Source organism: Sabethes cyaneus, chromosome 3 (genome assembly GCF_943734655.1).
Source record: "Sabethes cyaneus chromosome 3, idSabCyanKW18_F2, whole genome shotgun sequence".
NCBI classification, from domain to species: Eukaryota; Metazoa; Arthropoda; class Insecta; order Diptera; family Culicidae; genus Sabethes; species Sabethes cyaneus.
The window spans coordinates 101,181,876-101,253,964 of NC_071355.1; the positions used below are offsets into that span (position 1 = coordinate 101,181,876).

At 38.3% G+C, this 72,089-nt stretch overlaps 1 protein-coding gene across 1 annotated transcript; it reads right to left on the bottom strand.

The window, feature by feature from the left end:
- Positions 1–648: 648 nt before the first annotated feature.
- On the bottom strand, positions 649–43,525 carry LOC128742818 (cardioacceleratory peptide receptor). The gene is made up of 8 exons (XM_053839294.1): positions 43,499–43,525; positions 43,169–43,300; positions 17,253–17,388; positions 2,079–2,276; positions 1,882–1,977; positions 1,584–1,748; positions 1,206–1,497; positions 649–898 (listed from the first exon to the last, which is right to left on the bottom strand). The coding sequence occupies exons 1-8, from the start codon at positions 43,523–43,525 to the stop codon at positions 649–651; spliced, it is 1,296 nt and encodes a 431-aa protein (XP_053695269.1).
- Between the last annotated feature and the right edge of the window lie 28,564 nt (positions 43,526–72,089).

The following is a 72,089-nucleotide window of genomic DNA, read 5'->3' on the forward strand; positions in this document are numbered from 1 at the left end:
TTACCGAAAAAATGCCATTCCTATTTTAACGTTAGCCTGGCGCAACAAGTATAAAAAGTGTCTTTAAAAATTTAATTTGCAAACAACGTAAAAACTGGGTGTAGCTTTCAAAGCCATTCACGTGGCCAAAGCGAAGTCTTTATTTCACTAATATATCTAATTTAAATGGCATTCATAATCGCAGGCTTTCCGCGGGGTACCACTATTTTCTCGTCCTCAACTCAGCACATTGACATCATATTTCTTCCCGTGATTGCCCATTCGTGACTTTTTGTCATTACCACTTGGACGTTAGACGAAGCAGGTCCTCGTTTACTGGCTCAGTTTTTCACAGCTCATATTACCATTTCCTCGTTGGCTCCATTAGGCATTATAATAAATAAAAGCTCACTTTCTAGTGTTTTGTCTTTCCGCACTCATTGTTCGCTAATTTTCCGAAACCGATTCGAATTAGTCACAGCACAATTACTTGATTTTCTTAAATGTATTTAATAAAACATAATCTTCAAACAAACATCGTTTGCCTGCTTTTTCCCTATGTTTTAGACTTTGTGCTTACACTGAGCAGATTTATTTACACGACAATAAATACTTATTATCTAGATCAGACAGCCCGGACATGCAACATCGACATACACTTAATGAGCTTCAAACTTCGGACATAGCCAGGATCACCTTCGGTCGCTCTACAATGACCACCCGGGACGGACGAATGCAGGACCGCTGGGATACTGTCAACGATGTAGTTAATGTTCTCATCGAATCGCTGCTGTTGTTGTTTTGCAGTCTCGGACCACCATTGAGGATGCCTCCATTTCTCATTGCTCGCCTAGATCCCCCGTCAGCACCATTGCAACACCATTTTGATGCGAGCAGCCAGCTAAATGGGGGTAGTCGTCTGGGAAAAAATTAAAGCAGATTCAAAATAAGTTGAATTGTACATTATGAAGTTCAAATTGAAGAGCAGTTAAAATAAATTTTAGCAAGGGTAAATCAGCGTTGGAATAAATGTGAGGAATAAATTTGAGAATTTAGAAGATTCCTTGCAAATCATGTTTGTGTAAAATAGGTTTTGAAGCGTGCAATAAATACTTTAACTAAAAAATTTCTCTAACTTTTTTTGCACATGTGTGCATTAAACAGGCACACAAAAAGGAGTACTCAATTAATGCTAATTTGTGGTCGGACTATACTGTAAAACTTACTTTATCATTCGGCACACCTGTGTCGAAAACAGGCAATAAATAAGAGGATTGGCTGCCGAATTTAACGGGGCCAAGCTTTGGATAAAGGTTGCTATCGCAATGTTAGTCTGTGTCTCCGGAATCTGTCCAAAAACTTGCAACAGATCAAAAACTATGTACGGCGACCAGCATAGCACGAATACTATCACTATCACAATGGTCATTTTGACGGTTTTCACTTTCGCCTTTGGAATGATTCCTCGAGAGCTGGCTCGTCTGCTGGCCAAATCAGCCATTCCGTTTCGCGTTCGATCTATAACAATATTGCACAAGAGCAGAGAAAACAGAAAATTAGCACTCAATCTGCTGGTAATTGTACTTGAAGCTGAATTCCCGTACCGCTTGGCCCCATGATGGCTCCCTTGGCCCAAATTGTCTTTACGATGATTGCATAACATGCTGAAATGATCAGAGCTGGCAGGACAAAGAGCGAGCTGGCCACCCAGCACATGTACACCTGCCACCGCCATGGTTCCCCCAAATCAATCCAACACTGCTTGCGACCTGAAGAGGCAAAAAATGAATCAGTTCCCGGCATGAGTCAAGAATCGCTCTCTGTCTCGTGGGTGGAGGTAAATTGTGCATAAGGATTCGGAATTGCTTCCGCTGGGCGACGACGATGCCGGGTTGAACTTACCCTGTATAGACCGTTCCTCGTAGAGATAGAAGATTGGAAGCGAGAAAAGAGCACTCAGACTCCATGCTGCAGCGACTAACCGGCGGGCACGATTCCCTGCAAAAGCCAGACCATGCGTACAGTTCAATTAAATCATTCGTCATTAGCCGAACAATTGGTAGTGCAAGATTAAGCATGACTATTAGTAAGAAACTTACAGCACCCAGAGAAGTTCATCGGATGTGTGATGGCATCGTATCGGTCGATGCTGAGAGCCACCAGGACATAAGTGGAAGCGTAGGTCACGCCAGCTTGGGCAAAACGAATAGTTTTGCAAGCAACGTTTCCGGCTCTCCAAGACACTGTCATACGCCAAATGATGTCCGTCAGTACACTCAACAGGCCTACGCAAAGATCTGGTATGGGAAGCAGAATTAAAAAGAAAACAATTTAATTGAAGCAAACGACGTGATTGTGTACATTCATGAATGCATGTTCATCTTATTATGCTTTATTGCGAACTAATCCGTGTATCGAGGAGTATCACACCGGCATTATATTTTAATTACAATTTAACCTTAATTGAATTAATTATAGGGCCGTGGTAAAAGTACGCGCAACACGATTTCTAGTGCCTCGTGCTGATATGCTGTCCGAGACCTTCACTACACTCCCTCCGTGCATTAAGGTTCCTGATAAATTCCTAATATTGAGCTCATTCCGATGCTCATCTAAACCAAACATATTAAATTTCGACTAGTGCAGCATCTCCAAAAATTGGCGGTGCATCCTTTATATTTATTTTAATCAAAATGAACTATAACATCCGGTGTGATTCGCGATTGGGGCTCAACTAGCAAATTGTATACAAATCGTTTTATTACACCATCAGCCTTAAAAAGACTGATAATATCCTTGGCAAGAATGCTTTCTTCTGTTTTAATCGTTAGAATTATTAACAAGTTTTTAGTGATGGGCGATAGAAATGTTTAATCAAAACAAAAGACAATTTGCAGTTTAGCCCCTTTCATTGTTATGAAGTAACAGGCTTATTTGCAAATCGTTTTGTAAACAGGCGATAGTAAAGAGCGAAACTGCGTTGTTTTCAAAATACAGGCGCATTGTAAACAGGCGAAACTAAATAAAAAAAATCAAGACAAGGCGAAACAGGGCTGGGCGAATTTCATTGTCAAAATGCTTTGAGGCTCATTCCAAGGGGTTCAACTATAAAACATAGATTTTGAGCTTGAATGCACAAATTTTATGCAGTATTGTTGTGAAATTATAAGATTGATTTATTCTACATCAAATTATGTCTTTAAACTTGATTTTTGTAACTTTTATTTAAATTATGACTTGAAAATGTACTGGCAAATAATCATATTCCTCATTGTGATATTCCTCATTGTTTATACTTTGCTAGTTGCGCCCTTATCGCGAATCACTCCGGACATAATTTCGTTTATTCGGTTTTCCTGCAATGGCCACGCTAGTGCTTTTGCAACAAAATTGTTCCTTGCAGCGTAAATTTATTCAGTACAAAATGTAACAAAAACAGTGTACCTCAAAATCAAAATAGACATTACATTTTGAGTAGAAAATTCGTGCGTTTTTTTTATTTTCTATCAGTTTCCTAATTCCGAATTAACTACAAGAAGATCTATGTTTTTGTTCTCTGAGAAAAATGTTAACGCAAACGTTTCGATCCGGGGATGAAAACATCGACCATCAGCCGAAAACGTAAATTAAAGTTTTCGTAAGTAATTGTAAGCAAAAGTAGTTGAACTATTGAAATTATTGCGAACCAAAATAGGAACAAACTTATGGAATACGCACAATATGTAGCACATTTCAATTTATTTTAATATTTTGTCGAAAACATTAGTTCATAAACGGCTTCAAAAACAAATAATTTAAAATTAAATCATATTCAACACTTATTTGCACTCATGTTTGAATCTCGGCTAGGCGGGACTACTAGATAGAGTCAGTAAGATTGTTGCACTTGCCCCGTAACTGTCCTGGAAAAAACGTTTAAGCAGAAGACTTTGCTTTGCACTCATAATATTGCCAGCAATAAAATGACTGATTATTTTACATGAAACTGCCTGATCATCAAGTGCAGCATGCAGTTACTTTATTCATTACACTTCACTTTTTCGTTGATTAATTTGGCACATGAAATACCGAAGAAATAAAGAAGATTAGAGTTCAAACTAAATATGTATATTTATTTGAATTATCGCATGTTTGAAGAGCCCAGTTACAAATGAAATTATTAATCTAACATTTAATTCATTTTATTATTCATTCCATAAATTTTTTTCGGACCTGTAATAATATTATAATACTTAAAAATTACCATGAATATCAAAACGTAGCTTTGTTTGTTATACAGAAAATAACTTCAAACGTGTCAAAAAATTATTGGCCTAAATGGAAACTAATGCAACTGCAAATTGCAAACTAACAATGGGTCGAATGCACAAAGGCAAAGAGAATAAATTTTGATGGCAGTTAACAGAAAAATCACACATTTTGGTTGCAATTAGAATTTAGTTGGTGGTGTCAATGATTGTGTTCTCAGAAAGTTTTGAATGTATATTGCATATCATTAAACATCAACCGCAGCAGACTGAACGAAGCGTTGCCAAAAACTTCTATAAAAAATAAACTGACCGCTATCACAACTGTTCGGTACTGGTAGTTGAAAAATCAACATTTCTACATGTCAGATGTCTTGCATCCAGCAGAATAGCCAACTGACTTCTGGATTTTCACAGAACATCTGTTTTTCTGAAGTCCAACCATTCCATCAAATGCCAAACCTCTCAAAAAAGTGAAAAGCCCAAATCACACCTTGAGCACAACCGAAATTCACACCCTATGTCACTCAGTTAAAAAGCCTCCCAATTGGCATCGAGGTCATCACTAGCCCAACAAGCCTGTCGTCGTATGTTCGAGTCTCGACTTAAAGGAGTTCTAATAGTCAATAGGATCGTAGCATTAGCCCCGTAATTATACCGTACCCGTATGCAGTTGACTGCGAAAACTGTCGAACAGAAAACAGTAAGTTAAGTTGCAAATGCGAAATGTAATATGTACTAAGGCTAAATTTTCTAAGTATCTTAATTAACACATCTAGAAAAACATGTGTACATAGAGCTACTAATTTGAGAATGCTATGATTTTTAAGGAAAATATGCGCAGAATTATAAAAAAGTTATAAAAGTCTTTGTCAAGCTCCTACCAACAAAACAAAAAATAGTATGTTCCAATACGTTGTGTAGTTTCTGTGAAAAAGGTACATAAAGTTTGAAAATCGTAGTTTTTTTAGGAGCGGCGTTTTATTCCGAAGAGGTTGTTCCACGCCGCCCTGGAACGCTTCTGTAAAATTTAGAAAAAAAATTTTTTAGACGTTTATGTCCCCTTGAAATTTTCGCAGATTCTAAATCTAATCGATTGATTTATATGATACTAGCTGACGCGACAAACTTCGTATTGCAAAAATTAAAATGTGTTGTATATAAATCGTGAAGCTGTCACAATCTCGAGTTTAGCAAGTTTCTGAGGAGCTCACCCTTAGATAACTCATTTTGGCACGTCATTATGAAAGCATGGGTAGTTTGATTTACAAATTTTCAATTTTTCCTCACAGTAAAGTAGAAAACCCCGTTACTTAGCCAGATAAAATAATGCGGATAGCACTTAAATATTCGCCGTGATTGTATAACATTTCGCCGAATACCATTTGGCGAAAAACCTTACGCGGAATGTTTCATTTCACAGAAAACCTTTTCGTGGAAAGTACCATTTCGATCCTCGAGGTGATCCCCTCCCAACTCGTTCGGACCCAACGGAGCCGGAGGAAAGTAATAGAGGTCAGCAGGCCTAGGAAAACAAATAAACCTAGACAGAGGTGATTTCTGCGGGGCGCTGCAGATAATTTCTGGTGATCTTGTTATTGTCTGTTATGTTTTATGGAAGAGTCAAAAATTTCTGTTTTGTTTGTATGAGAGTCCTTATTCCCCTACCACAGGGGTAAGGGGTCTCAAGCCATCATACAAAAATCTTGCCTACAAAATCCCCCACATGCCAAATTTGGTTCTATTTGCTTGATCAGTGCTTTAGTTATGAGGAAGTTTATATTCCATTTGTATGGGAGCCCCCTCTTATACGAGGGAGGGTCATAATTCCTCAAGAGGGGAGGAGTATCGATTCACCATAGAAAAAAAATTGTCACCATAATTCCCACATGCCAAATTTGGTTCCATTTGCTTGATTAGTTCTCGAGTTATGAGGAAGTTGGTATTTCATTTATATGGGAACCCCCTGCTAAAAAGTAAAGGGCTTCTAATTCATCGTAGGAAAAATTCTAGCCTTCTAAAACCTTCACATGCCAAATTTGGTTCCATTTGATTGATTGGTTCTCGAGTTATGAGAAAATTTGTGTTTCATTTGCATAGGAGCCCCCTTCCTTCTAAAGTGGGGAGGGGTCTTAATTCACCATAGAAAAAATTCTTTCCTCCAAAAATCTTCACATGCCAAGTTTGGTTCCATTTGATTGATTAGTTCTCGAGTTATGAGAAAATTTGTATTTCATTTGTATAAGAGTCCCCCCCCCGCCTCCTAAAGTGGAGAGGGGTAATAATTCACCATAGAAAAAATTCTTGCTTCAAAAAATCTTCACATGCCGAATTTGGTTCTATTTGCTTGATTGGTTCTTGAGTTATGAGGAAATTTGTATTTCATTTGTATGGGAGCCCCCTCCTAAAGGAGTGAGGGGTCATAATTCCCCTCCTAAAGAGGGGAGGGATCTCAATGTACCATAAAAAAATTCTTATCTCCAAAAATACCCACATGCCAAATTTTGTTCCATTTGCCTGATTAGTTCTCGAATCAGCAGAAATGCAGAAATTTGTGTTTCATTTGTAAGGGAGCCTTACCTCCTAGTGGGGGAGGGGTTTCTAATCATTATAAGAACCTTCCTCGGCCCCAAAAACCCCTACATGCAAATTTTCACGCCGATCGGTTTAGTAGTTTTCAATTCTATAAGGAACATACCAACAGACAGACAGACAGACAGAAATCCATTTTTATAGGCATAGATTGCTCTGCAAGCTTTAACAGAGAGTTCACAACATTTTAGCCTGCATAATCATGACTGAGTTTTTGCAACGATTCTATTACCTTACTGACCCTATCTACAGAAGGATAAAAACTTATATAGATATTATTATCGTGTCCGTGTGTTCGAAGAGTAGCACTATGCAACTACCATGAAGGATTATTTGCGTTTGGAAAACATCCTCTTCCGCTAATTCAGTTGCATCAAAATCAATTTTTCATTTCCCAGCAGATATTGCTGCTTCGAGCAACCCCTATTCAGATTGGCTGTCTAGGTGATGGTTTTATAAAGATTGCTTTTTGTGGATGCGAACGAAAGCCAGCCAATCAGTAACGATGACCGAAGTAGAACCATCAGTATTATGTTTACCAATATGCAGTGCAGGACAAAATTTTGTATAAACCTTGTTATTCGATGTTTCTGCATACTTCTCGGATCAATTTTGTATATATTATAAAATGCAGATATCTAAATGCGCTTCTCCAGGGAAAAAATGTACACGCAATCAATCGACAAAGGACGTATTCTTATTACGTTTGCAGGAATCAAGTAAGCGACTGTATTAATCTGTAACTTACTTTTTATTCAATCTAACAAATGGCGAACTTATTGGAAAAGTTTGTCACTTGCACTTGCTTCGTCCGGGGCAAACAAGTTGAATTTATTAATTTCAAAGGGTAGCCGAGAGAAACGAACTGATTTATTACGTTTATTTTTTAAAAGTAATTACAAAAGTTGTTTCCGTTATTTCCACATGTTAGTAGAAACTCTTTTAATAGTAAATAAATTTAATTGCAGTTTATAATCTTACAAATAATATGGTGTGTTTTATGCCCGAGACCTATTATGGTTATGGCTGAGAGAAACTTGGATATCCTTTAATTTGACACTTTTTGCATGATGTGAGATAAGCACAATGATACGTCACACCCAGTGTCAATCGAGGAAATTTCTATATCGAAAAATTCCTCGAACAGATCAGGTATTGATTCAGATGTCACAGCCGTGAGCCACAAGTTCGAATCTCAGCTGAGCGGTGCGTCTAGAATCAGTAGGATCGTTGCGCTAGCCCCGTAATTGTCCTGTACTCTAATAACTAGCTGTAAAGTCTGTCGATAAATAACAGTCAAGTTTTAAAGGCGCTCGTAACCCAACGCTTTGTACTATAAGTTTCCGCATTCCACAGCATAGCTCTGCGTTTTACGGTCAATCTCTGCTTGTAAGAGGCATTTCCTATTGGAACTATCTACCACAATCTTTAAAATTTAATTTAATTTAACTTATTTCACCATCTTCGACTACGTCGTACAGATTGTTTACTTAATAACTAATTTAAGCCTCGGATTCTACCACTAAACACATTTCTAGACAGAGTAAAATCGAACACATTACAAACATCGTTGAAGGAACGCAAGCAGACATTAAAACAATTATTCACACCATAATTTGTTCTGTGGAATTGGATGGCCAATAACGGTGGATTGCGAAGCCGACGAGGAGGTACATTCCACGATATCTGGTACAGGAGTTCCGGGCAATCCACATTGCCTGTTATTAGGTCGAATATAAATAGACGCTGCTGTTTGACGCGCCGGACTGCGAGTGTATCCAGGCTAATCAGTTGACAACGGTCTATGTAACTGGGAAGATTGACTGGATCATTCCACGGTAGCTGACGCAAGGCGAATCGCACAAATTTTTTCTGAATTCGCTCAATCGCAAGGATCTGTGTTACGTGTGCAGGAGCCCAAACCGGGGAAGCATACTCCAAAATGCTGCGTACGAGAGAGCAATATAGCGTCTTGAGGCAATAAACGTCAGTTAATCCAGACGCATGGCGTCGCATAAAACCAAGCACGGTGTATGCTTTAGCAGTGACTCTACTTATATGCTCGTCGAACCTCAATTTAGAGTCAATAGTAACGCCTAGGTCGAGAATAGAGTTAACACGTTCCAGACAATCCGGTCCCATGTTGTATTGATGAAGAAAAACGGTGTTACGGCGACTGTATGATATTACTTTACACTTATTACTGTTAACACGCATGCCTTTGTCACTGCACCAGACTAGCAGACGATTAATATCCTCCTGTAATGCGACACAATCGGCAGGGGCACAAATCACCCGAAAGATTTTTAGATCGTCGGCAAACGATAATTTCGATGATGACAGCAGCTCGACCAGGTCATTAATATAAATTATAAAGATGAGCGGGCCAAGCACACTGCCTTGAGGGACACCAGACGATATGTCAAATGTTCTGGAGCGCACGGAGTTTACTGTAACGATTGCTTTGCGATCATATAAGTATGAGTAAAGTCATTCGGTAAACCATGAGGGAAATCCGATGTAGTTCAGTTTTTCAATAATGAGATTGTGTGGTACAGTATCAAAAGCTTTCGCAAAATCAAAATAGATAGTATCCATTTGCCGCTTAGCTTCTAGCTCACGTGATATAGCCGTGACGTAGCACATAAGATTTGATGTTGTCGAACGATGCTTCATAAATCCATGCTGGCTGTTAGAGATAATCGGTGCGACTGATTTGTATATAGTTGTATGGAGTAGTTTTTCGAATACCTTGCTGAGGCTGCAAAGTATGGATATGCCACGGTAATTGGTGACAGATTTGTAACTTCCGGACTTATGGATCGGCACGATGGACGCCATTTTCCATGCAATTGGGAACGATCCACTACTGATTGAGCGGTTAAAAACAGCGGTAATCGGCGATGCAAGCGAAACGGCGCAGTTTTTTTAAAAATACTGGTAGACTGTCTGTTTCGGGTCCTTTCGTTGAATCGAGATCTTCAAGAGCTTTCCGAACCACGTCTATAGAAAACTGCACTAGTGGTAGATTAATATCACGGAACGGTATATGCTCGAAGCAGTTGTGTCGCTGGACGGGTGATGCTTTACCAAATACGCCCTCGAAAAACGTAGCGAAAAGATTAGCTGATTCTGAGCTCGAGTGAGAAGTTGTTCCTTCGAAGTTGACCGACGGAGGAATATTGTTGCCAGTTTTGCGTTTCTTAACAAAATTCCAGAAACAGGAGGGGTCCTGTTTAACAGCAGACTGAATCCTTTGCAAATAGTTGTCATATGTTGCGGTAAGGACAGCTTTATACTCATCCTCACGCTCTATCAGATTCGCTTTTAGTAAAGAAATATTGGTTGCGCATTTTACGGAGGTTGTTACGAAGGTTTCGGAGCTGAGGGGTCCACCACGGTTGCTTGAAGTTGGAGACCAACGCTTGTCTTTTTCTGGGCACATGTCTAGTGATAACACCTAAAAGTGAATCATAGACAGCAAGTAGCATCTGGTCAACTGAGTCAGTGTTAAAAAATTGATTGTCCCACTCCATGTCCGCAAAAATAGAGTTCAACAGATCATAGTCACATGCAGAGTAGTCAAATCTGATCTGATCAACTTGGTCGTCAGGTATTGTCGCGTCCATCTCGTCAAGTAATAAAATGAATGGTTCGTGATGATAGTCGACAGGCAACAGTGGAGAGGGCGGTGCTACTATATCAAGATATTCTGGGGTATTGGTAAATACCAGGTCCAAGAGCCTACCATTCGTGTTGACAATATGATTAATTTGTCTCAAGCCATTGGAAAACATTGCGTCTGTAAAGTGTAACTCAATTTCAGCTGAGGCACTCGAAGGAATATACCCATTAATATCATCGTCAGCCTTCCACCTTAAGTCAGGTAAATTGAAATCGCCTATTGACAAGATTATGTCCGATTCTGAAAGACAATCAAAGATACACTGTGTTGCTCTTACGTGAGCTGAGTATAGCTCGGTACTCGAATTGGGCGGAAGATATACAGCAACTATGTAGAGTAAACGATGCTGCAACTTAATACGGACTGCAATTTGTTCGAGCTCGTCACAGTTAGGAAGAGTTATGGAGTCACAATCCAGAGAGTTATTGACAGCAATCAGCACTCCACCACCTCGTGAGTGATTGCTGGTCAGTTCATTACGGTCGCAACGGAATATAGCATAGTCAGGCGAAATTTCATGGCTGCCGATATTAGTCCGCAGCCACGTCTCCGTGAAGACAATTATGTCATATTCACAACTTGATAACATTAAGCGCAGCCGAGCAATTTTAGTCCGTAATCCTCTGACGTTCTGGTAGTACACAGAAGGCACGCGATCGGATGCAGGCGTCCTTACGATTGGCACACCAGACTGCGTTGTGACACTGCTGGCCGGCGTGAGATGTGAACCGCTAAAAATCTTGTTTATCGACAAATGTTTTTAGAAGAAATCTCTTGTCAAGGCTCAGTGACTCAAATTAGCACACAGCAACTGAAAATATAGTTTATAGTTTTGAATTGAAATGAATTATTTTGCATTACCAGAAATCCACCAAATTGTAGCATCAAAAAAGGCATTATGTCTTACGTTACAATAATTGTTAAATAAATAAATAAATAAATACAAAATGCCCCCACTGCAAGTAGTTTTAAAAATTTATTAAAGTATGATAAATAAAGCATTATTTTCATCTAAAAAGTTAAATTTTTAAAGTACAACCCTTAATTTTAATATAGACAGAGATTGAATTTTCCACGCAAACTAAAATTACCGAAGCTCATCGATATATTCTGGATGAATAAGCTGCTGCATATTTTATTTTAGCCAGCACTGTAGCACTTGCGGCTTGCTGAACAATGGCTTTCAATATGGCAGCCTGCGACGGAAAATTGAAAGTATGGTTCTTTTCACCATGTTCGCCAACAATGGTCCTTGACAAACATAATAAAATTCGGTTAAAAATGATCTGTTAAAAAGTCAATTACTTGACTTACGTTAAAACCCTGCTTGAAATGATTTTCACAAATTTGGCGATGTTTTGAAAGGACAATAAATAGATTACATACATACCTTGAAACAACGAGACTGTTGAATTCTTTTATTTCACCACTCATAGTTTTCTAGTATTCTAAAACGCAGATACCAGAATAAATTCACCCTTAATTTATATCCAAATGTACAGATTACTCTCTTTGTCAGTTGCTGATCATTTTTCGAAGCAATCATTATTTCTAACAATAATTATTTCGAAAAGGAAAATTTGGCTGTTATGTACGACTATTCGAAACTAACCAAAAAAGGTCAAAATGTAAATCACCTTGAGTAATAGTGATTTTCCTATACCAGTCCAGTAAAGAATATCCCTAACTCAGTTTGTTTACATTTTGAACTTACACTCTTTTCAATTGTTGGTTTTGTTTTGGTAAGCGCATTAGATGTACGGTCATTGGCATTTTACTCTACTAGAATTATATTCCATGATTTAGTTTTATTTCAAAATAGGCGATAATTTTGGCACAATATCCATAATTATTCATCTGGATTTGGCCTCCCAGTTGGCCTTGTGGTACGACACTAATTCAACAAACCAGTTGCAGTGGTCGGCTGCTCGAATCTCGTCTGGGCTCCTAAGGCCCAGACACAGTGCATACGGATTTTAATACTGTGAATATTCCGAAACTGAGAAATCACCCAACGCGCAGAGCTATATCGGATTAGGTCTTACCTCGCTGACTGTCCGTTGAGAAAAGAGGCCGATTAAACGGGTGTACTTCCCAGCATGCTTTGATCCGTGGATTTTGCAGCGCATGCTGTGATCCGCGGATTTTCGTGTCGAAGTTGCTTTAATACAATAACTGCGCGCATACAGTATGCACCCCTTTTTTGGTGCATATATTGTCATAAAGCTACGGCAGTGTTATTGGTTTTTCTTTGTGATGCCACACAAATACGTTGCGGAAATTTGACAGAAAATCAATGAAAAAACTGTCATATTTCCGCAACGTATTAGAATCCGTATGCATTAACAGCTTGGAAATCGGGAAAATCTGTCAAGTCAAGTTTCGAAAGGGAATGTAGCACCAATGCTTTGCTCTGCTTTTCATTTAGATGAATCCATCAATGATAAATATATTCATTCAAGAAGGAGAAGACAGAATTTAAGATTAACATGCACACTCAATGTGTGCGTTTTATAGACTACTAGCTAAGCCGACAAACTTCGTATTGCCACAAATTAAACTGTGTTGTACATAAATCATGAATCTCGGATGATCTTTGTCACAATCTCGAGTTTTGCAAGTTTCTGAGGAGTTCAACCTTAGATGATTCATTTTGGCAGTTATGTAACTATGACAGCATCCCAGGTAACCAATAAGCATCACCAATGCTATTCAAATGCAAACCAATAAGCATTTAAGTCGCCTTATATGCTATTTTGCCAAAATATACAGCTACTTTAATGCTAACTTTCTTATAGTGCTGACAATGCTAATTTGCAGCTAATTACCGGCACGAAGAATTTGAATAGAAGTTTGGATGCCAATTTACAACACCTATGCAGTCAAAAAGCTAATATACAACAACGTGCAGTATAAAATGCCAGATATGCTAATTTGCTGCTTATATTAATGTTTATTGGTTACCTGGGATGGGTAGTTTAATATACAAATTTACAATTTTTCCTCACAGTAAAGTAGAAAATAACTCCCCTCATTGCTTAGCCAGAAAGTGGATAGCACAGCGGATTCGTCGTGATTGTACAACATTTCGCGAAAAACCTTTACCGGAATGTACCATTTCACGGAAAACTTTTTCGTGGAAAGTACCATTTTGCAAGGGTGATCCTCTCCTTACTCGCTGTCGCTCGTTCGGACTCAACTGAAGAAAAGTAATAGAAGTCAGTAGACCTAGGAAAATAAATAAACTTCGACAGTGGCCAGCGGTTCCGACGGCGGGTCGCCGACAACACTCGCGGCCGTTTCGCCCTGAATGATCTAGTGTTACTATAAATAGTTTTTGTGACTTATTATTGACTAATGTTTTATGGAAGAGTCTCGAATTTCTCGAGTTCGATTAGTTTTTGAGTTACGTAAAATTTTTTGTTTGTTTTATTTGTATGAGACTCCTTATACCCCTACCACAGGGGTGAGAGGTCTATAACCATCACAAAATAAATTCTAGACTCCAAAGTCCCCCATATGCCAAATTTGGTTCTATTTGCTTGATTAATTCTCGAGTTATGAGGAAATTTGTATTTCATTTATAAGGGAGCCCCCCTCTTAAAAGGAAAAGTGGTCATAATTCACCATAGAAAAAATTTTTGCTTGCTAAAATCCCCACATGCCATATTTGGTTCCAATTGCTTGATTAGTTCTCAAGTTATGAGGAAATTTGTATTTCATTTGTATGGGAGCCCCTCCTCCTAAACAGGGAGTGGTGCTAATCTAATCTAATCTAATCTCACACTAACGCAGCCAATTCTTGAAGGCATCCTGGAAAATGACGATTACTTGAATCAATCATTTTTCTTGTCAACGGCCAGGCCAACTGCGCAGCATGTACCGCAGAGAGAATTCCAAGGAATCAAGTGGAATCAGAAAAAATATCTAATTCCATTTAACTCCTTGAAATCAAGGGGAAGGAAGAAAGCGTGGACCTCCCGTACCAAACGCTTCCCGTACACATAGATAATGATTTATTTACAATCGTTGGGAGTATCTTTGCTAATAAAGGTTAAGTGATACTCCGGACCCTCAGGGATGAACTAATGGTATTTAGACCAGAAGCCAGGCTGCAATTGGCCAAGGATATAGCGCCTTATTTCGCTCTCTGAAAATAGATTAGTTTGCCAAAAATATTAGTTTAAATCATATAATACTTGAAAATAAAGTCGTGTGGTTTAATGGTTGCCTAAAACTACATTTGTAAGGTTAGGAACTGAAAACCGCACGACCCCGCACCTCCTAGCTTGGCTACTCAATTATACAAATTGAGGTATTTCCAGGTATGGCCACGTGGAGGCGCTAGGTAGGGGCTTGGGATGGCTAGAGCTATGTTGGGCGCTTCTTCCTAGTTGCTTTCCCCATTTCATACCCTAAACAGGGAGTGGTGCTAATTCATCAAAAAAAAAAAAATTCTTGCCTTCTAAAACCCCCACGGGCCAAATTTGGTTCCATTCGCTTGATTAATGCTCGAGTTATGAGTAAATTTGTATTTCATTTCTATGGTAGCCTCCCTTCCTAAAAAGGCGAGGGGTCCTAATTCATCATAGAAAAAAAATCTTGCCTCCGAAAAACCCTACATGCTAAATTTGGTTTCATTTGCTTGATTAGTTCTCGAGATAAGAGGAAATTTGTATATTATTTGCATGGAAGCCCCCCCCCCTCTTAAAGAGGGAGGGGTCATAATTTCCTTTCTAAAGGGGGGAGCGGGGCTCCATTCATCTTAGAAAAAAATTCTTGCCTCCGAAAACACCCACATGCCAAATTTAGTTCCAATTGCTTGATTAGTTCTCTAGTTATGCGGAAATTTGTGTTTCATTTGTAGTAGGGGGGGGGGGGGGGGGGTTCTGACTATCATAGAAACCTTTCTCGGCCTTAAAATGCCATGCAAATTTTCACGCCGATCGGTTTAGTAGTTTTCGATTCTATAAGGAACATACTGGAAGACAGACAGACAGAAATCCATTATTATAGATATAGGAATAAATATGGCGTGAAAGTCGGTTTTTTAATGTAAATGTAATTTTAATGTAATATAATTTGAAAGTTATGTCAGTTGATTTCTATTAGTGATTTGACAAATATAAAATATATATTACATTAGTTTGGAAATCGAGAAAATCTGAAGTTAAATAAGAAAGAAAACTTTTCAATTAAATTATACAATAAGCATAAGCATAAGCATAGGATACCGCCCGTGTGCGGCTACTCCGTTATTGACCAGGACCGATGAAAATTGCAAAATGATGGCTGAAAAAAGCATTCTTTGGACAACACACTGTTCCTCATTGTGCAACCTTACCAGGTCCCTGCATGCTGATCAATACCGACACCGGCCACGTCCGAATGCGGGTCCTGGTGGGATGGGAAGGAATGTTAGTCCAATACTTGTTGCTACTAAAGACCAGGGAATCCTCTGCATCTTCACAAGCATTTCGGGAAAGGAATCGTTGTTAGTAGAAGGGGGAGCTAGATAAAGATCCAATTTAATTGAAATGTTATTTGTCGTAAACTATCCGCGGATTCGGTGTGGAATAATGTAACAAACAAGGCACAAAAATCAACGATGCTAAATTGCCATACGAAACGATGCTCGTTATGCAAACACCATTTATTTGAAACCATTCCTGGATATTCAATAGTTTTCTTGTAGTCAGTAATTATGAATATTAAGATCACAAATACACCTCTTTTGTAAATTTAATAAATTTAATGTAATGCAATGGTACTACATAAACAACCATGATTTGTTAATTTATATCTAAAAATAGGGTAAGTTAACCATTAGTGGACCAGTTAGTATTTGAGTAGTTTTCTTCCACGAATTATTTTAAACTGGTAACGCTAAACACGCAACCGATGGCACTTACAATACGAGTAACTTTCGATTATGTCTAAGATCAATTTATGTTGAAAATCTCAACATTTTACACATTTTTTAAAACTGATTGGAATGTCCGTTTCCCTTTAATGGACCTTGTGGTTTACAATAGGATAGTAACCGGGTCCATTATAGGAATTGCAGTGTATTTTGCATGAAGAGGGTCCACTAATGGCGACATTTCGCATTGTTAACCATAAAATGGACCCTAACTTGTTGAAAACGTCGATTTTACGACATTAATCATTGAATTTAGCTAAAATTTTATAAACTGAACTGTGTACTATGTTTACTACTTTCTGTTTCATGTCCTATACCCTCGGAAATATCAAGCAAAAGCTAATAAACGCTGAAACTGTACCCGAGGTCCATTATAGGTAAAGGGTCCACTATAGGTTAACTAAGTTGATAAGCATTTCCTCTTATCAACGCTAATATGCAAAGATATAGCACCCTACACATTTAAACTTTCCAATTAAACTGTACTATGTATATTTATTCGTGAGAGATACGTATTTCGAAAATAGATACTTGTTCGAAAACAGACACTGATGAAGCCTGAAAGTCATAGACGAAATACGTATATGTCACGATTAAATATAAACAGTAGAATTTAATTGGAAAGTTTACTTTTTTATTTAATTTCAGGCTTTGTGCTCTACTAAAACGCTCCAAAAACTTCAGTCAAACGTGAAAATGCATAAAAACTTTATGATGTAACCAACAAAAATACCATTCATAATACAAGTTTACGTAGGATCGTTTCAAAGTATTGTATTGAATAGGTAATTAGAATACCAAAATTGCTATCTACTAATGTAGGTACCTGCTATGGCCAACTGTTTGATGAAAAAGTTCATTCGTGACTTTCGGTTTTTGTTGAGTAGCATCGTAACTAAAACGGCTGAGTTTCCGAGGACAATGACGGTGAAAAGTGCCCATAATACTGCAAATTGTTCAGTCTGAAAAAAGAAAATAGAAAACAGTTTTATTATGAACCAAAACTGAAAAACAATTATTAGGATATTGCCTACGTCACAGGTTGAGTTAGAAATAAAAATCCATAAAAATCTTAAGCAAAAAAGCAATCAACGAAGCATTATATAGCGGTGAAAATTCAGAAAAATTAATGCATAATTATTCCTTGTTCCCCCGGAAATTAATTAAATGATCGTTCGGAAATGAGGTTATTTATCAAGGTCTACAGGACACCCCAGTCGATTCAATTTAAAAAACGGAGCAAATGGGGAAGCATTGATATATTTTGTCTTTTTAAATCGCATGGGGTTCAAAAGCGATGCCGACAAAAAGGTTTGTTGAAAGATTTGGGGGAATACATGTTAAATATGAAGACGTATTCAAGTTTATTTTCATTATTATGCAGTTTGTAAATAACGTACGAATTTGAAGAAGGATTTGATGTGTTCAAACACCAAACACAACCATTTGTATTTTTTTAGACAAAAAGATTAGATCAATTAGAAGTTCTAAATATTCATATGTGAGAACACATTTATATTTTAATTAACGCTTTTTTGTATGACTGCTCAACAAAACTGTGTTATGTTAAGAAATAATAGAAGAATTTATTTCACAAATATTCAATTTCGTTATTTCAATTAATTCAGTCGGATGGCGTTCAATCTTAAATAGGTAATATTCCATTGATGAATTATTAAAAGAATAATTATGTTTCTTTTTTGCAACAATTCAACGCTATTCAATTGCTAAAATTAGTACTTTAAATAGCATAACACGTTAAATAGCATATGCCAGTGGATTTCAGCTATTTTCTCTGATGGTCAAGTTCACACCCCAACAATGCTTTGCTCTGTCCGTTCATTGAACTCGTTGCTATACGATTTCTTTCACATCTGTTAAATAGCCAACATAAAGGCGTTCTTTTTTCTTTCTTTGTCACTTCGCATCGAGTTCGTCCTTCAACTAAGCTGCCCGCAACCTAGCGCGGAACCAACTGGTGATGGTTGTCCTCGTGATATCGAACACCCACCTCTTTCCTCCTTCTCCTCCGGTAACCGACCGTGTGATAATAAAAGCTATTTCTTTCCATCTTTGCCCAAAAAGCGGGCCATAAATCGTCACGACGAATAAAAACCGGAAGAAAAACACTACGCTTTTTATGCTTTCTCTTTATGTGTGCAACTGTGTGGAAACATGTGTGCGAAGTAGTACTATTTGCGCATAGACGAATGTATTTCGCGAGACTATAAAAGCCTTAGTAGATGAAAAATTCCGTAGCTGTAACGCTGCTGTAATCTCTGCAAATAATAGCGTCATCAACGGTCTATTGTTGTAGCTAACTGCAGCAGTTTACTATATAAAAAGTCTAGTTCAAAGAATAATATAATAGTAAATTTAGGTAAACTTTAATATAATCGAAATCTTTCAAAAGATTTATGGGGTGTCTTTCGCGAGACTCTGCCTCGAAGTCGTCGCCATGAAGTCTATTTGTTCTATTTCGAAGTGAGAGATAAATTGATAAGCAGGCTGCTTCATAGAAGCAAGGAAAGTTTTCTCTTATGCTAACATCCAAATCAACAACTGTATGTTACATGTAGGTATATGGCAATGGCAAGGATTTCGCAAGTCAGCGCTTCATCCAAAACATCAAAACCTTAATGATTATGGGACTAATTAGCGTTTTCTGATGATTAATAGTGTCAGCAGTATTAATCATCAATAACTCTGCAATTGTTTGGTACTTACTAAAATTCACACTCTCCTTTGCTGTTAAAGCCAAATCTTACGACAATATTACCATTTCCGCTATATGGAACACATCCGCCGTTTTGGTCGCAAATGAGTGTCTTGTGGGCTTTGCGTTCAACAGTGTCTGTGAAAGTCTATATAAGTACCGAGTTACGAAAGCGAAATAAAGTGCCAATGCTATGCTCTACTATTCTGTCCAGTCGAACGATGTGAGCTAACCTATTGTACAATAATCGTTTGTAGAACACCCGCATTCGAGACACTGGTGAAAGCTTTTGTCGGTGAGTGTAATTTGTGTCACATATAGAAGCATGCGAAGAGCTTTTCTGCGTAATCGAGATTTTCACTACTTCCTATTCAGCTATCAAAGAGGTTTGTTGAAAATACAATGCCCCTCGGAAATACATGGCTTGTGTTTTAATTTCAAAAACATTCTTTTCATTAATCTGACAACCATTTATTGACAATTCCAATACTATTTTTAAAAAGTCTGCAAATAATTGTTTTAAAAGGCCGAAGTCGAAAATGTAAACAAACCGGGCGAAGGTTATTCTTTACTGAACTTACTTACTTACTCACTTAATCAGCTCCAGGCCGTGGTTTCCTCTGCTGTACGAAGAAGTCGTCTTCATTCCACTCGGTCCATGGCCGCAATTCGCCAACCACGTAGCCTGCGTAGGGTCCGCAGGTCGCCTTCCACTTGATCGATCCATCTTGATCGCTGCGCGCACCGCCGTCTCGTTCCAGTCGGATCGTTATTGAGAACTTTTTTGACCGGGCTGTCGTCCGACATCCTCACGACGTGCCCAGCCCATCGCAGGCGACCGATTTTTGCGGTGTGAGCGATAGGTGGTTCCCTAAGCAGCTGATGCAATTCATGGTTCGTTCGCCTCCTCCACGTTCCGTCTTCCATCTGCACTCCGCCGTAGATGGTGCGCAACACCTTCCGTTCGAAAACACTAAGGGCGCATTGGTCCTCCACGAGCATAGTCCATGCCTCATGGCCGTAAAGGACTACCGGTCTAATCAGCGTCTTGTAGATTGTTAACTTCGTGCGGTGGCGAATTTTGTTCGATCGCAGCGCCCTACGGAGTCCAAAGTAGGCACGATTTCCTGCCATAAAGCGTCTTTGTATTTTTTTGCTGGAGTCGTAGTCTGCGGTAACCAGTGAGCCCAGATACACGAACTCTTCTATCACCTTGATTTCATCACCGTCTAAATGAATCCGGGGAGGGAGGTCAGCATTCACTTCTCTAGAACCTCTACCTTTCATGTATTTTGTTTTCGATACATTAATGACAAGTCATATCCATTTGGCTTCAGCTTTCAGTCCGATGTACGTTTCCACCATCTTCTCAAAGGTACGTGTAATAATGTCAACATCGTCAGCGAAACCAAGAAACTGGACGGATTTCGTGAATATCGAGCCACTCGTGTCTATCCCCGCTCTTCTTATCATACCCTTCAAAGCGATATTGAACAGCAAACATGAAAGCTCATCACCTTGCCGTAACCCTCTTCGGGATTCAAAGGGCCTCGAGACTGCCACTGATTCTCGAACAACACACATTACTCGATCCATCGTCGCCTTGACTAATCGCGTTAGTTTATCCGGAAATCTGTAGTAGTGCATATTCTGCTATAGCTGATCTCGATCGATCGTGTCATACACCGATTTGAAGTCGATGAATAAATGATGCGTGGGCACGTTGTATTCGCGACATTTCTGCAACACTTACCGAAGCGCACAGATCTGATCCGTGGTGCCCCGGCACCCATGAAATGAATGAACTCTTTGCTGGACTTGTTGCTAAATTAGAGTACATTATTTTCTACAATGGCTAGATAACGCGTACCGACAGTGTCTCGCGTGTCTGTGGCATAAAATAGACACCGTAGGGATTTTTAGCTTCTTATGCAGCAACTCCTATCCCTACCTTGTCATCACCATACGCACACGTTGAACGCAAAGAGTTCTTTCGCCCTGTTACTGTAGAGGAAGCCTCCATTCTACCACAAACGACGAATGCGTGAGGCCAATCAAATCCACTGCAGCCAGTGAAATTGCTATCTGTAGTCCCTCTTTGGGCACGATGGTAACACCCTAATGGAGAGGCCTGCTCTCAGACCGACCACGTCCTCGTTGACGGCCGACACCTTTCTGATGTCGCAGACATGCGTTCTTTCCAGGGACCAAACATCGATCCGCGCCCGGTTGTCCAACGTATTCAAATCGAGACCAATGAGGAAAATATAACTGAACATTCGGAGGTTATCAGCGACAGCAGTTGGTGCAGAGTATTTCCGGAAAACTGATGAGTGGATCGGTGAACAAGTTGGAGAGAACCTGAATGAGCAGTGGAAGCACATTCACGATGCGATCAGTACTATAGCGTGAGAAGTGTTAAGTACTACTTCTGCTGTCACTTCCAGCAAGTGGTCCGACGCAAAGTACCAGCGAGTGGCTGACGAGAAGGAATGAACTATTTAAATAGTACATTCATTATAGTCACAGATAAAATATAATCCTAATGACAAATATCTAACTTCAATTACGTAGTCGTGCTAACGTAAGAACTAGAATGACTCTTAAATACCTTTGGACACTTTACTTTTTGTTTTTACAAAGTATAAAAGTTACCTTTTTGCCGACCGGTTTCGGGTAAGTAGTTACCCATCTACGGGGCCGAGTCCAACTAATTATGTTGATGAGGGCAGCTACAGACTTAACTGTCCAGTGTCCAGTGGAATTCAAGTTTTGATTAATCCCTTTAAAAGTGCAATAAAAATTTTATTTTTCTTCAGTTTCAATATTGATGTGTTCTGCAAAGTTTTACAACATATTATTACATGAAATTTTGCTGAAGACAGTAACCTTCTATCTCTCCACCAAAGATAAATCCTATTCCTCATAAATGAAAAATCGTTAAAATCAGTTTTTATATTTTAGCTGTTTTTGTATCATGTTTTTGTTGTTGTATCATGTTTTACAAAGTTGTATAAATAGTAAAAACACACTATATTGCTGAATATAGTATACTTCTATCTTTGCTTGTTTAGGAACTATAGAACTTTTACTATAAAAATACCCTAATTTTGACCCCGAATTACTCGCAAGAAGACATCATTTTATTCAAAAACTCTCCCCAGAGAATCAGAATAGTTTCAAACGGGCTGAAAAGTTTTATAAATTATGTGTAAAAGCACAAAAGTTAAACAAAATCGGGATAAAAAGCTGATAAAATCGGGGGTAGACAAAATCGGGAGCTGGCAAAATCGGTACATTACCAGTTTGTCCGCCGCGTACAAATTACTTGAAATAATCGTGAGCGATACTTTAATTCGTAGCACTAAACATTGCATTTCTTCCAACCAACATGGATTCGTGACTGGCCGCTCTGTGACGACGAACCTACTTGACTTTACTTCCAATTGCATTATTTAAATGGAGCGCAAGATGCAAGTAGACGTGATAAATACTGACTTGAAAGCTGCCTTCGATCGCATCAATCATCGCATACCGTGCTGCATCACTATCCGGACACTTAAGCAGGTCACATTTTTAATATGCTCCGTGAAAATTAATAGCGCACCACTTCGATATTTGCTTTGTGCTATAGTCAAATTTAAAGTTTGAACTTTCAGTAATACATCAATTTAATGATAGAAACTCAATAAAATTCATTAAAATAAGCGAAATAAAATGGCTTGTCTTGTTCATAAATCCGGATACCTCAATCTGGTTGAATCAAAATCCGGACATTTTTGAATCAATTTCCGGACAAGTAAAATTTTCTCATATTGTGGTTAATCAATTAATACCTACAAGTATAAAAACGCATTAATTGTAACAATAAGCGTTTAATAATCACTTTTCTTTACTTTTTTACCTTTAATAACACTTTTGTGTCGTTAACAAGGATGGAAAAAACGTTTCTAGCAATAATGAACATACGAGCGATCTGATTCAATTTTATTGACATTGTAAGCGATAAACAATTTGTCGTAATCTGTACAGAATATGACAAACTTCACAACAGACCCTGTTTATTGCTTGATCGCAGTGAAAAATATAATAGATACAGACAATCGATTGTATGTAGTGTATGCTTTTCGATTCAAGCAGTGCGGTAAACCTTTTTATCGCAACTAGGTGAGATGTAACTCTAATCGACTGCTGAGAGTTGTCAAGAAAACAAAATCTTATGATCAATGCTCAAGGTTTACTGGCTATCATGAACTGTACAGATTATGATCTGTGCATGTGGGGGTAACTCACAGATTTGATCCAAATCACTAATTTTTCATCCGTTGTTGTTGGTAAATGCCTGCCTTCCCAGAACGATGGTGATTAACTATTCCAAAGTTAAATAACTTGAAGCATTTAATAGAAAGTGTATCTTACAGTGAGTAAATTCGGTAGAAAGTTTCAGACTTATTAGTTAGTTTATTTAGATTTATAACATTTTTTTAAATAATAGATTGTTTACTCATAATCTCCTCCATCTTGGCTCTTTGCGTCATCTGTCTTTCTTCGATCTTTCTGAGTTTCTCCTGTTCCCTTCTAATCTGCTTCGAATGCCTTTCCTCAATTTTCATTCTCTTCAAATTTTCTTGTTGCTGCTTCTCATTGGCTTCTGCTTGATACATCTCCATCCATTCGTCACTAGTAGCTACTGCTCGAAACGCACACCATTTACGGTGTTTCTTACCTATCTTTGGAGGTAAATTCATACTAATTTCTGTAACATTTGAAGGAACAATGTCAGCCTGTTAAAGCTCAGATAACGATGATGTATTCCAATACGACTTTCTCTTCATCGTTTAAAAGGGCAGGCTGAATACCCTTTCGATTCCCAGCATATCTCGATTTCACCTTGCCCTCCAGTGTACTCTTTGGAATTGCATATTTATTTGCTGTTCCACGGATAGAAGCTCCTTTTCGTACTGCAGTTACTGCTTGGTTCAATATCTCCTCACGCATTACTTTAGAAAAAAGTTAATCAGTTACCATCAATAGTTAAGCTGTCCGGATTTAAAAACATCTTGATGTCTTGGTAGAAAATCCGGACAGTGTAATTAATCATTAAAATTCACTTTATTTCAGCATTTTAATGAATAATACTTTCTCATTTGATTAAAACTTACTATTTGTATTGATTCTAAGCTTAAGAAACTGTTGTACTAGCGATAATAAGTTCACAAAACCGCTAAAACTGAAGGCACTACTTCTTAATAATCCGAAACAACTCGAAGAAAAAAGACACTGTTTGACAGCAACGTTATGTTTGGATTTATTTTAATTATGTCGCGCAGCCTACTTAACTTCCGCTTATGTTTAAATGATTTGAGATGTATTTGAAAAGCTCTCCACATAATTACACCTCATAAATAGCATAAATTTCTATAGTAATTAGGATAAATTTATGAAGGTGTCCGGATATTGGTACCGTCCGGATTTTGATACAGCATGGTATTGCTTGATAAAATATTGCGACTAGATGTTTCGCAACAGTTTGTTACATGGTTACCCTCTATGGTTACATGGGGGGTAGAATGGCCCATGATATTAATTGTTTAAAAACGCGGAAACTATTTGGTAAAATTATAAATGTGCATTTTATTTTGGTGTAAAAGAAGCTAATTCATAATTGCGTAGAATGTAAAAGCACCAAACATAGCCAGATCCAATAAAATCAAGCGATTATCCGCGATCTCATTCCACATGTAAGAAATCACGGGTTTTTCTTAAGCTTTTACCACTAGTCGGTATGCAAATTTCATAATAAATACAGTCTATCTAATGGATATAATAATGGTAATGGCTTACCTAGAAATTGGGATTGCAATTTTTGTTGCTATTTGCCTTTCCCTTCAATTTGCCTTTTTTGCCGCGGCATTTTTTGCGTAACAAAAATGGCGTCAAACTAGTGCCGTTTACCGACTTACCTCTTGTTATGTTTTATTGCTTTACAACTCATCTGACTTAAAGTCTAAATGAACTACTATTAGTCTCACTACAAACACTAATAATAAACTACGATAATTCTATTGTCACCAAACGCTTGAACTTATTCAACGGTTCACCGAATTCAAAATATTCCTCTACTTGGTTGAAAGTTTTTATACACGATGCAACTGGTTCATTACGGCCAAATTCAGTGCGATGAAATCGGTTAGTCAGCAGCGACGTCGGTCTCAGAGTCCGTTGAGACGCGCGGAAATTTAGAAGCGACAGCAACTTTGGGCAGTCAATCACGCCATTCAGCAGTTTGGCCACGAACAACGCCTGTTGCACCTTACGCCGACACTCAAGTGTATCGAGACCAAGCAAACGGCAGCGGTCAGGATATGGAGGTAAGTTATCTGGATCACGCCAAGGTAAATTCCGTAGAGCCAATCGTATAAACCTTCTCTGCACTCGTTCAATTCGAAGGTTCCAATAGAGCTGGTGCGGAGTCCAAATTAGACAAGCGTTTTCAAGAATCGGACGGACTAACGCGCAATAGAGTGCTTTAAAACAATGCGGATCAGTGAAATCTCCTTCAATTTTGGCGATAAATCCCAGCTGACGGGTTGCTTTTGAAATTATCATCGCACGATGCCGATCGAGCGCCATTTTCGGGTCTAATGTAACACCAAGATCGTTAACGCAATCGACCCTTTTTAATATCTGATCATCAATTCTATAATCGAATACGATCGGCGATTTAATACGATGGAATGTCATTACCTCTCATTTAGGAGTGCTGATAGTCAAGTAGTTTGATTTACACCAATTCACAAACGTGTCCAAAAGTGTCTGAAGACGACGACAATCCTCGATGCAACGAATCGTCAAATAAATTTTAAGATCATCAGCATATACCAGTCTGCACCCAGTTCCTAGAGCAGAGGCAGCGTCGTTGAAGAAAATAATAAACAGAAGTGGACCCAAGTTACTGCCTTGAGGTACACCAGATTTATTTGTAAACGGCGACGATAATTTAGACTCAAGTTTCACTTGCAGGACTCTATTGCACAGATATGAGCGTAGCCAGGTGACAAACTGTTGCGACGCACCCAGACGTAAGACTTTGTCGAGCAGTATTCGATGATTGATACGGTCGAATACGGTACGGTCGATACGGTCGGCCGCTTTTAAATCAGTATAGATCACATCCACTTGTGCTTTACGTTCCATTTCGATAATACAATTAGAAGTGAAATCTAGAAGATTTGTAGTCACGGAGCGGCCAGCAATGAAACCGTGTTGGTCCGAGGAAATGTAGTGTCTGGTACGTTGAATTAATGCGGCGCTCACAATTATTTCGAACAATTTCGAGGCAGCAGGCAAATTTGTAATACCACGATAGTTCCAGACACTTCGGCGGTCCCCATTCTTAAAGACCGGAAACATATAAGAATGCTTCCAAATCTCAGGAAATTTCCCTTCCGCAAAAGATTTGTTGAAAATACAACAAAGCGGTACAGCTAAGGTTTCGGCGCAACGGCAAAAGACTACAGCAGGAATTCCATCAGGGCCAGCACAGTACGATGTTTTCAATTTCTTGGCGGCAGCGGCAATCATATCCGGAGAAATCTCGAAGATATCGATGTACAAGAGTAACACTCGATGAGAAGGTTCAGCTGCGTATGTTATGGAATGGCAGAACTTTTCAAAATCAACTAGTCTTTATTGGGGCTATCAAAATTTTCACAGAAAAGTGGAATGGAAGTTCCCAAATCAGAGAGCACATATTAGGTTTGCTCGATCGTCAGCAAGTAAGTTGATGCAAACTTCACCACCATCACTAAGCAATTCAAGGTCAATCAGTTTTTATCAGACCCGGCGTAGGTTAGTCGAACGTCAGCTGCTGCCATTATTATTTTACCAGAAAGACCAGCGTATTCCTACGGCAACCATGCGGTAGTGCCTCGTATTCAACCCTATTGATTTCTTTATTTCGAAACAGACGCTGATGAGGCTTGCAAGTCGTAAGCGAAATGCATATAAAGGGTTGCGTCTTTTCTGTCTCTAGCGCAAATTTAGTTCTTCTAAAATTCATCTAAAATGTCGTCCACAACGACCTAAAATATTCAAATATATTGATATGCATATGAAACTGATCGAAGTGAAAATGTATATGCAGTAAAACATTCCTCGGGTACTTTTTCATTTCGACGTATCTGACAATGTGAGATTCTCTTCATGTCCCCTCTCTTTCGCTTTTTACGGCGATACTAATGCCAAGGGACTGGCAACCCTATCCTTACTCTATCTGTTTGATAGTAGCCAGCATCTACTGCCGGCGTGGGTATTATTTGCAAAATTCTGGCTAAGATTTGAAAATAATACCCATCTGCCAGCATACCGGCTTTGCAGAGTGAAAGGAACAGAACATATAGCAATGTCATGCTGTTTCATTTACGCATATGGTTAGATGCTGACTGCAAAAATATGGCTGCCTAGCAGGACCTTGATTTTAGCGCATCAGCTTTGCACGAATCGGTTGCCGGAGTCACTAGTTAGCTAAATGTTTTGAAAATTTTCTTTTCAATGCTTTAGTTTCATCGTAAAAAGCGGAAGAGAGGAAACACGAAGAGAAGGTACGTTGAAATGAAAAAGTACCCGAGATTTGTTCAAACCCAAGTGGAAAATTTAAAAAAATATCATCAACATCAAAGGTCGGAAGTCAGGTTTTTTGACCGGAATGGTCGATCATCAACCTTGTGGCTGAAACCCCGCCCAAAAGCCGAGCAATCCTGTTTCAGACCATCATCGTCATTTTGGATACCTAAGTATTTCCTTACTCCTGAAATATATACTCTATTTTAGAAAAAGCCACTCAAATAGGTTCTTAATAAACAAATCACTTGAGGCTCATTTCGCATAAAAAATTGTCTGAAAGTTTGTGTTGAAGTACACTAGCCATACTTTTACCAATATTCGGAATATTGGTTTCGCAGAACCTCGGATATGCTCCTTCATCGTCATTTTCTTCTACTTGCAGGAGATCTAATCCTCATTTTTGTTTGAAGATGTTCATTGTTTTCATTAATAAATGATTCATTTAGCGGCGCTTCCATTTAGAAAAAGCCAATAAAAACTCGAACGTATTTCAAAACATCATTCATTTTCTTCGTAATTGTCGAAGTTACCATCGACGTCTCCTAACAAAAATCATGCGGGGATTCTCTATATATTATAAACTCTAGATAAACTATAAATATTCGAACTAATAAATTAAAAATTAACAAAACTGGAACAAAGAACATAGTTGAACCGTTTCCAACAAACGCAAACATCACAAAAAATAACTATACCTTTACAGTTGAAAACCAGATTGCTATAAGATTATATGTTGTGTAGATTGTGATAAAAACTGTATCCTTTTGAAAGCGTAGTTAGAGTCGCTATACAAGTTGGTCACATAGAATGTTTTTTTTCTCTCTCGGCGACTCAAGTTCTATGTAAGGTGATATCAAGTTCTGATTGAAATTCACCCTATGTTCGATGCTCGATTATGCTGCAATCGTCGTGCCAGTCTGAGTGGCACAATCAACTGATGGCTGCATCTGCTCGAGGCAACACAACGGAACGAAGTGCTATTCTTTGCAGACGAGATTTTGTCCCGCGCCAATCGGAGATGTCTCGTACACTGGAATAGCAACACAAGTCCAGTCTCTGATAGCTGGTTTAGATATTCCAGTCAGCTCCAATCTTTTGCCTTTTAATTGAGTGTGCGCATACACTTGTTTCAAGCAACGTGTGAAATATGTTGTAATATTGCTTCAAGACCATTGCAGATTGAGAAAGCAATAAACATAAAAAACAAAGTAGCGGAAAAAGCGCTTTTCTGCAACACTAAGTACAAATCCTAGCATATAACTTCAACGCACGATCTCTTTCTGTAACCTGTAGTATAGTTATCATATAAAATTTCACATCATAATTACCTTTCATTTCGCAAATAGAGACCGCCTCCTGGTCTAATCTAAGCGAAGATCTTAGCACGAACAGTAATTTGCTTGTCACGTTTTTTCCGACCAGCCAGTCCAAACTGGAGCCGGCAGCAATGATGAAAATGTGTAATGTATCACTGAACACCAGGAATTAGTCAGAGTAACATGCCATACAAAGTTTCACAGAGTATCGAACATTTTATTTATAAAGTGAAATTTGTACTAACAACACATCGAGTACTGATTTATATCGACCAATCGTCATGCAATCGGTTTTGAGGATATTGAAGCTCAGTGCATGGTCATTGCTGAAGATAAATTCAATTCTAATATTTCGATTGTTTTGTAATAAATCTCAACCTGAGTGATGAAAATTCAAATGGGTGAAATTCTCTAATGATAATTATTTGATTTATATAAACTAAAATCAGGCTTTTTTGGTTATTTTTACCTACTGAAAACTTTTTGGTGTGTATTCCCTTACCACTGCCACCACTTGAGAATCAGTATAGATCTGGATATTATAATAACGTTTTGAGTTTTAAAGTACCGAAATAACAGCTCTTTTGCTCATACAAAGCTGTTTATAATAACATCATTATTACAATATATAATTGTACACAAAACCATTGTTTAACATGTACTCCATATAATTAGTAGATTTTTTATATAGCTAAGTAGTAAAAATTGCAAACAAAACCCGTATTACCACTCCAGTCACCAGCGTATTCCCACCTACCGACACTAACTGACCGCTACTGGTGATTCTCCAAATATTGTGTAAATGTCGTATTACACACTTCAGGCAAACCTTCCAGTAAGGTGTAAATATATAGGATACCACAGGCACGAGTGTGGGAGATAAATTTATATTACCAATCTACTTTTTATCCAATTTACCAGAATTGAACAAAGATTGGTGTTGAATTAGTCAACTTACATCCAGCACCATTATTAATCTTTTCATGAAATGAAACTGATATTTCAACGGTATCATCTTGCGACTCCGGGGTAACCAAATACCTTACCAGCATCATGCATGGCAAGTTGTGCCATCCTGTTGAAACAACAAGTCGTTTTGTTTGCACTTTATTTTGGAAGGATTTTGATACGATATACTTTTTTCAGGTCCTAGTTGTAACAATGTGTAAAAAGGGCTTTTGTCGATAAACTTGTATCTCGAGTGGAGTCAATCTCTAAAATGAGTTCAAAACGTGCATCCAAATATAATACAATCAAATCATCAACAGCGCGACGAAAAGTGCCATTGGATTCACGAAGAGGGGCTGATGGCGATGTAACGACTGGTTCGACGAAGAATGTCATACGATGTTAGACGAGCAAAATATAGTACGAGCGTCGATGCTGTAGCAAAGAACCCGTCAAAACGTGATTTTTTTTTATTACAGTCACTTTAACAGCTTAGAGGTCAATCGTGACATCTGCGGGGTTGGGATTTGAACCATGATCTTCGGCGTGAGAGGCGTGAGCGCTAACTACTACACCAGGATTGCCCCCAAAAACGTGAAATGATACAGATATGACAGATAAAAAAAAGACAGCAAACCCAGTTTTTTCAGGAGTCTCAACGCAACGCACGCTATTCATTGAATTCAAGGCCGCCGATGACCTTGAAGAGCAATGGAAAATAATGGATAATATTGGCTTTCTAGGGAAGCTGACAAGTTTAACATCGCGCTACTTAGAAGGTGCGGAGCTTAATCTTCTAAGTGGTTTCTGAGCAGTATACCAAGCTGAAACGTGAAGCGGAGAAGTTTGAATTAGTAGTGAATACCTCTGCCGGTTAGTAGAAGCAATCGAGTGCAGTAGAGCTCGCATAGGCGATAGTGTGGTAACCGCAGGGGATAAGTTCGAGGTGGTGGACGAATTAGTATACCCTCGGGTCGTTGCTGACGTCAGATAGCAAGTGCCGCATAGAAATACGCAGACATATTCTGGTCACAAGTCGTGCTTTACTACGGACTCCACAACACCCTAAGGTCTGATATGCTTTACCCCCGTACTAAATGTACAATGTATAAATCGCTGATAAGAACGGTAGTCCTCTACGGGCACGAAACGTTGGCAATGCTCGATTGCACTGCTCATTTTCGATCATCGTGTGCTTAGGACCCTCTTTGGCGGGTAGTGAGAACGATGTATGCAGGAGAAGGATGAACCACGAGTTGGCGCAGCGCTACGGCGAATCCAGTGTCCAGAAAGTTGCCAAAGCTGGAAGGGTACAGTAGGCGGGCCATGTTGTGAGACAACAGCCCTGTAAAAATGGTATTCGCCTCGATTCCGGTTGATACCAGCCGCAGAAGTATGCAGCGTGTTAGATGATTAGAAGAAGTGGAACAAGACCGAGAAAGTATGGGACACTCGAAATGGACACCCATGGACCGAGTATGTTGGCGTAACATTGTTATGCAGGTGAAATCCTAAGGGACTTCGACCAGGATAAGTAGGTAAGTAAGTTTGGTAAACCAAAAATCAAATTTTTAATTGTTCAAACATGTTGTTGTAGTTGGCGTTAAGGTATATTCTGCCATTGCATTGCTACCGTTCGTTGGAATTCAACTGAGAAATAGCATAATTATTCAACTGGCAACTGGCAATCGATGTTTGAGACAATTGACCCTTATTAACAAATAATCCTTTCTCACCTGTCTTTACTGAGATTCGCACACTTTCGAATACAGCTGCTTCAATTTTGTGTATCTATTAGGCATATCGCATATGAGTACACTGAAGTCGCTTTTTACGCGGTTGGTTTTTTACACGACTACTTTTACGCGAATTTCGGAATTTACGTGGTTTTTTTTTACGCGAATTTCAGGATTTACGGGTTTTTTTTTAACGCGAATTTCGAAAATTACGCGGTTTTTTACGCGATTGTCGAAATTTACGCGGATGTGCTCAAAACGTCTATTTTTTCGCGTAGTGTTAAAATCCACGTAGTTTTTTGTTACGCGAAATGTTGGTTTGCTTTACACGAATTTTGGAATTTACGCGGTTTTTACGCGAATTTCGGAATTTACGCGGTTATTTTACGCGGAGCGTACCCTTCGTGTAAAAAGCGACTTAAGTGTACATGAATTGTGAGTATTGTCCATCAAAAAGCCCGTCTCTTGAGATCGGTCAAGATAATATATGATAAGATGTTTGATAAGATGTCAAAATGTATAAATTCACGTGTAATAACCTTCTATTTAAAATTGACCGCGAATCCAGAATAATTGAATTTGTTCCGTTCGGCAAAAAATTGGAATATTGACGAACGAACGGGACAAGAGCTATCACGTTCAAAATGACCCTAATTTGAGAAAAGCCACCAACTGGTCCGCTCTATATAATGTGATTACTGTTCAAATTGGGATGAGATTTTAGAAGGACTACAAATAACAAGTTACAATGGTACATAATGTAATATAACTTGATGGAAAACAATTCTTCGTTTTCTCCATTCAATTATTTATACCAACACCATATAGGAAACGTACGATGCTTTCTAGGTCATTGGACATTATTATGCCACTAATTTGCTATTAAGCTCGTCATCAGTGGTTGGAGAATTCGCGAAAAAGTGATCGTTTGAATCGATGAACATCCCTCATGAACACACACTATTCGCCTGCCTCGGCGATAATGCACGCATCAGCTTTGAATTTTATCACGAACAGAACCTCAATGTGAACATCAGAATTCGTTCAAAAATTGAATATTGAACATTGAGTGTGTTCGATTTATCGGATATAGAATGTCCGGGGACGCCAGAAAGTATTCAAAATAATATTACCACGAAAAGGGAATAGTTTAAAGTAGTGTTAGTGGCTTTACAAGCAGCAGAAAGCAGTAATTTGCACTTTTGCGTTGCTCACGAATCGTGAGTCACGATATTTGTATATTCAGCGATGCTATGAAGCGTGAGTGTATGATGCTCATTGTTATAGGCGAATTGAACCACTCGCGTAGCTGTTTTATCATGATAAAAACCGTTTGCCGATGCTCGGCGTATATATTCATTTTGCGAGTTTTCCAACCTCTGCTCGTCATTGATCAAAGGTGAACGTTTGCTCCATTGCATCTAACATAAAATCCCAATCAATTAACTATACGACAGAAACCCTAAAGAAAATCGCCAACATGAATTCAGTTAGCACAGAGAAAATTTCCTGGTGGTCCAAATCAATTCGTAGGCTAAAGCACAGTAAGATCATGATTAACAGTCGCCTTCAATCAACACGAGATGGAAATTACCATGGTAATGAATAATTGCCGCTGACGTGAAAAATTGCCCTCGGTAAAAGGCGGGGTACGATGACGATGCGACAGCAACAGGATTTTTCCTGCATTGCGGCACGCGATAGAAAATATCTCTAGATACTGTAGTAAGTTCGATGTTGTTGAGCAGAGTACCGGCCTGCGGCAGATTGAAGCTTTCACAACTATGGCACGCAAACGTTTCCTCATCTAATTTAATTACAACGAACCAAATCTATGCAAATTTCCAATGCTGTCGCCTAGAGCTACCTCGCCCAACTGTTTGTTGTAAATAGATGGACTGCGAGAAAGATTGCTTGTGTGAAAAATTTCCCTGAAACGAACTTCGATAATGTTTCTACTACGAATGGATCCGAAAGGGCAACATGAGCGATGAATTACATTCAGAGTGTGTACCATCTTTATATGGTGATGTACACATGTCGTAATTTCCACTGTACTTACTTGGAACTGCGTGCCCAGACTTCTAGCTTCGAGGAATGCAATACTAGCTGTGATTTTAAACGGTATTTGTTTGTTTACTAGCGTCCAATAAATGTACAAGGCTATTTCGTAGTAACAACGTGCTTTGGGATAATCTAACAACTGCTAGTTAATAGATAGTGTAAACAAATACTTAAGATGTAGTTTATGCTGCTGGTTTTGGGAGAAAACAATTTCATTTAAGTGAACGTGTCCGTCGAAATTTATTAAATCAATTTTTTCATCAGATATCGGTTGCATAGACATTCGTACCTATTTTGATACTGATACTGAAAGAACCGACCACAGGAAGTGGATGAAAAAAATTTCATGACCCTAGGTATGCCAATGACGAGCGGAACAAACTCGGTACAAAACGATGTTTGAGCAAGGTTCATCAACAAAAATATATCAACATTACTACATATTCTGCCGTCGAAACTTTCTAGAAACTTTCTAGTACAAATCATGTTCTACAAGAAAGGTGATAAGCTGGATTGTGAGAACTACCGAGCAATCACTATACTGAATGCCGCCTAAAAAGTGCTGTCCCAAGTCATCTTTCATCGACTATCGCCAATAGCCAATAGATTTGTGGCAAGTTACCAGGCCGGCTTCATGGAGGCTCGGTCTACAAGGGACCAAATCTTCACCCTGCGGCAGATCCTCCAGAAGTGCCGCGAATTCCGAGTCCCCACGCACCATCTGTTCATCGATTTCAAAGCCGCATACGATAGCGTAAACTGACAAGAGCTATGGAAAGTTTGGACGAAAACGGCTTTCTGGTTAAGCTTACTAGATTTATCATAGCTACGATGGATGGAATCCAGTGCTGTGTAAGAATCTCGGGTGGATTGTCGAACCCATTCGAATCTCGCAGGGGACTTCGTCAAGGAGATGGTCTTTCCTGCCTGCTATTCAACATTGCGCTTGAAGGTGTTATAAGACGAGCGGCGATCGAAATGCAGGGCACGATTTTCAATAAATCAAGTCAATTTATCTGCTTTGCTGACGACGTGGATGCTGTCGGCAGAACATTTGAGGCGGTGGAAGATCAGTACACCAGACTAAAACGCGAAGCAGAGAAGATTGGATTAAAGATAAATACGTCTAAAACGAAGTATATGCTGGCGGGCGGGACCGAGCGCGACAGGGCTCGCTTGGGCAGTACCGTGGTAATCGACGGGGATAAGTTCGAGGTAGTCGACGAGGACGAGTTCGTTTACCTTGGCTCACTGGCAACAGAGGACAACAATACCAGCCCACAGTGGCCCCATTGGTATGAGAACACGCGTTTTTTTAATTGCGCCGAAATGGTTGATTATACTGGCTAAGTATGTTCAGAGAAATTTCTCAGCGTTAAAAACTGTTTCATATGGCATGAACGATTATTTGATTAATCCCCCTAAAAGTTAGATAAAAAATTTATTTTTTGAACAGTAAGAGATACAGCAAAACAATGTTCTACAAAATTTTTGAAAAGATTATTATAAAGAACTTTGCCAAAGAAAGTAACCTTCTAGCTATTATAGTTTTAGAGATAAAGAACAATTTTTATGGAGACTTTACGAAAATCGATTTTTTGACCACAGTGCTTTCTACAGTATTTATACGCATTAGACATGTTCGGCAAAGATTTTCTAACAGTCAAATTACATACTTTTGTAGAATATAGTAACTTGCTATCGTCAATATTTGCGGAGAAAATTAAGGTTTTCGTTTAAAAATTAACCAATTTTCAACAGCAATAACTCCCAAACATGCAAATATATTCAAACCATTTATTACCCATGTGAAAGTACAAGAAAAATACTACAAAATGCAAAACAAATTAGCTTGACCCTGGCTATCCCTCTACCAAAACACTCGCATTGAAAATTGTTACTCGGTTGAAGTTAATATGGCGTAGTGTAAAAACCGTGTTATCCCGATCAAGTAAAGTGTGCAAAATAAATTATGAAAATGTGTAATCCAAGCAGCATGGATTATTAAGATTTTCAAAATTCATTTTCGGATGAAATTTAATTACTGCAGTTCGAGGTGTACAAATTTCGAAATGTATTTGAAGATACTTCATCCTCACTATCGCTGTTACTGTGCATATCAGACCACGTCAAGTATTATCAGCTCGAAAGCTGCATCACTAAACACGTTTTCTGATGAAGAACTGAAGACAGTAACTTTTGTCGTAAAGTACGGTTGCGATGGAAGATGGAACCGCAGATCTTAGCGAGTATTAGCAAACATTCATTGATGATGATGGCACGAAGTCCAACTCAAGCCTTTGTGTCACATCAATTGTTCCCATGAAAGCAGTAACAAATGGAAAGAATATATTCCTAAATCTACATCCATCTTCGACCAGATATGTTTCTTTGAATTAGCCTAATTAGATCGTCTTCGACCAGGTATTGCCGGCCGTTGCATCTCCAGTTTGCAAAGAAAACGACTGCACTAACGCTGCAAGAAAAAATTAACATAGACCAGCAAATCGCAAAAATTCATCCTACATCCATTGAATGTGAAGGTAGAACGGTAGTGGTTACGAGCTGATGATGACAATGGTGGACAAGGACATACAACAGTTCCGAACTCATCACACAAGGAAGATCTGCAGAATGGCTACAAATACGGATCTTCTGCCGTCTATTAGAATCTTCTGATCCGGTAATTTCTAGCATGAGGGAACTACCAAATAACATAAGTGAGGATGAAGAATCTTCAAATACATTTCGAAATTCGTACACCTCGAACTGCAGTAATCAAATTTCATCCGAAAACAAATTTTGAAAATCTTTTTCTCTACAAATAATCCATGCTGCTTGGATTACACATTTTCATTATTTAATTTGCACACTTACTTGATCGGGATAACACGGTTTTTACATTACGCCATATTAAATTCAACCGAGTAACAATTTTCAATGCGAGTGTTTTGGTAGAGGGATAGCCATGGTCAAGCTAATTTGTTTTGCATTTTGTAGTATTTTTCTTGTACTTTCACATGGGTAATAAATGGCTTGAATATATTTGCATGTTTGGGAGTTATTGCTGTTGAAAATCGGTTAATTTTTAAACGAAAACCTTAATTTTCTCCGCAAATATTGACGATAGCAAGTTACTATATTCTACAAAAGTATGTAATTTGACTGTTAGAAAATCTTTGCTGAACATGTCTAATGCGTATAAATACTGTAGAAAGAACTGTGGTCAAAAAATTGATTTTCGTAAAGTCTCCATAAAAATTGTTCTTTATCTCTAAAACTATAATAGCTAGAAGGTTACTTTTTTTGGCAAAGTTCTTTATAATAATCTTTTCAAAAATTTTGTAGAACATTGTTTTGCTGTATCTCTTACTGTTCAAAAAATAAATTTTTTATCTATCTTTTAGGGGGATTAATCCAATAATCGTTCATGCCATATGAAAGAGCTTTTAATGCTGAGAAATTTCCCTGAACATACTTAACCAGTATAATCAATCATTTCGGCGCAATTAAAAAAACGCGTGTTCTGATACCAATGGGACCACTGTGCAGCCGTGAGATTAAAAGACGTATTATCAGCGGAAGTCGGGCCTACTACGGACTCCACAAACACTTGCGGTCGAATAATTTGAGCCCCCGTACAAAGTGCACACTGTACAAAACGCTAATTAGACCGATTGTCCTCTACGGGCATGAAACGTGGACACTGCTAGAAGAGGACCTACGAGCACTCGGAGTTTTCGAACGGCGGGTGCTAAAAACCATCTTTGGTGGAGTGCAAGAGAACGGTATATGGAGGCGATGAATGAACCACGAGCTCGCGCGTCTCTACGGCGAACCAAGTATTCAGAAAGTGGTTAAAGCTGGACGAATACGTTGGGCATGACATGTTGCTAGAATGCCGGACAACTATCCTGCAAAAATGGTTTTCGCATCAAACCCGGTAGGAACAAGACGAAGAGGGGCACAGCGAGCGAGGTGGCAAAACCAGGTGGAGCGAGATCTGGCGAGCACTGGGTGCCCGCGGAACTGGATATCAGTTGCCATGGACCGCAACAGATGGAGAAATTATACTGCGCAGGCCTTGTCGTAAGACGTTTGGCCAATTAAGTAAGTAAGTATCCAGTCAAAATGGCACATAAAGTGTATTAGACTTTGCTTTCAATTTTATTAAAAGAGAATGTATTGACATGTTGTACATATTTATGATATAAATGAACTTACAAGATTAAAATTAATTTATTTTCACATGAGTTTTTTCTAGTAAAATGGAAAGTTCAAATTTAATGATGATGATCCTCATTTAGTAAAATTAAAGTTAATTCAGCTGTTCCATTATTATTGCAAAGTCTGGCAAAGAGTGAACATATGAAAATTTACCACCTCTGTTCACTAACTCCTGTCCCTACTTCCATGTGGTACCAGCTGGGGCACGCAACCTTGTTGTTGTCGTATGCAGACAGGGAAGGGGCACAGTGGTTCCTACCCACATCTAAGATTGTAGCCTCATCAGCGGGCATGCCCCTGGGCTCACAACACGGCCATACCCGAAAACAAAAAAAGTCACTGAAAATGGAGGAAGAATTCGATCTGGTTACTGCCAACGACTTTTATCATAAAAACACAAATACGAAAATACAGAAAAGATTGCGAAGCATATTCGGTAATCGTGATCGGAAGTAGGTACGTTTCGTGGAACGACTCATAAACGATTTTGTATGACTAAGCGTGCATGACTTCATCTCCTTCTTCTTTCCGTTCTTTATCCGCGTTTTTGTATCTCTACCCGCTTCGGTATTTAGTGAGACGGAAACATCATCAGGAAATGGCTTTGAATTGTGCTGAATTTTGAAAGTAACCGAATATTTGTTTACAAGTTTCTTGCTTGCGAGTATGGTGAAATATTGAATAGTGAACGTAACTGAATGAAGTTTGAATTAATAACTTCCTAAAATAGTAGCCATGCTACACCCTGTTGCTAATTTCCAATCCGTTTTTGTCGGATGGGTTTTGCCGATTGTTCCGATTAGAATTATTATTACTTACGGAGTTCATTGCTTTGGTTTTTTAGTGGTTCAGGCTTGCAAAGCCCGCAAGGGCCAACGTAGCTCGAAAAACCCTCGTTCCCTGTCAGTATACGACCTTGGTTTCCACCAGGGTTGGTTACCCGATCTCCGCCGAGGTTGCTGGTAGCACGAGCAGGGATAGGAGTTGCTGTGTAAGAGGCTACGGAGGGGGACCCTGTAGCCGCAAGGTTACCGAGTCTGCCTTGACAAGCGAGTGGTCCACATCCTTCAAACTGCATTCTGCATTTACTAATAATGAAAGCCTCTTGCCAGGGCAAGTTATTAGAGTGGTACTTGCTTTAGGTGCGAATGAAGCCTCTTGATCAAGGGCAAATTATAACTTGTTCCACTATCTGGGTTTTAGGAACGAGATTGGTACTGCAAAAGTAGTAAGGAACACACACACTCTCACTTTGTGCTGAACTCTGCTTTACCGACCATGAAGCCTGTAGCCGGGGCTGGTTATAAGTATGATACTTGCTCGAGGTGCGAATAAAGCCTCTTGTCCAAGGACAAATTATAACTAGTCTCCGCACTTCCTGGCTCTAGAGCTAGATTGGTTAAAAAGTAGGACGAAGCGTAAAAGGAAAAAAGGGGGTTCAAAACACCGACACTTTAAGCACGGATAATGAGCAGTTCGCTCACTCTATAGCGATACAGTGGGATTTCGAATTTGGCATGGTACGATTTTGGCACGGTTCGATTTTGGCATGCCTCGACTTTGGCAACAAAAGTATCCGTTTTTAGAAAAATTGATGATTTTGTTGAGTATGATGAATATAATACTATGATGATGATGATAATGATAATAATGGTGAATTATGAATCACACCACGCAACAATTTAAAAATTTAAAATTGATACCATTATCTGCATTTCTCACTGAAAAAAAATATATAGGAAAGGAAGTTTATACCTTTAGGAAGGTGAATCTGTACTTGTCATGCTAGAATCATTAACTAAGGTGAAAACTGTGACATTTACGCTTGAAATAGATCATTTTAAAAAAATGTTTTTTTTTTCACCCGGATAATCGAGTCTAAAAATCCGGATAATCGAATTCCCGGATTATCGAGTCCGAACTGTATATTGCCAGAACTGGTAGGCGTATTAAGTTTTACTTGATTTCTTCATTTCAACTTTCCCCAATTTTCCCGATCAACTTAACCATTAATTGTGTATGATGTGTGATCATTTTTTAACGTTAACGTATTCATATTATCGGGGCTCAGATTGAAAATGTTCAAATTACAAGGTCATACCAGGTGGGGTTCACGATATGCACAATTTCAATTACGTATTGAATTAATTGAGGTTGATAATTAATAATATATTACTTTACTTAATGAAAATGCTTCACAATTTTATAGCAGGTATTTAAAATACACAATATTTAAATACTTTTTATGATTATCGATTAGAGATGTGGCACCCCTTGCTGCATCTACTTCATAATATTCTGTTCATCAGGTCATTCGGTTGAAACTTGGTTGTTTGCTGTCAATTGAGCTGACAAGTTGATTCTTGCTGCACTAGTTTTTCTTCCCGTGCCAGGAACTGAAATTGCTCACACGTATCCGGTAAATTTAATCATCCGCAGATATAATTAACTAATCTTCGGGGCACTTCATTACAAGATAGAAGAAAAAACTACCCGTGGAGATGCTGCTTATTCTGAACGCTAGAGTTACTGGTCCAATTATCAGATAAGTTTTCCATAGTATTAGAACCATTTTTCCTCTGTCGTATCTCTGTTGTAGCTTCACAGTTTCCGTAAGTGTACTATTTATATCTGCCGAACGAATAAAATGCCCTAAATATAGCCATGCACCTTATGTTGAAAGATAAAAGCAAAATCACTGAAGAATGGAGCAGAACTGGCAGCTGCGGTGTGAAAAAATAAATAAATAAACATTGCCTTGACGATTGCAGCAGCCTTGCGGTTTAGATCCGTTTGTCGTTTTGCTTTCTCGTCATACCCAGTTTGTTACCTGCCCCAACTTGCATCTGGGGAAATTGTAGACCTGTAATCGCAGCTATTGGTTTAACATGAACGTAAGAAAGAAATAATCCCACGCTAATCCACTTAGCGGAACGTTTGCACCGCTTTAACGTAAATAGTTGATTATGCATTTCGATGCATTTTGCAATAGTCTATCAAATTTGTTTGAGATTATTCCAAAGTTCTGACGTTTTGTATGTAGTATTTTGTCAAATTAATTGTTCTTTTTTATATGAGGAAAGTTAAAAAGAAAATAGCTGATATACTCAATCGCATGCCTCCCAGTACATTCAGCGGTGCATTCTTTCGGTTCTACGTATCAGTAGATGCAACCTGTCGGAATTATGCTCTTTTTTGCAGCGCACCTAACATATGGATGCGCTGCAAAGCTTGTTCTGTAGCTATTCATGCTGCAGATGAAAAGAAGCAGTTATTTCTTCAGGAGGAGCCACGCACATTCATGCTGTCAAAACACGTTAATTAATATTCCTGGCCGGCAGTCACGTACCGTTCGATAGCTATGCGCAATGTTTGTACGATTTACAACAGAAATGAAGATATTTTACCTTTCCTTGTACATCTACAAAGGGCCGGTCGCAAAGACTCGAATCAAAGACGAAGATATAGCTAGGAGTAGGTCTCACACAGGGACAAATGATCGCAATCACTAATTACCTGCTATCAACTTTCATCTCAGTGATCAACGATGAAAGAAAAATGACGCTTCAAATTCCAACTGTAGTGTTTTTACCACGACGTATATTGATCGTAAACTATGAGGAAATAGTGTAAAAATTTCCGGGAAAACGATAATTGTACAAGAGTTAATTAAAATCAGTAAACATTTTCTTCTAAATATGGAAGATTCCTTTGCAGCGAGAAAAATGTTGTTATCATTAACAGCGGTTAATTGGTTGTTGTTTCATTACAGTTCTAGAATATAGTTTCTCGAATTCTTATTGTAACATATCCCACTCTCGGAACGCATAATTTAATTTGCTTCAAACTTCACTTCAATACAAAAAATAATCAAATGTTGGCTTCGCAGCCAACAGCTTCTACAGCAGTAGAAAAACCACCATTTATACTCCTGTATTGTTTTTATATTTTCCTGCGACGAGAAAGGCACCACAACTCATAAAAGCTAGCATCCTCCACTTGGTAAACGTTTACTAGCAGATAAACAATTATTTTCAAACTTCTATTCCCGGAAACAACAGGTAGGAATATACCGCATCGTATGCACATGATTAAGTTTTACTGTCATATTTAATTAAACTTCTGGTTAACGACTGGATGGAATATGCAAAACACCAAAGACCAAACCAATGGAAGAAATGTGCAGAACAAGTCCTGGCTAGAAGTAGCAGCAACCACGGCATCATATCATCGGTAGGCAACGGCGACAGCCTCGGTGACGTTCCTCATGCCGCAATGCATGCAACCGAACCATTACATTACAGTAGCTCAGGTCTGCAGACGATCGTATAATTTATGCTGATGGCAGCCAGACAGCGATTCAATTCAATGGCTATGAAACATCAGAACCAATAAACCTACCGGTTACCATCAGAACATGCGACTACCTACAGCCGTGCGCGTTTCCCGAAGCCTTTAATGTGCATTCGATTATTTGTACCCAGTGTTAATCAATCGGGCGAGTGTTTTCAGCAGACCATATTGATAAATGAGGTCATTATTTTAAACATCGCATGATTTGAAGCGGTTGCTAAAACCGATATCAAAGTGCGCGATCATTGCATGACTTCGTACAGTTTCTGGGAGTCAAATTGTTTAAGAATTGCACTGATAATGTTATGCATGCAGTTGTCTGACGGAAAATTAAAATTGGATGCAAAATGATAAATTAAGTTGTCGTTCACAATAAAAATATAATCAACTTTTACTAGATAAACGATCAAACAAATTTAGTTGTTACTCGAATGAACGCCTTGCGTTTAAAAAGTCCTGATAAACCAACCAAATTTAGCTGTTACAAACGTACCACGCAACTAATGCCTTGGCACTTTCAAAATAATCGTAAAAATCGTCCAAAAGGTTCCAGAATTTTATGAAATTTTATATGTGTACAATTGATGGACTTATGAACGAAAACAATATTTTAAAAATTCGAAGTCTCTTATTTTGCTTAGTTCTTTGGTACCTACTTCTACCTGCACAAACGAAATGGATGTGCAATGAGGTCCATCATAAAAAATCCAAAAGGCAGCATTTTTTTCTGCTCAATCTGGAAATGATGCAAACTTACCTCGTAAAAATAAAAGGAATTTATTTCTTCGCTCGTCACGTTGTCGTTCGCCGTGCCTGCTCTGGTGGCCGCGGCAGCAGCAGCCGATATGACAGCTCCGGGACCACTCGCCGATGTGGGCGCTAATAAGACCTGTAAAATTTAACGATCAGTGATTTAAAAGCAATGTATGAGCGTTAACGGTTTGTTTGACATAATGCACATTTAACTTTAACCTGACTGTATATCAACTTTGACACGCTGTCCCACATATATTACGATTGAAAATATATGAACACATCTAACCAATGCTAAAATAATGAAAAACATATTCTTGACGAGAGTGCTTACCTGTGAAAGTGCCGGAGTGATGTTCATACTGAGTGCATCTCCTGATCCAATCGGACCGGAAGGAGGCACTGCTCCTGCTACCGTATCGTTTAAGCTAGGGTCACTATCGACTACTCCTGGCGGGATGCCGCCGCGCGGAGTACTCACGCCACCGGTTTCACTCACCTCAACGATGGCACTTCGCTCGCTACTGTTATCACTAAATCGCATAATAAAAGTGCTGCTACCGTTTGCGTAGCAGCAATTCAGTTTTACTACCTCGGTTTTGTCCCTAATCAACAGTTTCTTGTTACCTCGGTCAACAGACGCCAGAAACTCTTCAGGATATAATGATGCGGTAGGTTTCAATCTCCAAATATCGAAGGCGTTGTTAAAGCGACATTCATAGCTTTGGCTATCCTGCTGTTCGATAGCAACATCGTGATGAAAGCCAATGTGCTTCAGATTGCCGAGCGATACCTGTGACAGATTGGAATAGTGCTGCTGCTGCTGCTCCAACAGCTGAGAAGGTTGATAAAAATGGTGATGATGCGCGATGTACTGACGTAGATAAGCCCAAGTGAGAAGTGGCAGCATTGTTACATAACTGTACTTGGCAGCATTACATCGATGGATGGTGTGACCAAATAAGCTGACAGTTGGTGGGCATTTGAACATCTGCAAATAGTGAAAGAAAAAGAAATGATACACTTCTGCTCATTGCATTGAGTGTTGAATTAATGGAGAAAAGACTAGCAAAAAATGGTCAGATTTACAATTCCGATTGTTCCTTTCATCAAACAATTACCATCCGTCTCCATAAAAAAATAAACACCATTTCGAACTGCGATGCTAGATCTACGGATTTATACGTGGTTCTACCGATTGAGGAATTTTCTAAGGACCTACGGATCAAATGCCCAAATCTGCGGATTTTCTTAAACTTCATTATTTTAATTTCTTTCAGTTACAAAACTCCCGAATACGCCACATAAAAGTGAATAATATCCCGAAAAGCACAAGCTTATTTTTTAAGAGTCGATACGAAAATTTCTTGAAGAGTTCTTCTGAAAAAAAAGGAAAGAACAGAATTGTAAACAAGGTTGTTTTTATTAGATTACTAGCTGACCCGACAAACTTCGTATTACCACAAATTAAACTGTGTTGTACATAAATCCTGAATCTCGGGTGACCTTTATCACAATTTCGAGTTTTGCAAGTTTCTGAGGAGTTCATAGGAATTTTAATATACAAATTTTCCTCACAGTAAAATAGAAAACAACTCCCCCTATTGCTTAGCCTGATAAAATAAAGCGGATAGCATTTAAATATTCGCCATCATTACAAACCATTTCGCCGAATACCATTTTGCGGAACACCAATTCTCGGTTGACCACAACGTGGAATATAGACTTTCGCAGAATACCATTTCGCGAAAAACCTCACGCGGGATGTACCATTTCACGGAAAATCATTTCGCAGGGGTGACCCAACTGAAGGAAAGTAACAGAGGTCAGAAGATCTAGGAAAATAATTAAACCTAGATAGAGGTGATCTCTACGGGGGTCTGCCCCCCCCCCCCTTCCCGCAGTGGCCAGCGCCTCCGACGGCAGGTCGCCGGCAACACTCGCGGCCTGTGTCCGTCTCGCCCTGAATCATCTAATGTTACTATTGATAGTTTCTGGTTGTCTCGTTATTGACTAATGTTTTATGAAAGAGTCTAAAATTTCTCGAGTTCGATTAGTTCTTGAGTTACGCAAAAATTTCTATTTTATTTGTATGAGATTCCACAGGGGTGAGGGGTCTCAAAACATCATAAAAAATTCCTGCCTCCAAAACCCCTTACATGCCAAATTTGGTTCCATTTGCTTGATTAGTTCTCCAGTTATGAGGATATTTGTGTTTCATTCGTATTGGAGCCCCCCTACTGTTGAAGGGGGGAGGGGTCACAGTTCCCCTCCTAAAGAGGGGAGGGGTATCAATTCACAATAGAAAAAAATTGCCTACAAAAACACTCACATGCTAAATTTGGTTCCATCTGCTTGATTAATTCTGGAGTTATGAGGAAATTTGTATTTCATTTATATGGGAGCCCCCCCTCCTAAAAAGGTAAGTAGTCCTAATTCAACATAGGAAAAATTCTTGCCTCCAAAAACACCCATATGTCAAATATGGTTCCAATTAATCGATTATTTCTCGAATTAAGAGGAAATTTGCATTTCATTTGTATAAGAGCCCCCCTCCTAAAGTGGGGAGGGGTCCTAATTCACCATAGAAAAAATTCTGGCCTCCAAAAACCTTCACATGCCAAACTTGTTTGGTACCATTTGTTTGAATAGTTCTCGAGTTATGAGGAAATTTGTATTACATTTGTATGGAAGCCCCCCCTTAATTTGCCTGCAAAAACACCTACATGTAAAATCTGGTTCCACTTGCTTGATTGATTCTGGAGTTATGAGGAAATTTTGTATTTCATTTGTATGGGAGCTTCCCCTCCTAAAAAGATAAGGGGTCCTAATTCATCATAGAAAAAACTCTTGCCTCCAAAAACACCCATATACCAAATATGGTTTCAATTGATTGATTAGTTCTCGAATTATGAGGAAATTTGTATTTCATTTGTATAGGAGCCCCCCTCCTAAAGTGGGGAGGGGTCCTAATTCACCATAGAAAAAATAATTGCCTTTAAAAACCTTCACATGCCAAATTTGGTTCCATTTGCTTGATTAGTTCTGGAGTTATAAGGAAATTTGTGTTTTTATTTGTATGGGAGCCCCATCTCTTAGTGGGGGAGGGGTCTCTAACCATCATAAGAACCTTCCCTGGCCCCAAAAACCTTTATATGGAGATTTTATAAGATTTTGTAAGGAACATCCCGACAGACAGACAGAAATCCATTTTTATAGGTATAGATCACAAAGGTAAAAATGTCAAAAGCAGGTGTCAAAACACGACGAACAATCTCAGAAAATACAATGAACACATGGCAAAAAGACCATCAAAAGATAACACGAATACGATAGTGAGATGACAAAGAAGAACGAACGAAAAAGGCGACAAAGAGACGACGAAGAGGCGGTTGACGACGTTGACGAAAAGACGATGAAAAAATACATCAGCAAGCAGGCTTGGCATGCACTTTTCGATTTTGCTCTTTTGCTTACTGCACCTCAGCCAAGCAAAATTTGAAAAAGTAGTGTATGGGGCATTTGTAGAACATGCTTTTTAAACGACTTATTGTCATGTATTGTTGTTCTTGTTGACAGGGCGACAAAACATGCAAGATGACGAAACGATATCGAATATACGACGGAAGAATAACAGACAGGCAGTAAAATGACAACTGACAAAAAACAAGACGACGAAAATATGGCAAACAGTATAGAAAGGACAATAAAAAATTGCAAAGATGACAAAAATAGAAGAAAAGACGATAAAATGATGACGAAAAGACGCCAAACTGCAACAAAAATGACGACCAAAACGGCAAAAACCGTTCAAAAAAAAAGCAGACTTATAAAAACGAACAAATGAGGGAAATACGACACAACAAAAATGAAATGACAATAAGATGACGGATACAAAGAATATGGAACAAAGAGATGACAAAAAGTTGATGAAAGAACAGAAAAAAGGAAACAACGAGGAAAAGGTAATGACAAGCAGGCGAAGAGCCGACTGAAATAGGACGGAAGACGACAAAACTACGATGAAAACCGCCGGAAATACGTTAGTCATAAAAAGTGACAAAATATGAAAACACATCACTGAAAAGAGACACAGGAACGATGTAAAGATAGCAAAAATTATTATGAAAAGACGCCAAAAAAACGAACAGATCAAAAAACACGTCCAAAAATGACAAATTCGACAGATGACAAACAAATGAGGAATACGAAGAAAAGACACCAGAAAGATGGTAAAAAGACAACAACAATAAACAACAGCATTTGAACAATAAAATGACGGAAAGCTGCCTAAAAAGCGCGAATAAATGGAAAAGGAAACAAAAACACGTCAAAAAGACGTTTAAAAGTGTCAAAAATGACGAAAAAACATAAAAAAAGATGGCGACAATATAGTGAAAAACAACTAAAAGGACAAACAACGGCAACAAAAAACGATGAAAAGATAACAAAAGAAAACATCGATAAAATAACGATGCCAAAATGAAGGCGCCGAAAAATTAACAAGGAAGACGACAAAAAGGTAAGAAGCCGTTGAAACGAAACAAACGAGCAAAAACGGAGGACAGCAAATGACGAGCAGACAACGAAAATATGTTATAAAGATGGCGAACAACATCAAAAGACTACAAAAATACGGCAGAGAGATGACAAGACAAGAATACGGCGAAAACGCGTGGAAAACACAACAAAAAGATAACGAAAAAAACGACATAATAACTATGAAAAGATAATGAAAAACCGAGGAAATAAAAGATGAAAGACGTCAAAAATATGACGAAAAGACGCTGGAAAACCGCCAAAGAAATGACAAAACATGTCACGAGAGATAGTTCAAACGACGAAAAGATTAAAAATAGTAGCAGAAAAGTCCAAGAAGAGACGATCAAACGACAGCAAAACAGGGACAAGAAATACCAAACAGACTACAAATGAGGGCAAAACGACACCATTAAGAGTAATCAAAAACACATCAAAAGGCAATAAAAATAACAATCACCACCAAACCGAAAATGCATACGAAGGAAAATGAAAGTTGATAGACGGAGAAACAGAGACGAAACGCGAATGATGAAAGATCAATAACGAATGTCGAGAGTAAGCGTCCTCAATAAATTGTTTATTTATTAAGTGCTTGCTCAATTAATTTGCTTATTTTATTGCCATAAATTGTCTGTCAGCAGTTATGACAGCTGTTTAATCTTGTTTTGATTTAAAAGGGTATGGTAATGGTATTGGTTTCCATTGGCTATCGTCTCTACCTATATTAACAAACTAAGCATATGTTTGTTTTTCGAGTGCAAATAGCGAATCGTTTTTTTTTCAGAGCTTAGCTGTACATCAAGTACTAAGAATGGAATACTTTTCTCCATTACAAACCAATAAAACGACAATCACAGTTTTCTGCTTTGAAGATTTGCTAATTGAAAAATTGAAATAGATTTATAAAGCCTGACTAAAAGTAATCTGGACGCCCATCGCTCGTCACCGGCACGTCTCTTGTGGTAGGAACTGGAACCATTTGACATAACTTTATTTACATGCCAATGAAGAACAACTGGTGCATGTTTCATCAAAATACATGTAGTGCCACGTTGCAAGGCAGAACAGAATGAACTCGAACGACGAAAAATTTACTCTGATTTAGCTAGATGTCACTGCTCTAAAGTGGTGCTAGAATGGTATGCAGCTAAAAATGTCCATTCCGTGCCAAAAGAGATCAACCCTCCAGTTTTGACCCATCGAAAAATGTTGGGCAATGGTCAAACAACGACTTCGATGAAGCGGAGGGACACACGGAAAGAATTCCGATACCATGAATAAAATCATGAAATCATAAAGTTTGAATTGCTGTCAAATCATAACTGAACTACCATATCAGGCAATAATAGTTCATTATCTTGCGTTGTGTTGTAGTTGTAGCAAGAAGTTCGTGATATCATGATTATTGTTCATGGTGTATTTTCATAAAACCTAAGCTAGAAACTTAAAATCATGAGTCATTTTGTTCATTTTGAAGAATAGATTTCTATCCGTGAATTCTACAGTGTTAAAGAAATACGTTCAAAGTGGAAGAAACATGCTGATTCAGTTGCATCTTCAACTGTGCAGGGTATCATGAGTTCCTTAAAAAAAGTCCGAGATTTTATCAGATCTAGATAAATGTAATGATGTAACACTGTTAAACTTAAAACTGAATAAAAATACTGCATTCCAGCCATTTATGTTTTTTTGTGACGCTCCAGTTCCGAATTATAGGTTGTTGTTTGTGTCCAGATTAATTTGTAGCCAGACTTTACCTACTGCCTACTAACTTACTGCACGTTGTTCAGAGCTAAAACTGGATTAGCGAACACAGTGCTCGATGGTACGAAAAATTGTATCATTTAATTGCTCATGTGACGATGTGTGGGGAATATTCTATTTCCCCTCACTAGCCTTTCCCCGAAATCATTGCGCTGTATATTCCATGACATAGCCAAGCATCCGCTCAACTTGGCAGTTTAAAGCCAATCGTACATTTATTTGTTTCATACAGTGTGGCGCTACTTTTACGACTAACTTTGACAGCGACAAATGCAAAACAAATTGAATCGCATTTATTTTATCCAGCACGCGGTGAACATGAGTGAATCTATTTTCACAGCGGTGTGTGTTTTTGCACTTTTCACGAGTTACGATTAATCAGATGTCAGAGTAGCTAAAGACGCCAACTCAGCGTACACAACCGTGTAAGATCTATATTAAGCCATCTCCAAAACATTCATTCACTACTCAATTTTTTAAAAAATATGGTGTCTTGTGGTTGCAATCAATTTGATATGAACACATAACCACAGTTTATTAACACATATAGGTACATTCACTCAAAATAATTGACATATTCTTTCTACGTAAAAACCAAGACAAATTTCGCGCTTTTGGTTCACCATTATTGGAAAAACCAATAACAGTTATCTTCGCAATTTTCGCATTGGTATGCGTATGAATTACTTAAAATTTACGTAAATAAAGAAGTGGAAAGATGAATGCAAAATATTCACATAATTCACGTAATTTTGACGTTAAAAGTAATTTGGGTGTAAGCCAACCATTACAAAATTACAAAAATTTTCATGAGACATTTTTATCGCCATTTCAACATGGTATTGCTATCACAATTCATTCAGTACATACCGAATACACCTTAAATATTTGACAAGTTTTCCTCATACTTCAAGTTCAGAATATAATCTAGTGAGACGCTGTTCCTACGTCAAAATAATTTTAATTGGTTCTCGCTCACAGACGATGACGACGTTCATACGTTATGTCGAGTTTTGACAACGGCAAATGGTTCTGCTCATTTACAAGCAATGTTTGCTAAACATTGTATCCGGCGGTGAAAGATACCATTTAATTGTTGATGAACTCCATATTTACGTTACCTCCAAATAAAACAAATCACGCCATATTTTTAAAACACAATTCATTGCAAAGAAATTTCGGCGACTTCAAGTGTATACAGATAAATTTACTAGCATGACGTCATTCAGACATCGCTTGACAGCTCGTGCCATACTAATAATACCATATAACGAGCTTTCTCTGTGTCATAGTCTGCCCGGTAGAAAGATTCGTAGGTGCGAATGAAGAATGCCACAGAAACGCAATTAAATCATGATCCATGAAGTGCGAAGAACTGTGCAGGTACGCTTACGCCTCTGGCATTTGATCGTTGCGATTTTTTTTATCGCACGTGGGTCTGGTCACGGTGGGACAGCAAATGAAATCTATCCGTGATTTCCTGAGCCAATGGATCTGTTCACGTTTGCAGAGGAACAAGTTATTTAGTAAATGTGGCACAGGTTGGCCAGCAGTACATATCTGATGAATCGAGTACTGGAATGAGTCTTCATTGGTTTTTATGTGTGAGCCAAATAGCAATGCTTGATGTACCTGTCCATCTTACCTTATTCGCTGTCCCCACTTTTAAATGTATATCGTGGAGTGGAAGCGAGTTAACGTTAAGCGATTCGAGTATCCCTGTGGGACCTTCGGCGAAAAGAGGCTTGAAGCGGGCAAGCATGATTGCGGGTTAGCGTCCGGAAGATTTATGGCGGACGTTATAGATTTACTTTCCGTTACATCGTTACATCACACCTCTCATGCAGCCATGATGAACGTCAGTCACTGTCTCAGTTTATTAATCTTTCCTTGCAAAATGCTCCGAGCTGAATAGAACGTGTTCATCACGCGCCTGTACAAAAGACTGCCGCACAGCTTGTTTGTTCTCCTAATAATCGTGTATAATTATTATGTTTCCATGTTGGATTTAATTTTTTCTCATTATCGTTAATTTTCCAGGAATTTTTTAAATCGCAATAATGAAGGGTCGGATGCTGTATGCTATTCAACTAGGTTTGACGAATTGAGAAATTGAGAATTAGTCTAACGCTGTTTCTCGGCAATTGCTGAACCGATTTGTTTGCATCTTGCACTCTTATTTAACTACTCGGACAGTTTAGTTAATACTCTATAATGACTAAGTCGTATTACTTTCCAATACCATCTGGAGTTTTCAAAGACAGTATTGAATATTCGTGCTTTTTGTGACTGCATGTATCGTCTGAACTATTACATCATTTATCGATCGCAATGACTCACAATACTCACACTGTGATATAAACAACATGTTGCATTAATGTCGTGAGCAACAATCAGGTCGGCATTGTCAAGAATCTCGCTTTTCGGTACCTACCAAAATGAACAAATTTCAATTTTTTACTATTTTAAAAATTTAGCTTGCTCGAACTTCAATGGGAAAGAACCATCAACTTCAAAATCATTACATTAAGCTGTAGGAAAAAAGATTTATGAGGATATAAATTTTATATTCAATTAATCCTAAACAGCAAATCTGTCCAGCTGTCAATTTGATGTACGTAGTACGTAATAGAACCACAAAAAATACAGCAATGTGAATTTAAAGTGTCAATATTCAGATTTGATGGTTTTGTTTTCACCACATACCAACAACGCGCCACTAGTGGCTCAATGCAGAGAATCGCATAGCTATACCGCCTCTTGCGACGAAAGGAAGCGTACAAATTCGTAACAAACAGACTGGCATCTAAACAGCATGACACCGACCATATCCTCAAGCTGTGCTCTGGCCAGCTCCACTGCACCGAAAATGGCACACTCAGTGTCAGAATTCTTGCATTATGTCCCTGTCTCGGCGCTGCTCCTTCACCCAACCGGAGACCGAAATCACTCAACGAAGACGATGGACGAACTCCAGTAACCCAGGAAGAGCGATATCGATGTCAGATATTTTCACTAAGTGGAGCAGAAGGTGAAAATTCATTGTGAAATGGACCAGAAATTGAGAACAGTAGCACTGTTAGTGATAAGTCATTGTCCAGCTAGCGACTCGAGAAGACTTTTGCTTAATATGGTTGACTTCGTATGTCTGAATTGATTTGAAATAATCCATTGTTTGTCATCAAGCTATATCAGATATATCAGAGGCAAATGAATCACACTGGTTTGTTGACTGATGGAACTTGCCTTAGTAGTTAGAGGTCGCAGATAATGAATTCACATACTGAAGTAAGTCGAAAGATGTGCAAAACTGGCAAAATGTGGAGAATCGAAAAGAATAGAAATCTAGGATATAAAAAAAAATGAAAAATATTATCGAGCGCCTTAGTAGTTAGTTAGTAGTTAGTCTACTAAGTTAGTAGAACTCACGAAATTGGAAATGAATTGCTTCGATCCTTAGTCGTAGTACTGTCGACGGTTACCAGAGATCCCAAATATATGAACTCATCAACCACTTCCAGTTCATCGCCGTCAATAGTCACTGTCCATGAGAGGCGAACGTTGTTTGCTGTGGAGCCTCTTCCTACCATGTATTTAATTTTCGACGCATTGATTTGTAGCCCAAGGAGATTTCCGTTCTTAGTCTGGCGTAGATTACCTCCGTCGTTCCAAAGCATAATGATGACGTGGTCGTCTGCAAACGCTAGGAGTTGGTTACTTAGAATCGTTCCTCTCGTTTTAGTGCCCGCTCGCTGGATCACACTTTCAAAAACAGTAAAGCCTTGGGCTTAGGCTTCTTTTTAGAACTTAATCCTTTTTATCGACAGATTTCGCTGCCAGCTCTAACAGCTCAACACCGAACACCGAACCGAAAACAAGAGGTCAATTACCGAACAAGTGCAATGATCCTACTTGACTCTATCTAGCAAGCGCTGCCAGTGGAGACTTAAACATACGACGACTGGCTTGTTAGACCCGCAATATACCTCAAATGTATGCTTTTGACATACTGAACAACCAAATTGACTGTCCAGACCTCTGGCGATTGGCAGACTTTTCCATCCCAGCTCGTCGATCTCGACAACGTCTTCTATTTCTCACTGTAAGACATAGAACTGTATTTGGACAAAACCATCCACATGAGAAATGTTTCAGCTTGTTAAATAATCTGAATGTAGTTTTCGATTTCCACGTAACCAGAGACCGTTTCATAGTTAGTATAAAACAACTAACATAGGTAATAAGCATCCAGTCTGTACAGTTTTAACTGAAGACGTAGTAAATAAAATAACAAGATGTTCAGTATTATATGGGCAACCGTAACTTTTTCGTTGTATGCTGGACATATTGGTCAAAGCAGGGGCGGACTGACCCACCGTTCAACCGGGCAAATGCTCGGTGGGCCCCAGTAAAAATTTCGTCGTTACTGAAAATGAGATTTTCCAAAATTTTTATTTCAGTTAAATTCTTTCTACGACTCACGAATGTTCAATTGCTGGGGCCCCATGATGATTGCCGATATGATTATTGAAAATTCAGCTTCAAACAGGACGGTTAGGGCCCGAATTTAAAGCCAAAATTTCTATTTCAATTAAACTTTTTAATCATTTAAGTTGAACTGTTGGGGTCCAAGTTCCGAAAATATATTACCAGCTTCAATTCTGAGTATTTAAAAGTAGAATCAGTATTTCATCCGCAGTTATTTTACTACCGTCATCCGGGGCGAGATTGCGCCAAAAAAGCATATGTTTTTGTTCTTTAGCTCAGTATACACACAATTTAGGAACTAAGTTGATTTCAAACCTGTCAATATATACTAAATTGTTCAATTAACAACTACCATAAGGATGGTTTAGTTTTTTTTTTCCATTTGTGGACTCATTACTGCGACCAGTATAGTTGATCTATTGTAATATCGCCCGGGTGTTTGCTGTATGACCTGCACTGCATTTCTTTTTGCTATAATCGCTATTGAGTGAGCGATATGCTTATTAAATTTTATGCGTGCTTGCGTGTATTGGGGTTTACCCTTCCTTCAAAGCTTAATCTACTTTACCCACTTATTCCTCGCTGCCAGCACTATCCCATATTATAGCCGTCCCTGGCGAGGACTCATTCGTACCTCTGACCAGTACACTTAACTATAGGAGGGACATTTGCACTGTTAAGAGGCTTCAGAAGGTAAATATAGAATTCAGCACGAAGGAAAGGTAAATGGAGGGGCCTGAGAATAAACCCATGCTAAAGTCACTTGACATCGAATGGCTTGATTCTACTAAGATTCGAACCCACGACCACTCGCTTGTCAAAGCAGACTCGGTAACCTTGCGGCTACGGAGCTCCCCAGGTTTAGTTACAATGAAACCTAATTTTACTGGAAGTGCTTGAACTTTGGCACAATCTCACCCCTTCTAGATTGGTTGAAAAGTAAAAAAAAGTAAAAAAGGGGTGAAAATACACCAACATTTTAAGCACGGATAATAAGCAGTTCGCTCACTCTATAGCGATACTGCAATAACAACGAAGTGCGGAACAATACCTGGATAAGATCACAATAGATCAAAATGCTGGTCGTAGTCATAATATCCACACACACAAAAAAAAACATCTGTGGTGGTGGCTGAACGAACTAAAACTTAAAGTAATACCGTGAACCGCTAATATGACGCACACGCTAAAAGCTGATGACTCGGTCCTAATGACGACTGAGTTTGTTTTGTTTCGATCGTGCATCGAGCCGCTATACTGCCCGTTCTCCCCGTACTCGACACTCGACAGTGCCTGAATCGAGTCGAGTTCTACGACATGACTTACAAAATAGAGCCCATATTTATTCGATTTACTGTCCTTGTAACGCTGATGTCTTTTGAGTAGATGTCGTTGTTGGTGTTAATTTACTATCATGAGAATATTGCAAACTGGGGCCCCTAATCTCAAAGGGCACACTGGGCCTTTGAGCTCCCAGTCCACCCCTGGGTCAAAGTTCCTAAAATGGACACCTAACTGAATGCGGTATTATGGCGTGGCATCATGTTGCTCTGTATTACTCTTAAAGTACTTTGTAAGAGTATGCTTATTCAGTTCCAGGAGAAGGTCAACGCTACTCTCCGACGACAGAAGCTTCATGCTGGCCGATCTTGTGTAGACTATATCACTACGATCCGCATTATATTGGAGCAAATCAGCAAATTCTATGCATCTCTTTTGCTGGTGTTCATTGAATTTGAAAAAGTGTTTGACCGACTCAATCACGCAAACATTTGAGGTGCATTGCGGCGTAGAAGATTTCCAGATAACCCAGTCTACCTCATTGAGACTCAGTACAAAGCGTTTTTGTGCAAGTTGTTGCACAAGAGCGTTTTGTCAGATTCTATACGGGTTACTAAATACTGGAGTAAGACAGGGTTGCATATTAGCATCGCCGCTGTTTCTCATCATTATGGATGAAATAGTAGTTGGAGCAATTGATAGAAGACCAAATCTAGGATTATCTCCTCTAAGGATGAAGCAGCTGAGTGACCTCAACCTACCTGATGACAATGTCTTACTCGCACAACGCCGAATCGATATGCAGAGCAATTTAGATGATCGACACTATGATAACGATCATTGGCCAGAAAAATTAACAGAAAGTGGGGCACATACGGATCTATATTTGCTCAATTAAATAACTTAAAACAAAAACACCGATCGATTAGCATAAATGGAGTATTTAAGTTAATCGACATTATGAGAATTTTTGTTTAAAACTCGTAAGGTAAAAAAAGCAAAGCCTAGGTGCTATATTCCGTTATCGAAACTTGACCTTCTGTTTTTATACGACAGACTTCGCAGCCAGCTGTTAGAATACAGGACAATAGACCAAATCATCATACCGTCAATTGACAAATACTGGCGCCCTTGTTTACATTTTGGAAATTTTTTCTTTTCCTTTATTGAGATTGTAACGTGTGTTTTAAAATTTTACAGGCATGATGGCTTTTTCAATTTAACCCGAATGCTGTTAAAACAACAAACTTGCCATTTAAACTGCTGAAACTTTTTTGGACTCTGCGGTCTGTTTGTAAACAAGGGCACCAGTATCTACTAGAAGGCGTCACCATGATTTGGTCTATTGCAGGGCCAGTTGCTACGAATCTATTGACTCTAACAGCCTCTCCCAGCCGGGTTCGAACATGCGACGACTGGTTTTTCAGCAGACTGGTATTGGCAGCTACGCTTAACAAGTAGTCGCAATGACTCCTATCTTTTGTCAAATGCTGGAAGGTGCATGGGTCGAACCAAGCTATAATATAAGATTATAACCGAATTCAAACCCACAACACCCACCAGGGCATGTGGTTCGCTGGTACCCGTGTACTTATGAACCACAGAGGCGCTGGACAAAAGGAGACTGCAAACCCAACTTATCAAGGAAACACAACCCGACGCGTCCCTACCTTGATGAGGGGGTTTTGCAGTCTCCTTTTGAATTGAACTGAATTTGAAATTATACATCAATACACTGCAATACAATACATGCAAGTATGCATCACTTCCAACACCAATAAATTACATGTTTCGGGTTTTCCATTCTTTTTTTCCATTTGCTTTCTTTCTTTCTTAGTTTAGATGAATCCATTACCAGAGGGCTCGTCCTTAGAGCTTTTAGGTGTGAGGGTAATGGTGGGTTATTAAAAAATACACTTCAACTTGGACCAATTTAGACTTGAACCTTTGCTTTAAATGGAACTGGAAGTTGAACTTGTGGATCAATGTTTACCGAATTAATTCGGTTATTGAATAAATACCAGGTAATTCAAATAAAAACTCCGGACTTCCGGACAGAATTTTGTTTTACATTATATTTTATAATGAAAGTGGTGTACGTGCTCTGTGTACACCAGCCTGGACATGCCAGTGATTCCGATATTATCGAAATATCAGTCTTTTTGTAAATTTTCATGTTACCAGCCTGATAGTTATAGATAAAAAGCAAAGCCTAGGTGCTACATTCCGTTATCGAAACTTGACCTTCTGTTTTATAGGACAGACTTTGCAGTCAGCTGTTAAAATACAGGACAATTGCAGGGCCAGTTGCTAAGACCCTGTTGACTCTAACAGCCTGTGCCAGGCGAGATTCGAACATACAACTACTGGCTTATTAGGCCAGTATCATACCTGGCAGGCGACAGTTATAGGCATTAAATTTAAAATTCGAGGTTTTGAAACGATATTACGTTTTCAAATTAATTTTTTAGGCCTTTCTTATAATATAGTAAAGGCAGTAAAGGTTAAAGAACGTAAAAAATTATAACCAAAAATAAAGTTATTAATAAAAGTTCTAAATGTGTTGATTATCGATGCTCACAACACACGGCAAAAGTTCTACCTGATTACCTCATCAAATCAACTACGTATTGCCTTCGAAATAAAAACAATCATAGAAAACATTTCCAATTTGATTAATCGTTTCTCTAATGATGCAATGGGACTGTATTTATGTCGTGCAGCGAAAACACGCTGAATCATCTCCGCGTGTAAATTTAATTTAATCTTTCCACAGCAGGCGCATCATAAGCAAACACGGGAGACTCTGCAGACGGCAAACGCCGTGTCCAACGCGTTCGTCATTTTCACTCGACTTCACTCCACTCCACTGCCCCATTTCGGTTTATCGAAATCAATCGTGGAAATGGTTTGCCGCAAGGATTTTGGTAGTCGGCTCAACATCGCAGCAAGATGGTCCAAGTGATTATCTGGGCGTGCAAGGTAGTATTAATTTTCCGGAGAAAATGGACGTGCCTTGATTAATCGCACCATTTGGCCGAGAGCAAAGTCCTGGAAAAGAATAGTAGATCTATCGAAATCGGCTGCCTATGTTTATTTGTTGCAGCTGTAGCAGTACGAAATATTTCGCAGAAAATGAGTTATATTAAATGGATGTATCGTTTTATTGCTCATCTGCTTCAGCAAGCCGGCAGTACAGGTCATTAGCATTAAATACTATCAGTAATCTGTTTCACTAATATTTAACATGGTTGGATGGCCAAATTTGCTATTATTGTGCGTAGAAACGAATAAAATATGCCCGCGCGCTTGGAGAAAATGCGGTAAAATTCGGAATATTTCTTGAGTGTGTTTTTTAATGTTTGCTAAACAACAAAAAGTAATGCTCAATTGAATTTCCATTTCCTGGTAATAAATACCTAAGTTTGCAATAAATGAAACTGTTCTGAGGAATGAGATAATGCATGATATATATGTAAAAAATATTCATATTAAGAAGTATTAGTAACAGAAGTTACTCATTAGGCTTATTTATTATCAAGCCATGTTACCCAGCCGGCCAATTTTACTCCATTTGATGATAGCTTTTGAAGTAAAATTGCTAGTAATATTTGCTCTAATGCTATAATTAGACTTTTAAGCAGACGAACTATGCAATCGATTTTCCAGAAAAAGTGCAGTTGTCCAAAGCTAGAATTACAATCCTACCGGTGCTAATCATCTTGTTCATCGTGGACCAGATAAAATCAGCATTCTTCCTTGTGCCACAACTCTGTACAATCGTGCACGCGGTAATCTACGTAAATAACGCCCTCGTTATTTTTTTTCTTCCCAACTGCAAATTTATTGCATTTAAGACATGATGACATCGAAACAACAATCCAATACCTGAAATCGGAAAGTATGTAGTAAGACAGAGTCGAAACAAATTATTCACCTTTTCTTATTCACCATGACAAAACCATCTGAAGCAAGTGCCTAAATGCAATTTGACTACCGCAAAACAAAACCAATCAAAGCTCTTTTATTTTATTTTACTAATCTGCATCGCGTTTTCTCCCAACTTACCCTTTTTGCATCAAAAAAAAATGGAACAGTTCCGTGACCGTCTGGCATAGCACACAAAACAGGTCAGTGTGAGGATCATTTTCAATGCATGCCGGCCATATGTCGGCATACGACAAAATACAAATAACCTTAATGTTTGCATTTTTATTTGTTACATTTCTTTTAGTTTTTTGCACCAAACAAAGCCTGAATCATGCCGGTATCGCAATGTGTTGCTCGGTAAATCTTGAACCTTCATTGCATCAATTGTAACGGAGCAATGTAAACACGATCAACTTTGAAAGTTAACATAGGGGAACTGTGGGTAAAATGAACAGGGGGGGGTAAAATGAACAGGCAGCCAAATACCCAGTAAACCGATTAAAATCTGTTCCAGATCAGTAGGTATCTTCTCCTAGAAGTATTTCAAGCTGTTTGAGACAATATGTGGTGATCATAAGCTTTCCAATGTGAAAACAATTGAAAAAGTAAAAAATATTTGCTGAAATTTGACGCCGATGTTAATTTACACTATTAGTAAATAAGCTATTTTGGCGAAACAAATTAAATTTCGACTATTGGTATCATTTAGTGTTGTTTGCTTATCATTATCCTGCGGATCTGTTCAAAATTGCAAATATTTTTATCAACTGTTTGTTTATAATAAACACTTGAAAACAATTGGTGTTTTGGGGGTAAAATGAACACCTCACTATGGGGGCAAAATGAACAGTGTGCATCATGATGTTTTACTTTCCATTTATCAGCAGCTACGAAATAATTGCAATTCAAGCAACAAAAATGATCGAGTCTCTCCAAAAAAGACGGAAAATGACCGAGTGCTGGAAAGTCCTGAGAGCTAAAAGTCAAGCATTGTATGAACGTTGCGAAGATACATCATGTTAACTTTTTGGAGTCCCATTTTAATTCCAACAGCCCTGTTGAATATCTACGGCTTATGTAGAACAATGATAATGTAAAATAATGTTTAATTTATCAAAACTACATGTTAACTGTAGTTTTCTAAGACATGTTCATTTTGCCCTCACTGCATGTTCATTTTACCCACACGAAAAAAATTAGGCTTAAATGTGACGCTTTCAAAAAAAAAAGGAATTTTTCATGACAAATCGTCCTTTTTCAAATATCTTTATATATTACTAAGTGCAATATGAATCCAGCTTTCAATTCATATAGTCCGTTCAGCTTTTGGTTGGTTCCTGGGGGAGAAAATGGCGCAATAGCTAAGGGTGTTCATTTTACCCCCAGTTCCCCTATAAGATGATCCGTTTACTTTGGATATTACGTTATGCGTACCTTATTTTGGATATTTCCATTTTATTTTGCTATTTTAATACAAAACAAAGTACGCTTAACATTCAAAATAGATTGATCGCCATAGACAGTACGAAAAATAAATGGTGGTAAGGTACCCCGGGGCAAGTGGGAATACGGGGTAAGTGGGAATGGAGCACATAACTCTCTTCAACCTCATTTTCTCCAACCGAACCTTTCTAGGAATGAAAAATACTAGGGTAGACGAACCAGTAGTAGTGGTAGTACCAGTAGTGGTGGAAACTTGAATTATTCCATTATTTTTGCAGATTTTGGTACAAGTTTGATAAGTATCGAACTACCAGTAACAATATTATTTGATAAGTTTTCACCACTACTGGTACTACCACTACTAATGGTGCGTCTAACCGCATGCATTAAAATTATAGATTATTTATAATTGACATTTTAAACACCAAAATTGGACTTTAAATTTGAGCGTCATTTTCAATTTGCGTTGTAAGTTTGTAGCATCTTTCTATAAATGATAGTTTGGCCACAAACTTTCGTAAAAGTACATGTTTTTCTGACAATAGGTACACACAATGATTGTATTAACAAGTCACACCCGAAAACTAGTTGTTTAATTTAACAAACGGCATTAAATGAAAGGGTCGAAATAATGCCAGCACTTTAGAACACCCGAGGCAAGTGGGACCTATTAACAATAAAGTGTTTCAACACAAAAGTTCCTATCTTAATACATTTTTTAGATGTACTTCGAACATTTTCAGTTCAATTACATAATATTTATATCAGTATAGCTTTAAAATAAAGCCGAAAGGGACTAAACCAAGAAACCAAGGAAGTCCAGCTTATGAGAGAACAAACATTTTGTTCACATTTTGAATAAACCTAAATGATGTTAATTGACTCTGGGAAGGCAAAGTTGCTATAATTATTTAATCTGCAACTGGAAGTGAAACTATAAAGTGTTGTGGTTGTTATAGCGTAACTATCTCTTATGATAGTTTCACTAGTGACTCTATCGTATTGGGCATGGTAGAACAAACAGATCACAATCGTATTTCCGATCTATTAAAGAATGGTTATTCATAAATTACTTTTCGCAAGAATTGGATATAGTTACATATCCAACAACATTCCATTACAATAATGTATTACAATGTAATTACTCACTATCTGTGTATTTTATTAATATTTTTATTAATTATTGTTACGCCATTTTGAACCATTCGTAGAAACATTGTCTTTGATTGCTTCTTGCAATGCTTTAACGTTTCTGTATGTTTACATTCAAAATTTTCTGTTATTTTATGCTTTTTAAACATATTTGAATATAGAAGGAATATAGAATATGAGCATGTATTTGTTAAATGTTGAATATGAATTGAATGCCCCGGTAAATGGGGCAAGTGGGACCTATTGCTATGATTTTGAAAATTCTCCTCCAGTAAAGGCCTTTTCCTTCAAAGTTATACCACTGAAGAATTGCTGTGCTGCAAGAATCTCGAAATAATCATATTTTACATTACATAGATTACATAGTCAAATAAACCCTAACTATGCATATTTTAGGTCCCACTTGCCCCGGGGTACCTTATTTCTTTTATTTTTTTTAAATTGGCATTGCCTGTAGCCTGTAGCCTGTTGCCTGTTGCCTGTTGCCTATTTCCTGTCGCCTGTTGCCTTTTTCCTGTCGCCTGTTGCTTGTTGCTTGTCGCCTGTTGCCTGTTTCCTGCTGCCTGTTGCCTATCGCTTGATGCCTGTTGTTTGTTGCCTGTTGCGTGTTGCCTGCTGGCTGTTGCCTTTTGCCTGTTGCCTGTCGCCTGCCGTCTGTTGCCTGTTGCCTGTTACCTTAATTTTGATGGAACTCTCCGTTTTGTTTCAGAATTTAGCGGATTTTGAATGTCACGGCGCCTCTGTAATTTACAGTCTCTGCAGGTGGGTGCTAAGAACCATCTTTAATGGCGTGCAGAGAACGGTGTATGAAGAATAAACTACGAACTCGCGTGTCTTATACGGCGAATTCAGAAAGTGACTAAAGCTGGACGGATACGTTGGGCAAGACATAAAGGTACAAGACGAGGTACAAGAGGGGCATAGTGAGTGAGATGCCAAGACTAGGTGGCGCGAGATCTGCCGAGCACTAGGTGCCTGAGGAACTGGATATCAACCGTCATGGACCTAGTTAGATAGAGGAATTACGTTATTCAGGCCTTGCCATAAGACATAAGGCCAACTAAGTATGTAAGTAGGTGCAGTTTACCAGCTCCAGGGATCAAATTGATATAATTAGATTATTAGTTCTTAAGTTTTTAATTTGTTAACAACTCATGCGTGATAGAAGCGAAGCTTACTTTTTATACGAAGTAATATATAATTTGCCACAGGAAAAATATATTTTACCGTCCAAGATTCAAGGTACAGTTTACCCAGTTTATCTTTATAATATTATTAAGACTGCCATTGGATTCATCACACTGCCTCTGCGCAATAATCAACTTTCCCAAAGCCTCTCTAATAAAGCCTTTTAAAGTTAATTAAAATTTATCATAAATTGTCATTAGCGCATATTTGATTATTTCCTTCTTTCCACTGTGTACAAACCATTTTTTAAACCGAGCAGAACTGCACGCAACAGAATGATGGAGTCTTCGTCGACAATCCTCGAACGAATGTGCTCACCATGCTGTGCGGAGTGTGTGTATCAACTTATCGTAATCGTCAGATTTACACATTCAAATAAAATCAGAGCAATAAATTAAAAAACTTAATTTCAATTATCGCTCGAAAATTGAAGCAGACCGATCAACGGAAAGTACGAGCCGGTACGGCACAGTTCAAAATCGTTCAACTCAAAATTCGCTTTTAGTGAAAGGTTTCACACTTACGTATTTAGCATTCAAGCTTGAAGCTATGCCAAGACCAAAAAAACTCCATAAGAGGCAAGAAATGTGATAAATCGTCTTCTTGCTATCTACATTCCGGCAGTTAAAATGTCGAACCCTGACAAAAGATGAAGCGGAAATTTATTATTACTGTCTTATTGGTCGAGCCTTGTTGATATTTCGGTCAAAAAAGGGTAGTTCGAAATTATGAACTTTTTCATATCTGGGTCAGTCTAAGTAAAAACGCAAGCATTCCGCAAGTTGCGGATCATTCGGAAGGGTTGATTCGAACAAAAGGATATTAACTACGAGAATCGTCTGTTGGGCGCACAACACAAGTGATTGTCTATAATATCGCGGCAGATATGAAATGCCCATTTGGGGTGACTTAATGTTATATGTAAACATATAAATATTAGCTTAGGAGCATTTTCCATTACAAAAAGTAAATTCATATTTTAATTTAGCTATTTTAATGAGCGCTTCCGAATGTCTGTAATGGATTGGGAAATCACTCAAAAGAATGTGGAATCTAAGTGCCCGAAATATAATTAACCACCAACGATGATTAGAAGAATTAAATAGAATTAATTAACTCCTTCTCTCCTTTCCACAAACTCTTATTCAACCAAACCAATTTATCAACGTTTCACCTGTTTCTTAGAAGTCGATGAACTTCCTTTGTGTATCACACTGTCGTAAGTGCACTGTTTGACCACTTTATTCTTTGTGGTCAGGTACCAGCTATAAATACCGCCTTGGACTCCGGAAGCTGATCAAGCGTATTTTTGTTCATTATGAATTTTAATTTCATTTTATCCATGTGTAAACCACTTTGTGGTTAAGGGCACATTTTCGCTTCAAAGCGAAATACCATCGAAACGGGAAAGGAGATAGAGGAAGTTACGTGTGCTAACAACGCAAATTGAAACTCAATGAACCGAATTTCGAAATAATTAAATTACACACCAGTCCATATTAAAATACCAAAAGGGTTACCGGTTTGGCGGTGAGAGCATCGAAAGCGGTGGAAGTGATAAATTGACAATTGTCTTCCTCGTGGTTTCGTTCTCAGCATTATTTTACCGGTAAGCACAATTTCAGATTCATTGGAATCGCTTTTTTGATGTGTCTAGCCATCAAGACTTCGATGTGGATACTTACCTGTTTTCAAGGTGCAGCGTCGAAAAAAAAAGTTGAGTAGATTATTGTGTACTTAAGTTCTTGTTATTTTACGTTTTCAATGTTAATGATATCGTTTTGTCAGACGATATTCCCATTGATTGATATTTGTAAATTTGAAACTAATTATGCGCAACTCATGCGCAAGAAATCATCGCTATCGGTTACAGGTGTAAGGCTATAGTTTAGCCCTATCTAATGGGAACTTCACTAAAGTATGTTGCAGTAAATATTTGGCCTCTTGTTTCTAGGTACTTACGGCAGCGCTTCTAGTTGTCGTACCAAGAAACTAATGACAGCGTTTTGATCTGGAAGGATTGTTTACTTACAAGGAAAATCCACTATTGGTCACATGCTTTTAGGGTTAACCATATACGCCATAGTGTAATCCTGTGGATCCACAACTTCTCTGCGCTGCTCGTATAGGTGTAACCTGGGTACCTTTTTTAGAAAATTTAACTTAAAATTTATATGAAAATATGGGTTGATGCAGACGCATGGTGCATGGTAATAGTGATAAAGCACCTGAATATCACAGCATAAAGAACAGGCTCCTGATTTTATTAGGCAATAAACTTTTTGACCAAACTCGTGACTTTAGTCATGACCTTGAAATGCGGTCAGGCATATATTTTTCTGGAAACGATGATTCTACAATTGATGAAGGGACGGTAAGGGAAAGTAATGAAGAAGGATTTTTTCCGGGAATGAAGGGGAAGGGTGGAAAGGAAGGGGGGGTAATAGGTTGCTATGCTTAACAAGTTGTCGTTGTGACTCCTATCTTTTGTCCAATACTGGAAGGTGCATGGGGATTACAGCTTGGTTCGACCCATGCACCTTCCAGCATTGGACAAAAGATAGGAGTCACAACGACAACTTGTTAAGCATAGCTACCTATTACCCCCCCCCCCCTTCCTTTCCACCCTTCCCCTTCATTCCCGGAAAAAAATCCTTCTTCATTACTTTCCCTTACCGTCCCTTCATCAATTGTAGAATCATCGTTTCAAAAAAAAATATTAACAAACTTTTTACTAGCCTCAAAAAAGCAAAGCCATGGGTATAAACGTACTTCAGAACTTGACCCTTCTTAATCGACAGATTTTGCAGCCGGTTATTAGAGTACAGGAAATTTACGGGGCTAGTGCAAAGATACTATTAACTCTATAGCGGCACCGCCCAGTTGAGATTCGAACATACGACGACTGGCTTGTTATGCCAGCATCGTGCCCCGGAGCTAACTGGGCAGGACAACCCCCTTGCTACCCCCAATTTTATCCTTATTCACATTGCAGGCTTATTAAATTTTTCTCGTAAGGCCATTACAAATATTTTATAAAGTTTTTGTCCTTCCGGTGTTCGGCCACTGAAGGGGGAGCGAAAAAACACAAAGGGAATTTTTTAATCGAGCAAAAAAAAACTTGGGCTTAAACATTTTTATTTAGAGTTTAAACGTGAAAACCGAATCTATTCTTGCCAATAATTATACGTTATTATTTCTATGCAAAAATCTACGAAAAAAGACAAAAACGAAGGAAAATTTTTTGGGCGATTTTTGGAAATTCAATTGTTCGAATTTCCATTTTTGTTTCGTGCTAGAAGCGTTAACTCAACTTGTACACTCATTTTTCGAGTTTTTCAGACTGTAGAGCCCACAGACAATTATTGATTTTATTAAAACAATTTCTGACTCATATCCTACAAATTATTTTTCTGTCCCTCGATTTTTCAAGCCAATTTCCAAGGGGGCGGGGGGGTGACAAAAACTTTGAAAATGATTTGCAATGGCCTAACTATTGCAATTATTTATTGGCCTTAATATTTAATATTTATCTTGATGCGCAAATCAAAACTATGATTAAATTTTTCTCGAAATGCAAAGCAGCAAACGAGGATCGTATATCTTTTTGTCATTCTGAATATAATAAAAAAAATCTTATTCGATAAAAAAAATCCACTGGGCATCCATTACCGATTTGACACTTCACGAAGGTTAATAAGATAGCAAAAAAGGGGAAAGGTGTTTTGCAGCAAAATAAGCAAAGCTGTGAGCTTAAACGTCTTTCTAAGACTTGACCCTTCTTTATCGACAGACTTCGCGGCTGGCTATTAAAGTACAGGACAGCTACGGGGCTAGTGAAAAATTGAAAAATAGTTTTGCAGCAAAAACTTTGTAAATATTTAGAAAAAATATTTATTTTTTTACAGTTGGTAAAGCCTTATAAATCTGTACCTATAAAATGGATTTCTGTCTGTCTGTCTGTCTGTCGGTATGTTCCTTACAGAATCGAAAACTACTAAACCGATAGGCGTGAAAATTTGCATGTAGGGGTTCTTGGGGCTAGGGAAGGTTCTCTCGACGGTAAAAGACCCCTTCACCCACTAAGAGGGGGGAACTCCTATACAAATCTATGCCTATAATCTATGCCTATGCCTATCTATGCCTGCTCAATGTTCCTTATAGAATCGAAAACTACTGAACCGATCGGAGTGAAAATTTGCATGTAGGGGTTTTTAGTGCCAGGGAAGGTTCTTATGATGGTTAGAGATCCCTCCCCTCACTAAGAGTGGGGGCTCCCATACAAATGAAACACAAATTTCTGCATAACGCGAGAACTAATCAAGCAAATGGAACAAAATTTTACATGTGGGTGTTTTTGGAGACAAGAATTTTTCTATGGTGAATTGAGACTGCTCCCCACTTTAGGAGGGGGGGCTCCTATAGAAATGAAATACAAATTTCCTCATAACTCGAAAACTAATTAATCAAATGGCTCGAACTCGAAAACTAATTAATATTTGGCATGTTGGTGTTTTTGGAAACATGAATTTTTTCTATGATGAATTAGGGCCCCTTACCTTTTTAGAAAGGGGGGCTTCCATACAAATGAAATACAAATTTCCTCATAACTCGAGAACTAATCAAGCAAATGGAACCAAATTTAGCATGTGGGTGTTTTTGTAGGCACTTTTTTTATGGTGAATTGAGACCCCACCCCTATTTAAAAGGGGAACAATAACCACTCTCCCTTTTAAGAGGAGAGGGTGCACAAATGAAACACAAATTTCTGCATAACTCGAAAACTAATCAAGCAAATAGAACAAAATTTTACATGTGGGTGTTTTTGGAGACAATAATTTTTCTATGGTGAATTGAGACCCCTCCCCACTTTAGGAGTGGGGAGGGGGCTCCTATACAAATGAAATACAAATTTCCTCATACAGGTATACCTCGATAGGACGTACACCCGCGCATCGTTTAGCGTACGTACTATCGAAACGTACGTAATATCGAATCACAATTTTCAATGTAAAGTATTATTTTTATTATGCTAAATATTGTCTAAAATTTCCAAATTTTAAGATATAATAAAATAAATAATCATCTTGGGAGCGTGTAGGGCGCTATATCTCTACATATTTGCGTTGGTAATAGAAAATGCTTATCAACTTAGGGACCAATTACTTCAAGAAATGGTTTATTGGTTCACTGTTCCTGGTTTTTGCTGTCAGGTATTGTGACCAGTTAGCAATGTGTAATTATCTACGTCTTTATGAAAATTGCCAACAATTTGAAATGGTTTCGCAATGGTCAATGTTCCTAACTTAACCCTCTAACGGGCAACACCGTAAAAACGATGCGATCAAGCTAATGACTATTTTATCATGAAAGTACACACAAAAAAACCTTACGTTCTGATTTTCATGCAAAAATAATTATCTGGAGGAGCGCCAGGTAAGAAAAAGTCCAATTTCTCCTTTTCTTTTTTCATGTCTAACACTTTGCCCAGATATTTTTTCAATTCAGATATATTACAAAATTAAAATAATGCATGAGATTTACTCATCGAAAAATTGTTTAGGTCAATCATTTTGTTCTAGATGTCCTTTTCCTTCAAAAGTGAAAAAGGGAATATTCGCGCATTAATTATTTTCGGAATTTTTCGAAATTTTTGTTTTTGAAAAATGATAACTTTTGAATGCATGGTCAGAATGTTACGATATTAGTATCAAAATACCAAGAAATCTGTTCTGAACACATTTTGCATATTGCCAATTAAAAACAAATTTCGTATGCGGCTCTGGAACTCAAAAAGCGAAGGCCGTCTCTAGACGGTCTTACCCGTTAGAGGGTTAATTCCAATGATTATTGAAGCAAATTTTTATTCTCAGTTTTCGTTAAAGTGCTGAGGTGTTCAAATTCGGAATATTTTATTGCAAGGGATCAGCATCGCTTGCTTTCGTGTCTCGTTCGTTGCAAAATCTTTGATTACAAAATTTTTTCGGAGCCGTGACAATTACCCAGTTTTAAATTCGAGCCAGTAGTTTGGACTTTGGAATAGTAGTTTGCATTGTAATTTACAAATTATTGACTCAGGTGAAAGGCCGAAGTCCCAGAGCAGCCAATTTTTATATGTAACGGTTTGTAAATGAATTAGAAAGCGTGATTTTGATGACCACCTCGATATCTTTATCTTGATTTTGCGAGAAACCTCATCCTCATCTAACAAGACGGATGCAATATTATTCGCCCACACAGTGGATTCGCGCGGGACTGGTTTATGTTTTGCTTACGGAAATAAATATCCAAGGCATAATATTCATATCATTGAAACGAATTCAGGCCCAAATACGTCGCATATGTTTTCTAGACGACTATTTTTTTACAATGGTGATCGCGAAAAGTTGAGATGAAATGTAATCGCTGACGCGTTGTTTCGTTGGATCATATCATCTACCAAGATGAACCCTGATCTGTACCTTACTAACATAAATCCTATCCCGTGATACTTGTGGAGATGCAGTGATACCTGCGGACCCTAGCAACAACAAGTATCGGACTAATATTCTTTCCTTTTCCCATGTAGTACAGCCTTTTGGTCGTTGCCAGCGTCGTTATTGGTCAATTTTCAAAGTATTGAATCAGTAAAAAATGTACAAGTATGTCATGCTGCTCCCAAGCACTAATTCAATTGGTTCTTTATGCAATCTTACTGGTTCGACTAATTACGGAGTGCAACTACGGGCATTCTACTTAAGCTAAGCTAATTATAAAATAAACAATTATCTTGGTAAAAACACTACCAATGTTAAAAAATACAGTAGACTCTCAGAGAAGTTAACTCTCTGAAAAGTTAATTGTTCAGAAAAGTTAAGCGTATATCAGCTCTCATGCAACGCTCTAAAAAGTTAAATTTTGCATTAACTTTTCAGAGAGTTTGAATTTATTGGTTGTCCAAGCGTTTCTTCACACACGTGTGTTTACCTTCTATCTTTATTTCTCATTTTTCGGCTTATTGTCACCTTTCCACAGTTTCATACAGAGTCGCATCATAACTGGGATTAAATTAAACTTTTGTATCGGACAGTTGCAACAATAGTTCAATACGGGCATATAGTTACTTCAGGATTTTTGGAAATATACTGGAAAAGCGGAAACTCAGATTGAATTTTAAATGCAAAAGAAGGAACAGCAAGGAACTAAAAATTAGCGCGAACGCTTATTTTTAATCAAAACGTAGACTACGAAGAAACAAAAGTAAACTAGTGTGACTATTTTAAACTTAGTGAAAGGTATTATTTTATAAAAAACTATGGAACTAAGTATTATTTCATAAAGATATTGCTACATATTTCTTTCTATTACAACTTCCAGGTACATAAAAATATGTATCCTATATCGCGGAATGCACTTTTAGCTTTTGTGTTCATCATTTTCAATGACTTTTAGGACTACTCAGAAAAGTTAATAGTTCGGAAAAGTTAATCGACCGATTCCCCAATCGATTAACTTTTCCGAGAGTCTACTGTAGTTGAAAAGTAAAGCAAAACGAATCCAAAAACGTTTTTTTTGTTTGTAAAATTCTCTCTCAAATTGAAAATTTACATATTTTAATCGAACAAATCTAGGTAAAGGTTTGGTACATAGTTGCCAATATAAGCTGAAATTTTCGAGTCTCGGTTAGACGGTGCTGCCAGACAGAGTCAGTAGGATTGTTGCACTAACCCCGAAACAGCCGGCTGCGAAGTCTGCCGATAAAGAAAGGTCAAGTCTTAGAAAGATGTTTGAGCCCAAGACTATGCTTTTGGGACCAAAATTGATCATGAAAATCGCCATAAGAGTACAATAAAACTCACATTGTTGCTTGGGTAGTATCTGCAAACAAACGAATATAACATTGCCTGCTGTTCCCCCCATCGCAGTTGGAAAGATTGTGAATCGCAGGTTAAAAAGGTTAATTTTCTGCGCAAAAATCTGCAAAATTAGAATGCTTAGACAACTGTTATTTAGAACGTATATTTGATTAATTTACTATTTAGGAATTGTTTTTAATTTAAAAATAATGGTTTTTACATAACAGAAATAACTGATACTATTCAAAAATTTAGAATTATTGAATACGTTTTTGCTTGTATTGTGTCATAAATATTCATAAAAAAAGTTTCTGCTTTATATAGAAAATAAAAAAAATCATTGCAGGAAAATGTACGTACTATCGAGGCAAAATGTACGTATTATGGAGGGTACGTATTATCGAGGGTACGTACTAACGAGGGTACGTACTATGGAGGTATACCTGTAACTCTAAAACTAATTAATCAAATGGAACCATATTTTGCATGTGGGTGTTTTTGGAAGCATGAAATTTTTCTATGATAAATTGAGACCCCTTACCTTTTTAGAAGAAAAGGGCTCCCATACAAATGAAATACAAATTTTCTCTTAACTCGAGAACTAATCAAGCAAATGGAGCAAAATATGACATGTGGGTGTTTTTGCAGACAAGGATGTTTTCTATGGTGAATTGAAACCTCTCCCCGCTTCAGGAGGGAGGGCTCCCATGGAACCATATTTGGCATGTGGAGGCAGAAGTTTTTTTAATGATGGTTTGAGACCCCTCACCCCTGTGGTAGGGGGATAAGGACTCTCATACAAATAAAACAGAATTTTTGCGTAACTCATAAACTAATCGAACTCGAGAAATGTTAGACTCTTTCATAAAACATTAATCAATAACAAAACCACCAAAAACTATCAATAGTAACATTAGATAATTCAGCGCGAGACGGCCACAGGCCGCGAGTGTTGCCGACAACCTGTCTTCGGAAGCGCCGGCCACTGCGGAGGGCAGCCCCCCGTAGAGATCACCGCTATCTAGGTTTATTTATTTTCCTAGATCTACTGACCTCTATTACTTTCCTTCAGTTGGGTCACCCCTGCGAAATGGTACTTTCTACGAAAAGATTTTCCGTAAAATGTACATTCCGCGTAAGGGTTTTCGCGAAATTGTATTCTGCGAAACTCTATATTCCGCGTTATGGTCAACCGAGAATTGGTGTCCCGAAAATGGTATTCGGCGAAATGGTTTGTAATGATGGCGAATATTTAAATGCTATATGCTTTATTTTATAAAATTTAATTTGTGGCAATACGAA

Bases quoted from the DNA above. Each gene is read 5' to 3' on its own strand.
- LOC128742818 (XM_053839294.1), bottom strand. From the start codon at position 43,525: ATGAACATCACTCCGGCACTTTCACAG. The intron at 2,277-17,252 runs GTACCTACATTA...TTCCCATACCAG, and splicing joins CAAACAGTTGGCCATAGCAG to ATCTTTGCGTAGGCCTGTTG. The intron at 899-1,205 runs GTAAGTTTTACA...ATTTTTTCCCAG, and splicing joins CAGGTGTGCCGAATGATAAA to ACGACTACCCCCATTTAGCT.